Source organism: Oncorhynchus mykiss, chromosome 9, assembly GCF_013265735.2.
Source record: "Oncorhynchus mykiss isolate Arlee chromosome 9, USDA_OmykA_1.1, whole genome shotgun sequence".
Classification (NCBI taxonomy): Eukaryota; Metazoa; Chordata; class Actinopteri; order Salmoniformes; family Salmonidae; genus Oncorhynchus; species Oncorhynchus mykiss.
In genome coordinates, this window is record NC_048573.1 from 47,982,102 (window position 1) to 48,054,190 (window position 72,089).

Consider the following 72,089-nt stretch of genomic DNA (forward strand, 5'->3'; position numbering starts at 1 on the left):
AGACCTGAACCCAATAGAAAATCTTTGGAGGGAGCTGAAAGTCCGTTTTGCCCAGCGACAGCCCCGAAACCTGAAGGATCTGGAGAAGGTCTGTATGGAGGAGTGGGCCAAAATCCCTGCTGCATTGTGTGCAAACCTGGTCAAGAACTACAGGAAACGTATGTTCTCTGTAATTGCAAACAAAGGTTTCTGTACCAAATATTAATTTCTGCTTTTCTGATGGATCAAACTTATGTCATGCAATAAAATGCAAATTAATTACTTAAAAATCATACAATGTGATTTTCTGGATTTTTAGATTCCGTCTCTCACAGTTGAAGTGTACCTATGATAAAAATTACAGACCTCTACATGCTTTGTAAGTAGGAAAACCTGCAAAATCGGCAGTGTATCAAATACGTGTTAGAATCAAATCAAATCAAATTTGTTTATATAGCCCTTCATACATCAGCTGATATCTCAAAGTGCTGTACAGAAACCCAGCCTAAATCCCCAAACAGCAAGAAATGCAAGTGTAGAAGCACGGTGGCTAGGAAAAACTCCCTAGAAAGGCCAAAACCTAGGAAGAAACCTAGAGAGGAACCAGGCTATGTGGGGTGGCCAGTCCTCTTCTGGCTGTGCCAGGTGAAGATTATAACAGAACATGGCCAAGATGTTCAAATGTTCATAAATGACCAGCATGGTCAAATAATAATAATCACAGGCAGAACAGTTGAAACTGGAGCAGCAGCACGGCCAGGTGGACTGGGGACAGCAAGGACTTGTTCTCCCCACTGTATATACAGTGTGTGCAATTGAGGTAAGATAAGGGAGGTAAGTCAATAAAATAAACCATAATGGTGAGGAAATTATGATATAGCAATTAAACACTGGAGTGATAGATGTGCAGAAGATGAATGTGCAAGTGGAGATACTGGGGTGCAAAGGAGCAAAATAAATAAATACAGTATGGGGATGGGGTATTTGGATGGGCTATTTACAGATGGGCTGTGTACAGGTGCAATGATCTGTGAGCTGCTCTGACAGCTGGTGCTTGAAGTTAGTGAGGGAGATAAGAGTCTCCAGCTCCAGCGATTTTTGCCGTTTGTTCCAGTCATTGGCAGCAGAGATGCGGGTGGGTGCTGCTATGGTGATCATTGAACTGAGATAAGGTGGGGTTTTACCTAGCAAAGACTTGTAGATGACCTGGAGACAGTGGGTTTGGCGACGGGTATGAAGCGAGGGCCAGCCAACGAGAGCATACAGGTCGCTGTGGTGGGTAGTATATGGGGCTTTGGTGACAAAAAGAATGGCACTGTGATAGACTGCATCCAATTTGTTGAGTAGAGTGTTGGAGGCTATTTTGTAAATGACATTGCTGAAGTCGAGGATCGGTAGGATGGTCAGTTTTACGAGGGTATGTTTGGCAGCATGAGTGAAGGATGCTTTGTTGTGAAATAGGAAGCCGATTCTAGATTTCATTTTGGATTGGAGATGCTTAATGTGGGTCTGGAAGGAGAGTTTACAGTCTAACCAGACACCTAGGTATTTGTAGTTGTCCACATATTCTACGTCGGAACCGTCCAGAATAGTGATGCTGGACGGGCGGGCAGGTGTGGGCAGTGATCGGTTGAAGAGCATGCATTTAGTTTTACTTGCATTTAAGAGCAATTGGAGGCCACGGAAGGAGATTTGTATGGCATTGAAGCTCGTCTGGAGGTTAGTTAGCACAGCGTCCATAGTAGAGCCAGAAGTATACAGAATGGGGTCGTGTGTGTGGAGGTGGATCAGAGAATCACCAGCAGCAAGAGCGACATCATTGATGTATACAGAGAAGAGAGTCAGCCCGAGAATTGAAACCTGTGGCACCCCCATTGAGACTGCCAGAGGTCCGGACAACAGGCCCTCCGATTTGACACACTGAACCCTATCAGAGAAGTAGTTGGTGAACCAGGCAAGGCAGTCATGTCAAGACCCGGTTACGAACTCGGGTCTCCGGTGTGAGAAACAGTCACTTAGTAAACTGAGCCACTAATAGTCGGCAGAACCCAGAAGATGAGGCAGACACAGCAGTACTTGAGACGGTGTCTTAATAAAGTAAAAAGGAAAGTTCGGACTTTGGGGTGGGCCAATCCGCTACCGCCCCTACCTTCCTGGAGTGCATTTGGACTTGACCGGGTCAAAAAAAAAGCACAATGGGGGCATCTAGTGGCCAAAACCGGAACAATCCTGGCCAAATCCTGACAAGTCATTTGAGAAACCAAGACTGTTGAGTCTGCCGACAAGAATTTGGTGATTGACAGAGTCTAAAGCGTTGGCCATGTCGATGGATACGGCTGCACAGTATTGTCTCTTATCGATGGCAGTTATGATATTGTTTAGGACCTTGAGCGTGGCTGAGGTGCCTCCATGACCAGCTCTGAAACCAGATTGCGTAGCAGAGAAGTTACGGCGGGATTCAAAATGGTCGGTGATCTGTTTGTTAACTTGGCTTTCGAAGACCTTAGAAAGGCAGGGTAAGATAAATATAGGTCTGTAGCAGTTTGGGTCTAGAGTATCTCCCCCTTTGAAGAGGGGGATGACCACGGCAGCTTTCCAAGCTTTGGGGATCTCAGACGACACGAAAGAGAGGTTGAACAGTCTAGTAATAGGGGTTGCAACAATTTCGGCAGAACATTTTAGAAATAGAGGGTCCAGATTGTCTAGCCCGGCTGATTTGTAGGGGTTCGAATTTTGCAGCTCTTTCAGAACACCCGCTATCTGGATTTGGGTGAAGGAGAAATGGGGCGAGTTGCTGTGGGGGGTGCAGGGCTGTTGACCGGGGTAAAGGTAGCTAGGTGCAAAGCATGGCCAGCCGTATAAAAATACTTATTGAAATTCTCAATTATCATAACATTCTACCCATGAGGCCACGGGGTAATTTGACTGCAGGAAAGGGCTACTGATTATATTATTGATTAAGTGTCTCTTTCCTTGTAGAATGTTGACAGCTGTATAGAACACATTGTATTGCTAAGATGCTCAAACTTAACTTAATAGATACACTCACCAACACAGGATAAACTTTAACCCTCATATTAGCCCTGACCAAACCGGTAAGTATCCACTCACTATAGCTGCACTTCGCCACATGCTCATCCTTGAAAAATTCAAAAAGGTCTGAAATAGACACCAAAGACGACATACTGTACAAACAATTATGTAGGCTAAGTAATACAAAATTATTGTTTTACCTACTGCTCTCCTAACTAGCTAGCTAAAGCGTAGTCAATGGCTAGAAAGAGAAAGACGGTGATCAAAACGTCACGCCAAGGTAAGCCTACACCAAACACATACTTAAGTGTTTGTAAAATTATGGTGGAAAGATGATTGGAACCATTTCCGTGTTTGACAGCTAGGTTTTATGGGTATTATGACCTGTCCACTGTGGCGGACTATTAACTGTATAATTTCCTGAGTCGTAGTGGGCGGACAACACAACATAAAAGCGTTTCCACCGCAATTTCTCGTGAAATTCATTTGACAGAAAGAAAAAGATCCCACCATGACGAACAAACAAATTGTCTCTCACCATTTATAAGATTGTACTGACATATCCCGTTTCCATCAGCTGGGTTGTAACGTTTTTCATGCATCAGCTCAGGTAATTCATCCACATGAAATGGTTGGATGGAAACCTGGTTAAAGAGAAGAATAAAACGAATGAATCTAAGTACACAGTGATTTATCCTTTATTCTCGTTACAGAGTACTATTGGGTTACATTTGCACCACACCAATTACGAAAAAGGATGGCATTCAGAGTGCAGTATAACTGCTGTTAGAGTGCAGTATAACTGCTGTTAGAGTGCAGTATAACTGCTGTCAGAGTGCAGTATAACTGCTGTCAGAGTGCAGTATAACTGCTGTCAGAGTGCAGTATAACTGCTGTTAGAGTGCAGTATAACTGCAGTGTGCTGCTAATACTGAGTCCAAAATAACAATGTTTCTTTTACTGCAGTTTTATTGCAGTAAAACAGCTATTTAACTGCAGTACACTGCAGATATTCTGCAATTACTGCGTCCAAAATACCACAGTTGACTGCAGTTACTTCAAAACGGCAATATTTTTTTTGTAAGAGACAGAACGCACTGCCTCTGCAATGCTGCAAGGCAAATGCAGGGTTCTATTGGAAATTCATGTAGGCTACATCTTGTGGACCAAAACGCAATAACACTGTCGGTCTAACCGAAACATCACTGACTGTCTAATCGAGGCGTAGAGACCCGACGCTGCCGCCAACTGGGAGGACCAACAAACAGGGAAGGACGTCGTTACGTATCAATGTAGACATTTTAATCATTATTTCATTCACCCAATGGAATTGTCATCCGCCCAATGGCATGGTCGAGACAACGGGTAGCAACCTAAAAGGACACTAACATGTAAGTATTTTACATTTTGCATCCGATACATCAGTCATTCCAGTTCTGTTTAGGGATACTCTCAAGAATTCTGTATCCCGATGGCCAGCATGTTCGTGGTCTATGGCTGTCATTACTGTAAAGCCAACGAACGTGGATACCGTTACCCAGTGGCGCACATGTTTTACTCCAAGTCATTAATACAATATTTATTCTCAGCTCTGCATAGCCTAAACTGATTAAAGCATTGTTGTTCCTCAGTCACATCGGGCTTAATGATGGTTGATAGATAAACAAAAGCGTCTACAGCATCAACAACATCTGGTCGTATCTAGCCTATTTAATCCTTTACATTGCGTAGGAAGCATTATAAAGGCATTCTGTATAGGATGTAAATGAGTTAGTTCATACAATACAGTCACCATACGGACTGATGGGCTGATAACCGACTGTTTGATTATTATTATTATTATTGATCATTATTTTACAATTAGGTGGATATAACTGGCTACCTGTCCATTGGTATATGCCTTAGCATATAATCTATTTACAGGAGTATGAGAGGATTCACTCGAATACTTTTTGGGTTATTAGCGCATTAATTTGCTGCTGGATTTGCCCATCATGACAAGAGGAAGTGTTGAGGCGTGACACCGAGGAAAACAATGGAAGAAAACGAAATGGATATTAAATAGGGCGAAACTAAACTTGGTGGCATAATTTCTCCTGGTATTATTATTCCGTTATAACAGTGCCACAGCAGCTATTTGTTTTTGGTCTCACTGTTGTAGCCCGAATAGCCTACATATCTGAGCAATGAACGGTCGACATGCAGGGTGTTTATATATAAGACACCTACGTCTCTTCTGCATAGGCCTACTGGGTTTCCGATCATACTCCCATCCTTTGTCTATGCAGTCGCGCAACAAAGCCATGCAGAGCGCAACACAGTTTCATGCATGTTATTGTATTCACTCAGGTTATTATTAAAAAGGGTCAAACACTAACACCTGCGTCTCTATGGTCAAACAGTGACACCTGCGTCTCTATGGTCAAACAGTGACACCTGCGTCTCTATGGTCAAACAGTGACACCTGCGTCTCTCGTGTTGCTTCCTCGTACTTAGGCTAAGTCAACATGGCAAAATGTCTTCCATGCAGTCTCCAAACGCTACTGTGTGCGAGTGGCATGCCTGCATTGTGCACCTGCTCTTTTACAAAAGCACGTGAAATAGGCCTTGGCCCAATGAATGCATACCAACCTACTCAAATATAAACCTTATGCTTACTCATGGTACACATTATGTGCATCATATGGTCTGTAACCTTTGGTAACCAGTATTTGCATATAAACCTATAGCATACTGAATAAAACAGAAATGTTGACCACAAAAAAGAAGAAAAAAGAAATGTCCCCTATATCTTGTATGCCTGGGGATATATTGTCATTACACTATAACAGTCTCTGTGAGAATTTGATTTCAAATCTGAACCACTGCCAGACCAGGCTTGACACATGGCAGTTTTACACACTTAAAACCCTTCTCTGTTTCCCCATGCCTGTAACATTTTGATATTTTAAGAGTGATTCTCAGTAACACTTGATCCCTTGTCCCTTATACATAATTGACAGGGGTCTCCCATGTGAGCTTGTCCATTGTTACGAGCCCATTGACTGGTGTGCATCCCCCCTCCCCCATCCCACAGGAGACCACTACTCACTTTAAAAACCACATGAAAAATTAGCCCTGTTGACCGAGTGACAGCAGTGGTTGCAGAGGGCAACGTGTTGAAGGTCTTAAACCAATCACGGTCCCCAGACCCCCCATACCCTCCCCGACCAATCCTACTGTATGCCACTATGTGGATGGAGAGAGTATCCTCTGTGTGTCATGGTGTGGTTGCAATAAATTATATAGATGTTAATCATAATATGTTTTGATCCAAGGACCATACATTTTAGGGTCATATAGAATAAGGTAGTGTAAACCTAAGTGTGTGTGTGTGTATGCGTGTGTGTAAGTATGATATGATTGAATGTGTGTGTGTGTGTGTGCTAGTGAGGAGTTCAAAGGAAAGAATAAGACCTATATGCTTCATATCCTCATGTTTCTTGTTATACTGTGTATGCACGACCATGCCTGCCATAAGCCCGTGCAATAGCAATGAGAACTGTATACGGTCTGGACTCTGGTTAGGCATCCCCAGCCTGGTTAGCGAGGTTCAGCCTCCTCCCTCTCCGTGCCACCTGCTCCCCATTTGAGCCTGGCAAACGAATATTGCCTGAGTGAGCACCGTTTGGCACAATAAGGAGAGGTAGCCACCAAAACAAACCACTTATCAGTGGTATGCTATCCAATACTGTGTGTGTGTGTGTGTGTGTGTGTGTGTGAGAGAGAGAGGTAGGTCAAGTTAGTATATGATGTAATGTACATGAAATCTAAAAGAAAACATGACTGAGTGAACTTTATAATAGAATAGAGATACTCTGTACTCAGCTATATAGTTTACCAAGCTACAAGTTACTTCACACCAGAAGAACTTAAGCTACACTAAAGCTACCCCTGAGAAATATATAGTTTACTCAACTGAAGTTACTTCACAAAAGAAGTTCACTACATCTAAACTACTTTGTGATATATTATCATATCTAAATCTTAAATGTCATAGACTACAAAGTGCAAGAACAGATCACTCTGGAGTCAGGTGTTAACAGAATGTGTAATTTATTAAATGCAAGTGAGAATTAGACATGTCTGATGTCGAAAGAGAAAGGAACTTCTTGCCTACTTCACCTATGTTTTCTTCCTGCAAAAAAAGTAGCGTGTAGTTCCAGTAGATAGCTAAATCAAATCAAAACAAATGTATTTGTCACATACACATGGTTAGCCGATGTTAATCCACTCCATATATATAAGACACCTACGCGGGACTAGGTGTGTGAGAAAGGAATCAGGCGCAGAGAGTTCCACAGGGAAAAGGTGCACTTTAATGCGGCACAAAATAACAAGCCCACAACACAGGGCGCGGACAATAATGTGTACCACCCAAAACACAGGGTGCCAGGTCCAGAACACGAACACCTCTACCTAATGCACAAACGTAACAAAAATACAATCCCGCACAAAACAAGGGCGGGTACACGTACTTTAAATAAGGAAGCCCATTAAGCACATACAACAGGACACAGGTGAAACTAATAAGACAAAACAAACAGACAACGAAAAGGGATCGGTGGCGGCTAGTAGGCCGGTGACGACAACCGCCGAGCACCGCCCGAACAGGAAGGGGAGCCAACTTTGGCGGAAGTCGTGACAGGTTAGGACATCTACTTTGTGCATGACACCAGTAATTTTTCCAATAATTGCTTACAGACAGATTATTTAACTTATAATTCACTGTATCACAATTCCAGTGGGTCATACACTAAGTGGACTGCCTTTAAACAGCTTGGAAAATTCCAGAAAACTATGTAATGGCTTTAGAAGCTTCTGATAGGCTAATTAACATAATTTGAGTCAGTTGGAGGTGTACCTGTGGATGTATTTCAAGGCCTACGTTCAAACTCAGTGCCTCTTTGCTTGACGTCATAGGAAATTCAAAAGAAATCAGTCAAGACCTCAGATTTTTTTTGTAGACTTCCACAAGTCTGGTTCATCCTTGGGGGCAATTTCCAAATGCCTGAAGATACCACGTTCATCTGTACAAACAATAGTACGCAAGTATAAACACCATGAGACCAGGAGTTATGTCTCCCAGAGATGAACGTACTTTGGTGCGAAAAGTGCAAATCATTCTCAGAACAACAGGAAAGGACCTTGTGAAGATGCTGGAGGAAACAGGTGCAAAAGTATCTATATCCACAGTTAAACGAGTCCTATATCAACATAACCTAAAAGGCCGCTCAGCAAGGAAGAAGCCCCTGCTTCCATACTACGGAAAGCAAATGCACATGGGGACAAAGATCGTACTTTTTGGAGAAATGTCCTCTGGTCTGATGAAACAAAAATAGAACTGTTTGGCCATAATGACCATCGTTATGTTTGGAGGATAAAGGGGGACGCTTGCAAGCTGAAGAACCCCATCCCAACTGCTTAAGGACAACAAAGTCAAGGTATTGGAGTCTCCATCACAAAGCCCTGACATCAATCCTATAGAAAATCTGTGGGCAGAACTGAAAAAGCGTGTGCGAGCAAGGAGTCCTACAAACCTGACTCAGTTACACCAGCTCTATCAGGAGGAATGGGCCAGAATTCACCCAACTTATTGTGGGAAGCTTGTGGAAGGCTACCCGAAACATTTGACCCAAGTTAAACAATTTACAGGCAATGCTACCAAATACTAATTGAGTGTATGTTAACTTCTGACCCACTGGGAATGTGAAGAAAATAAATTAAAGCTGAAATAAATCATTCTCTCTAATATTATTCTGACATTTCACAATCTTAAAATAAAGTGGTGATCCTAACTGTCCTAAAACAGGACATTTTTACTCGGATTAAATGTCAGGAATTGTGAAAAAGTTTAAATGTATTTGGCTAAGGTGTATGTAAACTTCCGACTTCAACTGTACATGTAGTTCACTACTCCCTAACACTGGATAGTGGCTAGTTTGGTTGACAGACAAGAATTTGTTCATTATATGTTATTTTCAAATTTACTGTATCCCCTTTTAAAGCTTTACTGTTATCTGCAATGCTTTGTCAAATACTCCAGCGAAGATACAAGTTATTGCAATGCCTAGTGTACTGTAGATAGATACCACTCTTCCCTGTCTTCATTTGCATGAAGAAAATAATTGAAATAACTTTAAATAGCTTGACATTGAAAGACAACTGTCAAAGTGACTCACATGTTAGATACATTTTACAGTACTGAGCTGATGTGAGACTTGTTAGCGCTGTAATAAATCAAATCAAATGTTATTTGTCACATGCATTGTACACCACAGGTGTAGACTAGCACTGAAATTAGAGTTAAATACAGCCTAATACCGAAGCATGTCTGTTCTATGTAATATATTCTCAAATATTTCATTGTATGTGTTATGCTGTGTGTAATGAACTGAGATGCATGATTGTTGCTGACACTGATGTTCAGATGAAGGAAATTAGACCGTGTACAATGCACACCACCGTGGCACTCAACTCAGGGCGATGTTAACAAATTAGCAAAATTATCCTTCTCAATAACACTTGTGTCTGTAGGCACCACACACTACAACAAAAGCTAGCTAAACCGTGGGAAAGCTAGGCTACTGCATGCGCTCTCAGGAGTGACATGTCAAGGCCTTCAAGAAGGCGGAAGTTTAAAAAAATCCTCAGGAATCCTTAGGCGTTCACTGAGGGCGTAGAAGGCCCTCACTGTTTCCCACTGCCCTCCACTCTCCATGTGGTTGAACTGGTTGACCTATATCCTGCTCTGAGTGTTCCTGTAGCTTCACTGTGAGGTCTGGTTCATTTGCAGCGTTGTGTTTATTTTTTCAGTCTTTCTTTTCATCTCTGAAGTTGAGGCAAGCCCAACCTCGGCAGGCAGTGAGCATCAGGGTCAGCAGACACGGGTAATTAATTAGCATCATCTACATGGTGGCCTCTCCTCACCCCTCAGAAAGCTCATATAAGGGTAAGTCTGGCTTGGAGATGTCTGATTGGCTTACTGGAGGTCATTTCTTCCAGTCGGTTTCACCTGCGATCCAACACATCAACAGCAGATAGCGAGCCTGCCTGGAAAAGTAGGGCAGAAGGTTCATCTGTGTGTGTCGGTATGCGTCTTATTTTGGATGGAATCGGACCTTTACACAGTGATTTGTACAGTAAATGGACATCATTTTCCTCCACTCAACAAACTCTTACCTATCCCCATCAAAATCACCCCACTCCTATAGGCCTGAGGCAGCACATTACACCATTCAAACCACACACAGTCAGAGGGATAGGGACCAATCCTCCTTTAAAGCCTTCCAGTATACAGCATTTCTGGCTTTGGTTGGCTTTGATTTAATTCATTACACGTGTATGCACACAACTCACAAATGTAGATTTGCATATGTATATGATAAACTATATAACATCTGAGGAAGGATGCATTGGTGTGTCCCCATTTATGACTCTCAGCCGCCAAAGACAAATAGTGCTGGGGTGCAACCAGGGGAGGTGAGAGTAGAAAGAGCCGTCCCCTCTCCTACTAGTGTTTCGTAGGATACCGAAACTTCACTACTTTTTTGATACTAGAACATAAAAAAAACATTTTGGTACTAGAATTTGTGTTACTTTTGGTCAAATGTGTCTCATGTCATATACCGATTGAGAGGATCGAGTGTCTAGTAATTTGTCTGAATCTTTTCATGGTGGCAGTAGCTAGCCAGGCTACTTTGGCTTGGTCATGCAGCTTACACAGCGCAAGCCACTTTTGAGAAGCAAGTGAGAGGAGAGAGAAAATGAAAAACATCATACCTCCATGCATGAAGCTTGATGACAAAACTGGCTCCAGAAGCAAACTATGGGAATACATTGATTACAGAGCAGATGATGAGGGCCAGTCCACTGAAACAACAAGTAAAAGGGGTCACACAGCAGTACAGTGCACTGCATCATTGTCGTTATTCTACTAAATTATAATTATTTTTGATTGACAGTGACATGATCATACTGTATATTCAGTATGACATTCATGTGAGCATTATAGTATGAGGGCAGCAGGTAGCCTAGCGGTTAAGAGCGTTGGGCCAGTAATAGGTCGCAGGTTCAAATCCCCGAGCCGACTAGGTGAAAAATATGTTGACGTGGCCTTAAGGCAATTAACCCTAATTGCTCCTGTAAGTCACTCTGGATAAGAGTCTGCTTTAATTTTTTAATTACACAACCCTAAAGTCACGTGAAATTCACAATATTTAGACTACTTGATATTTGTCTAGGCTTGCTATCAGTAACCACTAGCCAGCCAACAGCCCTGGGGGGAGCATTGCACCCTGGGAAGTGAAATCGTAGTATGCTGTGTAAAATCCATTGTATTTATATGGTGTGTTAACTATTGTAATATAGAAGCTTCAAAGTGTTTTTATATCGTTTTGGAACTAAACTATTAATTTAATAGATTCAATTATTTAGCTGTAAAGAATTAATGAATCACAGGAGGTTGGTGGAACCTTAATTGGGGAGGACAGGTTTGTGGTAATGGCTGGAGTGGAATATATGAATGGTATCAAATAAATCAAACTAATGGTTTGATGCCATTCCATTCACTCCATTATTATGAGGTGTCTTCCCCTCAGCAGCCTCCACTGTAATGAATCATAGGTCATTTGACCCAATATAAGAGATACAAAAATTAACCCTGGGTCTCTGATATGGTTTTGCATAAGGTACATTTAAGGTATTCTTCTGTTATTTAATGTGGGATTTATTTTTTGCAAGAAATTGAATAAAGAATTGGCCGCAGGGTGATGTTAGCCCTGTGAGCAGCAAGTGGAAAGCCATTATTGGGTCAGTGCCTGCCTTGTCCAGTCTCATTAGCTCCAATAGAGTGAGTTGTGCCCTGTGGGGTGTACTGTTACTGCAATGAGCTGGAAGGCTGAGGGATTTTTCCACACATACCTTTCTGTACAGTAGGACATCACACACTGGTTGGCATATTATGGGTGTCAATGGAATCCGTCCATTTAGAAAGCTATTGATATTAAATACAGTTTAACCACACTGGGGATATCTGTTCCTGGAGTCTCCCCACAGCCCAGTTACACATCTGACTCACCTGTTGTTCTGAGGCAGTACCAGGAAGTGCTGATTAGGCTTCAAGATCAGCCAAGAGGTTTCAAAGTTCACATTTCTTTCAAATAGGATGGAATGGCCTCATCCAAAATACTGAACGTGCCAATCCCAAGGGAGACTGGGCAGGGCATAGGTTTGATATCAAGAAACCAAAATGTGCTGCTCAACTGCTGTGTCGGGAGATACAGGCTGTTAAAACTGCTGCTACTGCTGCTGTTAGTGAAAAACTTTGGTAGGGAAGCTTTGGGGATTTAAAATGCCTTTTAGCTCAGTGGATACAGTATGTTAGATACTGTACTAGTGGATCTACCAAATGGATCACCTGACAGAACTGGTCTCATCTGCTGTATGGAATACATATCAACAGAAGGGAAACGAAAAGACAGTCAGCACATCTTTAGGAGGAAAATAACTGAAAGTAAAAGGAATGTAAAACTGAAGATCAGTTACTCTGACTTGGTATGTACAGTAAACAGTTTTTGAATAGGTCTTACTTACATTTTCCAAAATTCTAAAAGGAAATCTCTGAATACACTTGGCTGAATCAACTGTGGTTGAGGTACCTGTATCAAGCACAAATATGAAAGGCGTCTAGTTTAATGGCACACAGTTGTATTGTATATACATTCCATAATAGAGCAGTAAAGTGTAATAACATCAACTTACTGTGAGTAGGATTCCAAAGGGCACCCTGGACCCAGTGTCACTACAGCTACTGTCACTGTTACATGTGGTAGGGTACAATGTAACGTGCGTAACCAGAGTACATTTGTACAAATTGTAGCTAAGGAGATGGACTGCACATTTGGAAATGTAGGACCTATTTCCTACCTTATGAAAAACGAAATCGTAATATTTCAAATTCTTCACTGGTCTTATCATGCATAGCCTGCAGAAGCATCATGAAGGGAAGCTTAGTAACTACCTGTTTAATTGGGAGGTAATGTCCCATGATAACGGCATCTGGACAATGATAACAGAAAACTGCTGCCATAACCAGGATCATAAACGTATGAGTCCTGTCCGCCCCATGTGTTTCAGGTTGGCCCTGCCTTACGCTTCAGGCACCCAGAGGGAAAACTAGCCACTAACATGCACACGGAACTGATGCATAGGCATACTATAGGTACAGTGGGAGTGTGTGACAGATAGTCAGTTAAAGATGGAGAACTGGGACCTACAGTGTGGCGTATTGTTTAGACTGAGCGCGTGTAGCTGTATGCGTTACGGCCCGGATGTTGGAGAGAGACAGACAGACAGACACTGTCTCCATGCTGAGTCCAGGGCCTGGCGTTCTGGCAATGTCATAGTGCCCAGCCTCAGCCCCAGTCAAGATCTCTGCTGGCCTGAGGGACAACCTGCTGACGCCTACTCACTGAGGGCCCGGCTGTCTGTCCCTGGCTGTCTGTCTGGCAGTTCTATACCTGCTGTGCCATGTCTTTCTGTCTGTCAGTTCTTGTTTGCAGCTCTGTCTACTGTATGATGTAAGTTGTCGTTTTCTTGTGGCTGCTATGTATGGAGTGTATCCCTCTGTCTCGCTAGTGCTTTTGGGGTGACTGTGTGCATCACGTGACTCTGATCATGATGTCCATAATGTGCACTGATCACCTCATAATTCATCATCAGGCACTAGTCAGAATGATGCTGCTCATCTATGACATACTGGTACTCCTACAGTATGTAAACATATTGGCTATAATGGATTGAATACATGTTGTAAGACTTCAGTACACATCATGGACATCATGATCAGAGTCATGTGATGCACACAGAGACAGTGCCTTGCAAAAGTATTCACCCCCTTGGCATTTTTCCTATTTTGTTTCATTACAACCTGTAATTTAAATGGATTTTTATTTGGATTTCATGTAATGGACATACACAAAATAGTCTAAATTGGTGAAGTGAAATGGGAAGAAAAACTTATTTCAAAATATTCAAAAAAAATCTAAATGCTATGAAGCCCCTAAATAAGATCAGGAGCAACGAATTACATTCAGAAGTCACATAATTAGTTAAATAAAGTCCACCTGTGTGCAATCTAAGTATCACACGATCTGTCACATGATCTCAGTATATATACACCTGTTCTGAAAGGCCCCAGAGTCTGCAACACCACTATGCAAGGGGCAGCACCAAGCAAGCGGCACCATGAAGACCAAGGAGCTCTCCAAACAGGCCAGGGGCAAAGTTGTGGAGAAGTACAGATCAGGGTTGGGTTATAAAAAAATATCAGAAACTTTGAACATCCCACCATTAAATCTATTCTTAAAAAATGGAAAGAATATGGCATCACAACAAACCTGCTAAGAGAGGGCCACCCATAAAACTCACGGACCAGGCAAGGAGGGCCTTAATCAGAGAGGCAACAAAGAGACCAAAGATAACCCTGAAGGAGCTGCAGAGCTTCACAGCGGAGATTGGAGTATCTGTCCATAGGACCACTTTAAGCCATACACTCCACAGAGCTGGGCTTTACAGAAGAGTGGCCATAAAAAAATAAGCATGTGGGAGACTGCCCAAACATGTAGAAGAAGGTACTCTGGTCAGATGAGACTAAAATGTAGCTTTTTGGCCATCAAGGAAAACGCTATGTCTGGTGCAAACCTAACACCTCTCATCACCCCGAGAACACCATCCCTACAGTGAAGCATGGTGGTGGCAGCATCATGCTGTGGGGATGTTTTTCATCGTCAGGGACTGGGAAACTGGTCAGAATTAAAGGAATGATGGATGGCGCTATATAGAGGATGGCACACACTTTGAAGATGCAATTTTTTAAATTTATTGTGAAACAAACAAAAAAACAGAACTTGAGCGTGCAAAACTATTCACCCCCCCAAAGTCAATACTTTGTAGAGCCACCTTTTGCAGCAATTACAGCTGCAATTCTCTTGGGGTATGTCTCTATAAGCTTGGCAGATCTATTCACTGGGGCTTTTGCCCATTCTTCAAGGCAAAACTGCTCCAGCTCCTTCAAGTTGGATGGGTTCCGCTTGTATACATCTTTAAGTCATACCACAGATTCTCAATTGGATTGAGGTCTGGGCTTTGACTTTGTTTCACAATTTAAAAAAAAAATTGCATCTTCAAAGTGTTGTGTTGTGTAAATCAAATTATATTGTCCTGCTTAGGGTCATTGTCCTGCTGGACCTCCCAAAAATCCATTTTAATTCCGGGTTGTAAGGCAACAAAATAGGAAAAATGCAGAGGGGGGTGAATACCAAGCCAGTGTAAAGTTTGTGATGAGAGTCAGAACTTTTTTATTTATTCAACTAGGCAAGTCAGTTAAGAACAAATCCTTATTTACAATGATGACCTAGGAACAGTGGGTTAACTAACTGCCTTGTTCAGGGGCAGAACAACATATGTTTTACCTTGTCAGCTCAGCGATTCAATCTAGCAACCTTCCGGTTAATGGCCCAACGTTCTAACCACTAGGCTAGCTGCTGCCCACAACTTACTGTAAGTGCTCAACTTGGGTGGTATTAGCCTACACAGCACATGCAATGGGTGTCGACCACCTCATAAAATGTCCTGAAATTCTTTTTTTGAGGGCATACAGTATGGATGTACTGTAACTGTATAAAGATAAACAGTATGGAGAACAATACTACCCTGGGGCCAAACAGAGATGAAGGAATATCAGGGTTTTAATAGTGTACTTTGTAGACTAGACACAATGGTTAGATCAGTATCGGAGATTGTTCTAATGGAAATAGTATGTTTGCTGTTGCCTGAACCTCCCAGGAACATTGAGCCAACGGGGGCTGAAAGACAACAATGTTAGTGGGCTGTTCCCTGGTTCGTTATGTAGTGATTGGTTAAATTTGAGTTTTTCTTTCGGACATCTATGACGTTGCAATCGGACCATACATTGTCTGATCTCAGCAGGCAAAAGCAAATCTTCTGTGTGCTCTGGACCAATCCGTCACAAGATACAGAAACATACAGTTCTTCCCCAAATTATTGATTTTCAAATATGTTTAGTTTAATATTTTTCCTAAAAAATATGTTTATCAGCGTCAAGTTACGGTACCTTATTACCGAACTTAAACCTGATAATAAGTGTGTTACATCCATATTCCATCCTCTATGTTGTAGTTGAGGAACGGAGGTCGAATGAAGCTTCACTATTGAAAGTGCTTCCCTTCCAGGAACAACAGGTGAGAAATGAGTAGGGTGTCTTCCCTACCCTGCTATTTTATGTGAGTCAGTGGTTCTACCCAGAGCCACGTATTTAGGGTGCGTTTGTAAATTCACTCTGGCAATCTACTCCCGAAAGTTCAGAGCACTCTGGTTTGAGAGTATCAGAGCGAAGAATAATTGATGAATTTACAAACAGCCTAGCACCGTGGTTATGACAGGTGTCAGTAAACATTGGCTAAAAAACTGTCATTAAACCTTAAGATAACATGAAAACAGTATAACCAGCTCTGCAAGGGTGAGTGAAATGGTCCAAGTGAGGTGTTCTCTCATTTGTGACTGAAAGTAGCTAGCAAGCTTATCAACATTAGCCAGTTAGCTTGGGTGCATGATTGCTGCTGTGAGGTCAGATTGCTCGGATCAACTCTACTTCTCGGCCAGAGCGTCCAGTGTGCACTATGAATTTACAAACGGACAATCTGACAACACTCTGAATTTAGGAACGGCCCAGAATACACTCTTGACTATCCAGGGTAAATTTACGAATGCACTCTTAATGAGTTGGGCCTTTGAGGTTTCTGAATTATGATGCATTTGCATGACACTACAACATTCTATGGCAGCCATGTTAACTCCCCATTAAAATGACACGGGGGATATTTAAACAATGCTATGGAACTGAATGTCTAGAATAAGAACAAAATAAAAAATTCTAAAAGTTGTCCCAAATCTAAAGATATGGCTCTGGTTCTACCTCTTGGCTCTGCATGCAATAGCCATGTGAGCGCCTCCAACAACACATCAAAGGAAACTGTTTACCAAAGAGGAGGAAACCCTCCTCACTCCAAAGCAAACACTGCTGCTATTCATAAGAATGAGCTGCTATTCATAAGAATGAGGACCGGTAGCCCCTTTGCTTATTCATCTGAGCTCCCTCATTTTGATCTCACTTTGATATAGAAATGAAAAGACTCGAAGATCCCAATATAAATGGAACAGGTCTGTAAAACACTAGAAGGTTTGCCAAATCTTGTGTTTGGGCCTTGTTTTTCTTCATATATCCGTTGCACTGGGATACGCAAACAACTAAATAACAGACATCACCCCATGGCTCATTGTGAACATTGTACCCTGGCTCAAGTGCGTCCTTCCAGCTCCAGACTAGTTCCCATAGTCTAATCTAGAGTCTTACTCTCTCTCTCTCAAACCATCTGAGGGAAATGGGGATATCTCCACTTGGCCATCAATCAACTGCTCAATACGATTTAATTAGGATTTAATCAAATGTTCTGGTCTGGCTCACCACCGCATACTCTTATATCTGCAATCATCATGACCATTGTTGCTGAAGCCAGATAGTACTCGTCTTTCTCTGTTGTTTTAACAGCAGTAACAGACCACCAGTGCCATCATTTCATGCAGAATTATGAGGACAATATTACTACTACTGTATATGGCATGTAGCCAAAAACCCTGATGTCATAAACATCCTCAAAGCTGTGAAAATCAGGTTTTTGGTATTACCTTTGTGGACTGAGCGCAGAGGTTCTGGCAAATAATTCCTCGTTTTGAGGATCCTGAAGGCAGCAGCAGATGATTTAACCTGTAAAGTGGCCCTCAGGGAAAATCAGGCAAAACCTGAGGGTATATCATAAAGGTGATGAGGTAAAGGGTGTATTTGTTTGTGTGTGTATTTTAGCGAGGGAGAGAGAGTAGAGAAACACCTCAAACACACAACACTGTGATAATTCACTTCAGAAAAGCTGAAGTGCTAATCTGTTCACGGTTAGGATAACGTTTCCCTATATACTGGTCCTGAAACGACCCCACACAAACAATGGCTGTGTGGCTGGTGGTCAGACTAGGCTATTTCATTCTCCTGTTCACACACAACAGTCACATTCATTTGCTGCTCTAGTGAATATGTGTTAAAATAATGAGTTTGCATTTACAGTAGTTACCGTTGTTTACGATTCACCCTTTGAGCTATAACCACAGAGATGTGTGATCTAAAACGAGATTATACTGCAGTTGTTATATTATATCATATATATTATGTTATACTGTATTCTACAGCGGTGGTGTGTGTGTGCGTGTCATGGTTGGCCAGTGGGCGGTGGTGGTAAGCCCTAGCCAATTATCCAGGTGGATTAGGTACTGTAGTGGTGGGCTGTCCCACATGGCTGTCATCAGCAGGATCTGTACGTCAGGATTGGGCGTTGAGCTGTCTCAGTGTTAGCCTTTAAGAGGCTTGGAGAGACTGGGTTAGAACCTGGGATACCTCCGTCTCCATCTCTCTCCCTGACTCAGTTTCCCTTACCCTGTGAGGAAGAGTGGAGGTAGGATGCAAATCATGCTTAATATTTCGCTTTCTAATGAGTATTTATTGTAATGCCTCATTGGTATTGGGGAGTAATTGAGAAAACCGTATGGTCAATCTGAGGATTTTATTTTATTCTCTGCAAGTTTAATCTTCAATCTGATTATATTTTTAACTAAATGATGTTGTACTGAGGAGAGGAGGGTTAGCATATTATGCGAAAAGTTGGTAAATAGTTTACAGGTCGTGCGTAGCTTCCAAAGCTGAGGAAGAAAGGATTTTCTCCAGTCTCAAAATAACAGATAACAGCAACGTGCTTTAATTGCATACTTGAAACAGTTGTTAGCTTTTCTTTCCAAGTACTTGCTCACCAGGGTTTAGTTGATCATTCAACAAAGCATCACATGTTTATGGCTCTGAAGAATGTTGGCAGGCCAAACTGTTTCTGCAGGTATCCTGAATGTTCTAAAGCAGGTGGATTGTATGGAATAGAATGTTTTCAAAAATGTAAACCAAAAATGCTCTGTACAAACCAAGCAACAAGGAGTATGTTTAATAAGGTATTTTTTATGTTTGAAATAATGATTTGGTCATAGAAATATCCAAGTGTTATCTGACTAAAGGCTTTCAGTTCTTTTTCGTTGCTGTTGGAATAGGTTTAATGAGATGGAGTCTGAGCTGTATAATTTGATTTAAGCAGTAATACATGAGAGGTCATGTGTTATGACAATTGTATCACGGCTGTTGCAGCCAAGGCGAAGCCGTAGACCACCACAGCCATGATAAAAATGTCATAACACATGGCTTCTCATATTATTGCTTTTATACAACAGGTTACCAGCATTAAAAAGCAAGAGTCTTTCCCCAACCATACAGTTTCTACAAAAGGTGATGCTACATTCACTAACATTGGTTGTCAAGTGCAATTGTAGGCACTTTCTGGTCATTAGTTCTATTCGTATTGGCTGCCATGTAAAGCAAAACGACCCAAGCGCTGGTTGATAGTTCCAGAAATGTGCAGGTTGCTATGGCAAGCAAAAATGGTTGCTATGGAGGCTCTTCCCCCTTGCTAGATAGCCAACTACACAGCTACCACACAATCACTGAAGCTGGAGAGACAGCAAACTAGCTGCATTTTGTTTCGTTTTACCAGTTTTTCTATAGAAAATTATTTCTATCCATAAAAATTATGCTGATACATGATTTTGACTGGCTGAGAAAAGCTGCCCGTCTGTCTTGCCCCGACTTCCAACACATTCATTATTATGGGACGCAGTGGAGATTGAATTTCAATATTGCAACCATGTTACAAATGTTGGACATAATGTATAATGCTTTATACAGTGGACAAGTTTATAAATTGCATGGCTTGGCAGATGAGACAGTGGATCTGTAAAGGTAGTAGTGTGTTGCTAGGTAATGACATGAACAATGGTACTTCTTATGAATGTACTGGCCATGTGTATATTGTCTCATGAAATGGGTTGTTTGGATTCTGGATGCTAATGGGTTGATACAGTATATGGGAGTTGTGGGACAATGCTCCTGCAAAATACCATGATGTGTTAATGTCATCATTCCACTGTCCTGCAGCCCAAGTATAAAATTCATAAAATATTTTGTTTGGATTGTATTAATTTTTCCTGTCTGCCCATAACCGGTGCAACAATGTATAATTTTACAAATGCGATCTCTCCTGTTCCAGGGAATAAATGTGAAACTAACAATTGGCCATGGAAACCATAAACACTCAACCAGCGCACGCTTATTGGATATTTATTAGCTAAATCATTTACTGAAGTTCTTGTCTCTCATCATCATTGAATCTCTGCTAGCTAGTTACATGCCAATGATTTGTTTAGCACAGCAATGTTGAATGATTAAAATTAACGACTGGGTCAAAACATGACAAAATAACTAAACATCCAGCCCGCTTGGGTAGCTACTTCAGAATGCAGAAGTTATGGTGCGGGCCTGGAGGCAAGGGGAATAATGGCTATGAATGGTCATCGGTGTGAGAGCTCACTCAATAGTTATTGGCTGCACCATGGAGAACAGAAAGTGCTGGATAGCCATTTTAGCACGATTTGAGTGGGGCGTCCCATTTTCAGCCAAAGAAGAGGCAAGCACTGGCTGTCACCAACCAGCGCCAGGACCATGGACAGTTCTTCCACTCGTGTGCCATCAACGACACTATTAACATTACCAACTAACTTAGTTAGCTCAGACTTGCCAACCCTAATAGTTGTTGCTTATGTAGGCCTTTATTAAATCTTTATTTACTGAAGTTATTTTCTCTCATCATCATTGAATCTCTGCTAGCTATCAAAATTCCAATGATTTGATTATCTTAGCAATGTCTATAGAATAGCATTATTAGAATGAATGACTGGGTCAAAGCAGCCCCTAGTCGTGAGTTATTTAAGTAATAAGGCACGAGGGGGTGTGGTATATGGCCAATATACCAAGGCTAAGTGCTGTTCTTGCGGAGTGCCTGGATACAGTCCTTAGCCATGGTATATTGGCCATATACCACAAACCGAGGTGCCTTATTGCTATTATAAACGGGTTCTACTTCATACCTTTCAGACCACCAGTACGGTTGAAAGTAGGGATTATATTCCTCAAATCCCTTTTGGCCCGACAGTCTAGGGGGGGATGGTAACGAGACTCATGCAAATTATAATAGTGAAAAGGTAAAAGTGAGAACGAAATAACCACAGACAACTAAATTACCGTCAAACACATGGTTTATTAGAAAACACATGGTAATGGGGGGCTGGACCCAAGGAAAGAAACAATAAGCATCCAAAACACTCCTAAACTAGCCCATTTCAACAACAGCTAACTAACTACACAGTGGGTGGTCCGCCCAGTTCTAACTAGTGTTTTTAACAAAGTTTCCCCACGGGTAGTGTATCCCCATAGGCGACTTGTCTTGGTTCCCCCTTTTCCCACCAGCAAGCAAACAAACACCATAACCAAAAACAATACTCACAGGTGAGGACAAAGTGATATGGAGGTGCTCAAACAAAAAATAGCTCAATACATAAAGAGCGATAGAGAGACATAGTAGGAGAGGGTGAAACAGAGCGATCTACAGACATATGGCATTTACAGAGAGATTGAGCTCTCGAGCAAACAACTGCCAGGGTTTTTAAACCAAGGGAAAGGAACTGTGATTGGGTAGGAAAGAGGAGGAGGTGTGTCTTCTGATTGATGATTGTTTGGTGACTGATTGGGGAGTGATGATTTTCACCTGTGAGGGGAGAAGGAGAGAAAAGAACACAGGATATATACACACACACCCACAGGATACCTGTATCCGCGCAGGTCAAGTATTAGTAACAACAAAGTCACGCCGGTGACGTGACAGCATGGGAGGACATCAGACCACACTCTGTTTCTTATTTCTTCTCGCAATGTTAGCTTAGCCGTATCGCACAAGTTGACTGCTCTGCTGCTCCCTTTTTATTGATTGCATCTTCCCAGTTCTCAGGAGGGTAAGCTAAACTCTGTGTGAGTTGTGTGTACTGTCAGTCTGTCACCAACAGCCTGTGACCTCTGGGTCAGAGCACAAAACTTGCCCTCCAAGTCTGTGTGACAGCTCCCTTTTATTGAAGGATATCTGGCTTCCTTGTCTCGTGCTGACCACAGTACTCCGGTGCTAACCATGTCAAGATATCCTCCACTGCTGTGCTTGTTATCGAGGCCACCGGGCACTAGTCATCCTTCGACTATTTAAAACTCTGATGGGTATTTTCCCTAAACTTCCCTTTGTGTGTTATTCGGATAAATAAGCCTACATTTAAACATGTTACCTCTCCTGCTCCATTAAGTCCATTAAGTCTCAAAGCTAAAGATGGGACAGAGGAGTCATTCCAGGGCTCTGATCACACAGAGTCAGAAGGAAGCTCTGCCTCACTATGCACGGCCCTGCATGCGGCCTTAGCTAGGCTAGAGCTTGATCACCCTCAAGCCACAGCCCCTGCCGCTAACCTGTTCATTAAGAAAAGCACCGGCAGCTACACCGTTCAGTGTGCCACCTTCACCGGCTTTTCTTACGGAGCTTCAGAGATGTTGGGTGACCCGCGAGCACTTGCCCACCACGGTAAGGACAGTAGGACGCTATCTGCCATATGTGACGCAAAACAACATGGGCTGGACCATATGCCTGAGGTGGATGTATGCATAGGAGAGCTGATGCTCTCCGCAGATGAAGCCTTGAAAGATGAAGTCCGCTGCCCAAGACCTCAGTGCAGGGCCAAAGAGGAGCTACTGTCACGTGCCTACAACACAGCGGCCCGTATGGCCCAAATTGGGAAGTCCTTCTCAGTGCTCATGCTAGCACAGAACAGGACCTGGACCTCTGCAACCTGGATGACATCTCTTCAAGCGTTTGCGTTCATGACCAGAGAGCTAAGCAGACTGATGTCCACCCTTGTTGTGACTCATCGCCAGGTCTGGCTCGCCTAAGCTCCAATGTCTGATGACTCTGAGACAAACGCTGAGAAAGATCCCAGTGTTCCCCGGACTGCTTTTCGGACCTGCGGCTGAGCGGGCCATCGAACGTAGAAAACAGATGACTTAGTCTACGCCACTGTGGGACCCACAGGCCAGAAACCAGGCATCACAGTCGTGGCAGAGGGAGGCGTGATGCACGTGAACCTCGCCGTTCTCACTTGGCCCAGCCGTACACACACCCTTGGTCCTACCACCAGCCTAACACTGGTGCTCGCCAGCCCCAGACGGCGATGCAGCCACCCCCCAACCCCCAAGAGGCCAGGCCATGGTCATTGTCAGTGCCTCCCTAACCACACAAACAGGCGTGGAGGCAGAAACTGAATGGCAGGGCTCGGTCGTAGGCCGATTTTCCCAGCAGCACCTGACCTACTGGGCATCTCACTCCTCAGACCCATGGGTGGTGATGACCCTCTCACAGGGGTACAGGCTGCATTTCTGACGCCGACCCCCACCATTGTCAGGGATCAGAATGACCCCTGAAAGCGTGCACCCTCAACCAGGAGATCACATCCCTCCTTGGTAAGGGTGCAATCACAAGATTAAAAGCATCAGAACAGCAAGATGGCTTTTACTCAACCTATTTCCTGGTTCCGAAGAAAGATGGAGGCTTCTGTCCAGTTCTGGATTTAAAAGGGTTCAATGTTTTCCAAAAAGCACTACCCGGCAATGGTTCACGTCCCTGGACTTACTATCACATTCCAGTGTTACCGGAACACAGGCGTTTTCTGCGGTTCGCATTCCAGAGCCAGGGATACCAGTTTCCAGTATTACCCTTCGGTCTCTCCCTGGCTCCTCATGTCTTCACAAGATGCGTGTGCGCAGCCTTGAGCTCCCTCCACCTACAAGGGATCAAGATCCTTCCTTACCTCAACGACTGTCTCATCTGGGCCCCCTTTCGCGAGTGTGCAGCCGAGGGAACTGCGCTGACTCTGAACCAAGTTATTGGCATGGCTCTGAACTCCCACACAATGAGGGCATGTATAACACCTCAGCTCGTGGACAGCATTCTTCTTCTTCTGCAACAATTTCAATTGATTGCATTGGTGAAGGTACGAACCTTCCAACAACAGATGGGCATGCTCGCGGAGGCCTCTGCGGTGACACTGTTCGGCCAGCTGTCTTTATGTCCACTACAAGCGTAGTTCAACGACCTCCGCTTGGACCCCAAGTGTGACAGAAACACCAAAATACAGGTGATAAGGGTGTGCTACTCTACTCTACAGACGTAGAGGAAGAGAGCCTATCCTATCTACAAGTGTCCCTCTCGGATCAATTCCGGCAAAGCAGTAGGTAGTAACGACCGACGCTTTGCTAACAGGCTGGGGAGCAGTGTGGCAGCACAGGTCTGTATAGGGAGAGTGGTGACCCGCTGGAGGAAAGAGCATATCTACGTGCTAGAACTTCAGACAGTTTACCTAGCTCTGAGTCACTATTTGACGGTTCTCAAACACAAACATGTCCTGATACAATCAGACAATATTGTGGCTTGCGAAAGTATTCACACCCTTTGCATTTTTCCTATTTTGTTGCCTTATAACCTGGAATTAAAATATATATTTTTTGGGGGGGAGGATTGTATCATTTGATTTACACAACATGCCTACCACTTTGAAGATGTAAAATATTTTTTATTGCGAAACAAACTAAAAAAAAAAAAAAACTGAACTTGAGCGTGCATAACTATTCACCCCCCAAAATCAATACTTTGTAGAGCCACCTTTTGCAGCAATTACAGCTGCAAGTCTCTTGGTGTATGTCGCTATAAGCTTGGCACATCTTTCGACGGGGATTTTTGCCCATTCTTCAAGGCAAAGCTGCTCCAGCTCCTTCAAGTTGGTTGGGTTCTGCTGGTGTAAAGCAATCTTTAAGTCACACCACAGATTCTCAATTGGCTTGAGGCCATTTCAAGACATTTAAATGTTTCCCCTTAAACCCCTTAAGTGTTGCTTTAGCAATATGCTTAGTGTCATTGTCGTGCTGGAAGGTGAACCTCCGTCCTGGTCTCAAATCTCTGTAAGACTGAAACCGGTTTCCCTCAATAATTTCCCTGTATTTAGCGGCATCCATCATTCCTTCAATTTTGACCATTTTCCCAGTCCCTGCCGATGAACATCAGCAAAGCATGATGCTGCCACCACCATGCTTCCCTGTGGGGATGGTGTTCTCGGGGTGATGGGAGGTGTTGGGTTTGCACCAGACATAGCGTTTTCCTTGATGGCCAAAAAGCTACATTTTAGTCTCATCTGACCAGAGTACCATCTTCCATATGTTTAGGGAGTCTCCCACATGCCTTTTGGCGAACACCAAATGGGTTTGCTTATTTTGTTCTTTAAGCAATGGCTTTTTTCTGGCCACTCTTCCATAAAGCCCAGCTCTGTGGAGTGTATGGCGTAAAGTGGTCTTATGGACAGATACTCCCATCTCCACTGTGGAGCTTTGCAGCTTGGTGCGTGGCCCTCTCTTGGCAGGTTTGTTGTGGTGCCATATTCTTTACATTTTTTTATAATGGATTTAATGGTGCTCTGTGGGATGTTCAAAGTTTCAGATATTTTTTTATAACCCAACCCTGATCTGTACTTCTCCACAACTTTGTCCCTGACCTGTTTGGAGAGCTCCTTGGTCTTGCTTGGTGCCGCCTGCTTGGTGCTTCCCCTTGCCTAGTGGTGTTGCAGACTATGGGGCCTTTCAGAACAGGTGTATACATACTGAGATCATGTGACAGATCATGTGACTCTTAGATTGCACACAGCTAGACTTTATTTAACTGACTATGTGACTTCTGAAGGTAATTGGTTGCACCAGATCTTATTTAGGGGCTTCATAGCAAAGGGGTGAATAAATATGCACGCACCACTTTTCCGCTTTTTATTTTAGAGTTTTTTTTTTAAATTTCACTTCACCAATTTGGACTATTTTGTGTATGTCCATTACATGAAATGCAACAAAATAGGAAAAACGCCAAGGGGGATGAATGCTTTTGCAAGGCATTGTACACCAACGGTGTTCCACATCAACCATCAAGGGGAATGAGGTCTGTATGGTCCCTACAGGTGGCCCAACAACTCTTGATATGGGCCCTACCACATCTGGCCTTCCTATGAGCCATTCATCTCCCAGGCCAGGTGGACGAGGTGGCCGACCTTTTGTCGCAAGTAGTGATGATATGGCAGAGGTTTGGAACAGCACATGTGGAGCTGTTCGCCATAGGTAAAACATCCTACTGCTCCCTCTGGTTCTCCAGGGCATGGATACCTTAGGCCACACATGGCCAGGGCCTTCTGTATGCTTTCCCTCTGATGGCCAGCGAGACCCTGTTTTCCAACCCTCCTCAGTCTTCTGGTGGGAGTGCCATGGCAGCTACCTCACAGACAGGACCTGCTTTCACAGTTGGAATGCAGGATATGGCATCCCAGCAAAGAGAAACTTCAGCTATGGGTGTGGCCTCTGAAGAGCCAGACCCTCTACTGATTGGCTGCGATCCTGCTATTATCGGATGAAACCTCCTTTCAAGCATACGGAGGAGCCGGGCATGAAATGGTTCTCTCTGAAAATGGCCTTTCTCTTAGCTATTTCAACAACAAAATGTGTGTGTGAGCTCTCTATGAGCCCGGTCTGCCTACGATGGAAGGCAGATGACCTAGGTGTGACCTTATGGCCCAATCCAGCCTTTTTGCATAAGGGGTTTATCACCCCTTCACATCAATCAAGCCATTGAACTGGTGGCCTACTGCCCCTCTCCTTTCCAGAATGCGGAGGAGGAGCGATCAAATCTCTTGTGTCCAGTCCGTTCCATAATACACTATATACAAGCCTCGGAACACTACAGAAAGTCAGAGCAGCTGTTTCTGTGCTTTGGTGGGAAGTCAATAGGCCTTGCATTATCCAAGCAGAGGCTTTCACAGTGGGTTGTGGATGTCATCGCTCAGGCCTACAAGGTAGGGCTCCCTGTCCCAGAAGCTGTGATATATCGCTCTACCAGAAGTGTCCTGGGCTGCGATCAGAAGTGTCCTGGGAGGCGTCCCCCTGAATGAGATGTGCGCTACTGCTATCTGGTCGTCGCCCTGCACGTTCTCAAGATTTTACAAGGTCAACGTCACATCCTTCCACACCATGGGCTCTGCCATTCTTCCAGTGGCACTGGTGCATTAGTAGTGCTGTTCCTTGTGCCTTTGTTGGTATGATTCATCTGTACTTTCAACCGTACTGAGGGTCTGAAAGGTATGAAGTAGAATGGACATTTAGAATGTAACTATGGTTCTACGAATACCTGGAAGACCGTCAGTACTTTCCTGTCACTCTGAATCTTTTGGTCAAGAAGATCCTCTGAGACAGTGCGTGGTTTGACGTACAGTTTTATATGAACTGGGGGGCAGGTCCTCCCATGCTGTCACGTCACATCCGTGACTTTGTTGTTTATTATTACTTGACCTGTGCGGAATGCGAGGGATATAATCCATCATTTCAACTGTACTGACGGTCTTCCAGGTATTCGTGGAACCATAGTTACATTCGTAACTTCCGCTACCAACGTAATTAGAACAGTAAAAATAAATGTTTTGTCATAATCGTGGTATACGGTCTGATATAGCCAATCAGCATTCCGGGCTTGAACCACCCAGTTTATAATGCACTTTAATCCCAGGTGGATCTAATCCTGGATGCTTATCGCATTCTAGCTGGTGTATATTCCACAAGTTACCACCGGCAAAAGCTATGACGTTGAAATGCCTATTTACTCTGTTCCATCTCACTGCTCAATCCACTGTCTCCTCAGCCCAGACAGGCAATTTATAAACTTGATCTCCACTATAAAAAGCATCTTGACATTATCTCCCATTTATTTTTGATTGTCAAAAGCAGAGATTTGTATAAACCTAGCTGTCTATTTCAATATTGAAATTCCATCTCCAGATGTCCCATAATATTGAACGTTTCAGGAGTCGGGACGAGACAGACAGGCAGGCAACGTTTCTCAGCCAGTCGAAATAATGAATCAGCTGGGGTCATTTTTATGGATATATATATATATACAACGAAATGTCAATAGAAAACGAAATGCAGCTAGTTTGCTGTCTTTCCAGATTCAATTTGAAGTGATTGTGTTAGATATGCTGTTGGCTAGCTCCTCTGAACAATAGTGTCCTGATGACAGAGTACATTTTCTGTGCCAGGCGAAATCGTTCATCATTAGCTCGTTGTTATGGATCTATCCAAATAAATGTCACTAGAAAACTGATTAATGATCAAATGCAAATGCAGCTACCTTGCTGTTATTCTGGCTGCACTGTTTGACGTTACTGTAAGTTAGTTGGCTAGCTGGCAAGCAAGGGATAAGAACGTTGCCAGCCAGTATGGCAATGGAACATTTAGAACGAACGACTCGGTCGCGTCCATAGATATAGAACAAAAATACTAAATGACTGGGTCGCAAATCTGGCAACCAGACTGATAGATGAACGGGTTGCAACCCTAGATTTGTATCAGGACTATATCTTGGAAGGATGAAAAAGTATGAATAAATTAATCAAAATAAAGTTTTTAATGAAAATATGTCAATCATTATTTCAATATGTCGGTAACCCATTGTATAAAAGTGTTAATACCCTCTAAGCCGGTGTTTGGGGTTAATATTTGCATGGTTTTCCGGGCCTGAGACGACCCGTGCCAATATATCCTTAGAACACTAGCTTTTTGGGCATTGTCACTTAAGCATATCATGGGCAGGATAGGACGTAACAATGGGAATTCCAAACCACCCGGTGAATAATAGCTAGTAAGCTCATAGTTCGCGTTGGTATTAGATAGAATGTCGCGGCCCCGCCCACCTGTGAGGAAAACAACCTGTGGTTATCTAGGTTACCCCATTGGCTCACAGCAAAAACTTCATCTTTTTCAAACAAAATGTTCTTGCTGTGTGCTTGTTTTAGTAAATTACAAAACTACATTTAAGAAAAGTACAACATGTCTAAAGATTGCATTTCAACATTGTCTGCTCCAGAGCGTTTTCACTACATAGAATTTTTTTCATAACAGCACTAGCAGCCACGTGAGTGAGTGCAAGCTACCTACCGACCGGAACATTAAGCTAGCCAAGACCAGCCACACAAATTAACAGACTATACAGCTACAAGTAGTGAGTGCTGTTACAAACAAACTATACCTAACAGGTTAAATGGTAATTGCAGTGACATCTGTTGCACAGACAGCTTCTCCCACTCTCATTTAGGCCAGAATTGATGGGAAAAGTTGCTAAATCCTATTAAAACCATTGGTGGTAAAACCAAGGCAGCCTGAAAAGTAGGCGGATGTCGTTTTTTTTTTTTTAAACAAAACTTGACAGGCCTGAAAACTCGCTAAATACAGAAACAAAGTTGCTAAATTGGCAACACTGTGCTTAATGTCAATCACTCCTATGCCTAGGGTATAAGGGCAGTGTGTTTCTGTTTCATATTTTAGTGTTTTGCATTGTTTAACAGTGTAATGTAAGCATAGGTCTGTTGATGCAGAAACCTATTGTGGCTGTGGTCAGCTGTCTGAACCATGGACACACACACAGCCCTTCACAGAGTTAGGCATACATTTCAGTACTTCTCTCTGCCTTACCATCCATTTTAAGTTGTTTACTCGGTGTGGGGAATGAGAAGTGGAGGCGAGGTAAGGTGGGGTAAGAGATCTTTGACATTGCGCACCAGCAGTTATTGACAAATAGACACAGACCCGCCCCTCGTCTTACCAGACTTCACCACCCAGCTCTATATTATCTGTGTCGTTATTCAAGGACATCTCAGTGAAACTTAAGATATTACCGTTATTTTTTTCTTCCCTTTGTAATCTGTGATAGCAAGCTCTGCCAGATCCGACAAGCATCAGAGCCGGTGTAGTAGGATTAGTCCTGTATTCGATCTTAGTCCTGCTTTGCCTGTTTGATGATACGTCGGAGGGCATCGCGGAATTTCTTATCAGTGTCTCGATTAGCGTGGCGCTCCTTGAAAGCAGAAGCTCTAGCCTTTAGTTCAGTGAGGATTTTTCCTGTGATCCATTGCTTCTGGTTGGGATATGTACGTAAGGTCACTATTGGGACAAAGTCATTGTTGTGCTTATTAATGAAGCCGGTGACTGATGTGGTAAACTCCTCAATTCCATTGGAATAACATAGAGACACACACCTCCTCCCTTGAGCTTACCTGACATTGCCTTTCTGTCCTGCCGATGAATAGATAAAATAGCTTGATGTATATTATCCATGCCCTTGTTCCACTACTGTCCCGTTGATAGGATAGTCCTGAACGATTCTCGTCCAGTTTGTTGTCCAGTGATTATGCATTCGCCAATAGAATGTAGGGTAGAGGCGGTTTATGTACTCACCGATGTAGTTTCGTCAGGGTGCCCGTAAGTTGGCCTCTCTTATGCAATTGTTTCATTTTCTGTGTTTCTGGGATTAGGGCCTTTCCAGGGTGAGCAGTATGTCCTGCTCCTCCGACTCGTTGAAGTAGAATTCTTCATCCAAATCGAGGTTAGTGATCACTGTTTTGATGTCCAGAAGCTCTTTTCGGTCATAGTGGAAACATTATGTACCAAAGAAATTAATATCAGCGCAGAAAAAACACTAAAAATAGCAGAATTGGTCAGTAGCCTGTACAACGAATGCTATCCAATGCAGCGCCATTACTCATATGTTGAAGACTTTTGGCAAATTCAATCAGTTTTCTATGATGATTCAATGGCAACACATACAAAAATGTGTTGATATGACGTGGAAAAAAAGCGTTGATTCAACCAATTTTAGCCCACTGGGCTGTGTTTTTTGGGGGAAACCTGTGGGTCTGGACAGATAAGAGAAAGCAGTGATAGTTGTGCTAAAGCTACCATGTAGAGCTTATTCCGTTAGTGTTTTGTTCTGGTCCTATGGACCGCTCCAATGCCCTGGGCACCATCACACGAGGATAATAGAGACCTGGCTAAACCATGAGAACTGGCTAAACCCAACCAGAGACAGATGTCCCCTGTCAGCAGGCACTAGACAAAGGAATTGGCTTAAATTAATGTGCTATATTAGAATTATGATTTTTTTTATCCCAACATTTTTATATTTTCAAAATATGTCCTGTTCTCTCTTCTCTTTAGGATGAAGTTTCCCAGAGGCTCCAGAATGGCACATCCTGTCCATTCCCCGGTATAGTGGCCCTCCTGCAGAGCTGTGCTTTCCACATGCAGAGACTTTGACAGCTCCATGGCATAGGCACATACTGGGTACAGACAGTAGCCTACAGGAGAACAGCATCCTTATCTTTTAGCAGTCTCTCCCTCCCCCAAAATACTACCCTGTCTCCCAGGCCCCTCTCTCCCTCTCAGAGAGCCTCTCCCTGGAGCCATGCCCATCCTACTTAATGCCGACACCTCCTTCAGCTCCAAGCAGGAGCTCCTGGACCTCCAGAATGGCACCATGGACCCATCCCTGGATACACCCAGCCCCTTGAACTCTCACGAGGATAGCCCAGTGGGCTCAGGCCCCGGCAGCCCTGCTGGAGAAGGCCCTGCTTGCCACCTCATCCTCACCAGGGCTTCTGCCCCTCTGCCTGGACAGCTTTACGGGGTTGAGGTGCCCGCAGAGACCCCCCTAGGCCTCAAATTAATCTCCACGGACTCAGAAGGGCTGTGTGGCTGGGGGGCCCTGACGCCCCGATCCATCCAGACCTTCAACACCCCTCGCTGGGTGCTCTTCTTCCTCTGTGTGGCTTCCTTCCTCCAGGGCATGATCATCAACGGCTTCATCAACACTGTGGTGACCTCCATAGAGAGGCGCTTTGACCTGCGTAGCTACCAGGCCGGGCTCATCGCCAGCTCCTACGACATCGCTGCCTGTGTGTGCCTGGCCTTCGTCAGTTACTTTGGTGGGACGGGGCACAAGCCTCGTTGGCTGGGCTGGGGGGTGCTAGTCATGGCGCTAGGTTCTCTGGTGTTCGCCCTGCCTCACTTCACCACTCCCCCATACCATGTCAGCATTCCTGAGCGGACAGGGGTGTGCACAGGGAACCGTACCAGCCCTTGCCATGATAGCGAGGGTGGGGGCCTGTCCAGCTACCGCTTTGTCTTCATGCTGGGCCAGTTCCTGCACGGGGTGGGAGCCACTCCCCTGTACACTCTGGGGGTCACCTACCTGGATGAGAATGTCAAGTCCAGCTATGCTCCAGTGTACATTGGTGAGTCACTAAGCACTGACTGTAGGACCATTGTTCTATCTAATCTTTTTTGGAACGTGTATTTTCTCAAGTGTACTTTTCAGATTTTATCTGGTGCACATATTTGTCATCCATCAGAGAATAGCTTTAATTGTGTTTAATAATGTTACAATATTTGATTTTAACGTAACTAAAAACACTAAATGTACTATCAAAGGAACTGTGAACTGTAGATGACTTACTTGATTTGCTTATGGTCTAAACCAGGGGTACTCAACTCTTACCCTATGATGTCTGTAGCCTGCTGGTTTTCTGTTCAACCTGATAATTAATTGCACCCACCTGGTGTCACAGGTCTAAATCAGTCCCTGACTATAGGGGAACAATGAAAAAATGCAGTGGGGTTGAGTTTGAGGGGTCTAGACTTGCTTCATGCGACTCTTGAAGTGTGCTGCCAGTATCTGTGGCTGCTGTGATGACTGATATCCTGTGTGATCTATAACCCTGTGGTCACTTCTCCATTAGGTGTGTCCACAGAATGACCCACGCTGCACAGAAGCAGTAACCAGGATGCTGTGAGACTTGTCAGACAAGTTATAATGACAGAAAACTAGTCAGGATGAGAGCAGATCCTGCTTCGCTGATGTAATTGGTGAATAGATTAGACCTTCGAGAATTCACATATTAGAGAAAGACTCAGTAAAAAAGAGGTCTTAGATGTGAAAGTTAGGGTTATATCTAATGGCTCGGAAAGGCAGTATTTAACTCTAAAACAATAACAGACTGTTACATCCCTGTTGATTGAGCTCGATTGTAGTTGAAAATTGTTGAAATTGGATGTGTGCGACGTTATGTCTCCACCTGAGGTTCAGCAGACAAGCCACAGAAACCCCCGCCACATCTGACGTTCCCTATTGACCTACCATCAAGCAGGATCAATGTCACACCCAGAATGAGGCCTACAATTTTGACCTTTTCAGGTTCCCTTAGACTTCCCATCTTTCCATTCAGCAGTTTCACCAAAGACATGAATAATATGCCCTTGAATTGTGACTCTCCCCGCTCTCCTAATTTCAAAGGCAACAGAGGCAATCGAAGACAATCTCCACCTTGCGGACCCCAGCGAGGATTCAGTGAACGCGCTCTGTTTCTGCGAGCTTATCTATCACATTTAAACAACACAGATGAAAACCAAACCATCAAAGCAGGAACGTTTAGGTATTTTTACTTCATTGAAAGGAAGTAGGAAGTCCCTAACTGATGCACGCAGCTCTCCTCTGGTCTCTGTTTCCTCAGGAATCTTCTATACAGCAGCCATCGTGGGCCCAGCAGCAGGGTACCTTCTAGGAGGACACTTTCTCAACATCTACACAGAGGTTCACATGACGTGAGTACCTCAGTTGTTCTGTCTCCACCTACCATACACCTGGACTAACCTCAGGGAGTTAGCCACTTAAGGTAGCTGTACTTACCGTTTCTAGATCAGTTAGACCCATAGACTGTATAAAAATGGTTCACCTTAAAATTGGAGATGGCAGCAGAGCAAAATCTTTCTACAGATAAAGAATAGTGCCATCTAGTGGCCATTTGTAGTGTAACCTTTGCTCAAATCCCCCCCCCCCCCCCCCAAAAAAAGCTCTGAACTTAATTATTGCCCCTAGCACACTCTTTCTCCCTCTTTTGTCTCTTTCTCATCTTCTTCATTCCTCCTTCCGTGCCCCTTCCCTGTGTGTAGAACGGAGCTGACTCCAGAGAACCCTCTGTGGGTGGGGGCCTGGTGGATTGGCTTCCTTGCAGGAGGGGCAGCAGCGCTGGTCATCGCCCTGCCCATCCTGGGCTACCCACGCCAACTACCAGGTTACTTACCAATTTAGTGTTACTTCACCAGCACCACAGAGCACTAAACAATCAGATCAGCAACTACCCCAATCTTTGCCATCAACATGAATATCTCTATTTCCCCCCTTCTCTCTCTAGGCTCTCAGAAGTATGTGGCCATGCGGGTATCTGAGGCTCACCAGCTGAAAGATGGCAGTCAGGCCAGTGCATCAGATCCTCAGTTTGGGAAGTCAGTTAAGGACATGCCTAGGTAGGTGACCATATACTCTAGGACACTAGAGGGACCACCAGAAAGCCCTACACTCTTACTTCATAACTCTCACACAGATATACGACATACATACGATAGTGTAATCCCTCCATGCATAGCTACAGTGTTTATTATGTGTCCTGTACCCCACTTGAGCTCAGAAAGCCAGCTGGTTCTCCATGGCAACAGGGGATTACTGAGAGGAAACAGGGCAGTGATTACATCGTATAACATGGTAGTAAAGTATTTATTTTCACTGTGCCTATCTTTTCCAGGGTCAGGGATGGACCTTTAATTAAGAAGATAAGGTCTTACTAAAGAGAACTCTCTTGCGCTCTCTCTCACTCGCTCTCTCTCTTTCCAGGTCAGTGTTGCTCCTGCTGAAGAACCCTCCCTTCCTCTTCCTGTGTCTGGCGGGGGCCACGGAGGCCACCCTCATCGCTGGCATGTCCACCTTTGGCCCAAAGTTCCTGGAGTCTCAGTTCAGCTTGAGTGCATCTGAGGCAGCCACATGGTTCGGTGAGAGACTACTGAACCAGACAACTAACATTACCCCATACACAAACATGCACTTATAGCACATTGTATATTTGAAACACCACCTACCCCCTCCACTATATTAGGGCCCTTCCTCATCTACCACTCTTCTTTTAGTCACACTATTACCATTTAGCTAGTTGTGCTTCCATCCTCTTCCATCCTCATCCATCCTCGTCCCTCACATACACATGGGTATTAACCTTCCCTTTAACCCCACCAGGCTACATGGTGGTGCCCGCGGGCGGAGGTGGCACCTTCCTGGGCGGCTACATCGTGAAGAAGCTGAACTTACGTTGCCGTGGCATCATCCGTTTCTGCATGGTGTGTGCCCTCGTCAGTCTCCTGGCCATATTCATCTTCCTCATCCACTGTCCCAATGTCCCTATGGCCGGGGTGACCGCTCCCTACCGCAGCAACCTGCCACCGGGCCATCAGTACAACAAGAAGTACAATGAACAGTACTATGAGCAAGCCAACAACCTCCGCAACAGGTAAACCCAGACTAGGCGCAATGAACAGACAGACCATCGGTGTCCTTTATAATATATGACATTATTTCTGTAATGTTACATTATCATATGGTCAGGATATTTAGGTGAAAATCAGGACGAGCTCAATTGAATTGTGAAAATCTTAAGAAACAAAAAAAAGCACACAGAGTAGCCCACAGTAAACAACACAAATGACACAACATTAAAGCAGCACACATTAACACTGAGTTGATTACACATTAGTTGATGCCCTCTGGCTGTGGAATACTAATAAACAGAGAGGAAGCAGAGGGATTGTACAACCCACCGGGGGAGGAGAGGAGGGTATGCTGTTTGACAAGTATTTTACAGTCTAAAACTTTTAGTTTGTCAGCTGCATGTCTCTGCACAATGTGAAAGACAAGACATTCAGACCCTTCAATGAAATGAATATATTTAGCTAGTCAACAACTAGACCAGCTCCTTATTGTCCTATGCCAGTTCCATTCCACGAAACGATCAACAGTTAGCCATGGTACAAGTCTGTTTAGGTTACATACCGCCGAATAGTTTTGGAATGACACAGAGTTTAAGGAGTGAAGCGTTAGCTAAACAGACTGGTTTGCAGGCTAATTAACATTAATAACACAGTAGAATAAATACTACTGCATACAGAGCAACACATATTAATCATGGAGGTCATAGAAAATAACCTTTCAACTCTTTCTCTCTCCCTCTCTCAGCTCTTTGTTGGGGGGCAACCTGACGGTGGGGTGTAATGCAGATTGCCACTGTTTACGAGAGCTCTATAACCCGGTCTGTGGAGCCGACGGTGTGATGTATTACTCTCCATGCCATGCAGGATGCAGCACAATCAACCACACAGAGATCTCAACAGGCAGACGGGTAATGAACCAAACCTTCAGCAAAGATCTCACTTTGGTTAGAACTCAAATTGTAAAAACCGATGGGCAGGGTCTGTGTAACAGGTCTGTGTTAGATGAAGATGAATGAATGAAGATACATTAAATACATTAGATACATTAGTTAATGAAGATGAATGATAGCCAGTATACATGTCACGCCCTGACCTTAGAGAGCCTTTTTTATTCTCTATTTGGTTAGGTCAGGGTGTGACTTGGGTGGGCAAATCTATGTGTTCTATTTCTTTGTTGGCCGGGTATGGTTCCCAATCAGAGGCAGCTGTCTATCGTTGTCTCTGATTGGGGATCATACTTAGGCAGCCTGTTTTCCACCTGAGTTTGTGGGATCTTGTTTTTGTACAGTTACTCTGTAGCCTGCAGAACGTTACGTTCGTTAAAATTTTTTTTGTTGTTGTTGGTGTTCATCAAAATAAAGTTAGATGTACGCTTACAACGCTGCACCTTGGTCTCTATCTCTAAACGACCGTAACAATACAGTTGAAGTCAGAAGTTTACATACACCGTAGCCAAATACATTGAAACTCTGTTTTTCACAATTCCTGACATTTAATCATAGTAAAAATTCCCTGTTTTAGGTCAGTTAGGATCACCACTTTATTTTAATAATGTGAAATGTCACAATAATAGTAGAGAGAATTATTTATTTGAGCTTTTATTTCTTTCATCACATTCCCAGTGGGTCAGAAGTTTACATACACTCAATTCGTATTTGGTAGCGTTGCCTTTAAATTGTTGAACTTGGGTCAAACATTTAAGGTAGCCTTCCACAAGCTTGCCACAATATGTTTGGTGAATTTTCAGTTCTGCCCACAGATTTTAAAATAGGATTGAGGTCAGGGCTTTGTGATGGCCAATCCAATACCTTGACTTTGTTGTCTTTAAGCCATTTTGCCACAACTTTGGAAGTATGCTTGGGGTCATTGTCCATTTGGAAGACCCATTTGCGACCAAGCTTTAACTTCCTGACTGATGTTTTGATGTTGCTTCAATATATCCACATAATTTTCACACCTCATGATGCCATCTATTTTGTGAAGTGCACCAGTCCCTCCTGCAGCAAAGCACCCCCACAACATGATGCTGCCACCCCCATGCTTCACGGTTGGGATGGTGTTCTTCGGCTTGCAAGCATCCCCTTTTTTCCTCCAAACATAACAATGGTCATTATGACCAAACATTCTATTTTTGTTTCACCAGACCAGAGGACATTTCTCCAAAGAGTACGATCTTTGTCCCCATGTGCAGTTTCAAACCGTAGTCTGGCTTTTTTATGATGGTTTTTGAGCAGTGGCTTCTTCCTTGCTGAGCTGCCTTTCAGGTTATGTCGATATAGTACTAATTTTACTGTGGATATAGATATTTTTGTACCTGTATCCTCCAGCATCTTCACAAGGTCCTTTGCTGTTGTTCTGGGATTGATTTGCACTTTTCGCACCAAAGTACGTTAATCTCTAGGAGACAGAACGCATCTCCTTCCTGAGCGGTATGATGGCTGCGTGGTCCCATGGTGTTTATACTTGCATACGATTGTTTGTACAGATGAACATGGTACCTTCAGGCGTTTGGAAATTGCTCCCAAGGATGAACCAGACTTGTGGAGGTCTACAATTGTTTTTCTGAGTCTTGGCTGATTTCTTTTGATTTTCCTATGATTTCAAGTAAAGAGGCACTGAGTTTGAAGGTAGGCCTTGAAATAGATCCACAGATACACCTCCAATTGACTCAAATGATGTCAATTAGCCTATCAGAAGCTTCTAAAGCCATGACATAATTTTATGGAATTTTCCAAGCTGTTTAAAGGCACAGTCAACTTAGTGTATGTAAACTTCTGACCCACTGGAATTGTGATACAGTGAAATAATCTGTGTCATGCACAAAGTAAATGTCCTAACCAACTTACCAAAACTATAGTTTGTTAGACATTTGTGGAGCTGTTGAAAAACGAGTCTTAATGACTCCAACCTCAGTGTCTGTAAACTTCCGACTTCAACTGTAAGTGTTGACTTTGACTGACTGTCTCCTCTGTCTGGTGTGTCCCTGTGCAGGTGTACTTGGGCTGCAGCTGTGTGGTGGGTGGGAATGTGACATCGGGGCAGGAGGGCCTGGCACTGGATGGGAAATGCACCAGCTCCTGTAGCCACATGCCAGCCTTCCTCACCTTCCTCTTCATCATCATCTCCTTCACCTTCCTGTGTAGTATACCAGCCCTCACCGCTACCCTCAGGTGGGTACGGATCAGACAGACTAAAGGGAGGGAGAACTCAGTGATATAGTCCTGTTATAAACTGCTCTCCCCCTCCAGGTGTGTTCCAGACAACCAGAGGTCCTTTGGACTGGGGATCCAATGGATTGTGGTGCGAAGTCTAGGTACTGTATGCTCTTGCTGAATTTGATTTGATTTGATTAATGGCCTTGTAGCCTGACATTCCCAACAACAAGCATTATATGATGTGATATGTTCTTCCTGAAGGTGGGATCCCAGGCCCGATAGCATTTGGCTCTGTGATCGACATCTCATGCCTGCTGTGGGAGGACCAGTGTGGAGAGCAGGGCTCCTGCCATCTCTACCAGAACTCTGCCATGAGCCGCTACACCCTTATCGCTGGCATCATCTACAAGGTAACTCAAGGCCTACAAGTTGTCTGGGCTGTTATCTACGCCTGTTGCAGGTGGAGGATTGTGTTCAAGTATTTTCTTTATACTCGTAACCATATCAAATGTTTGTTTAACTTAGAGAGAATTCTATTCTCCCTACTTTAACTGTAGTGCATGTCTCATTCCCTCCCTCCCTCCCTCTTTCTGTCAGGTTCTCGGCACACTGTTCTTCCTGCTGGCCAGTGTTCTGTACAAGCCCCCTCCAGAGTCACCCCAGAGCAGCTGTGAGAGCACCGACCATGGGCCGGGGGATAGCGGGGGTGAGACGGGGGACCTCCCCATCAAGGACCTTCCACCAGAGATCATCGCCAATGTACACACCAGGTTATGATGACTTCAGACCCCACCCACCCTGCACTACAGTGTGTATCACCCCACATCTCACCGCACGTGTATGTTGGTGTGTGTGGCGTACCACTGCTTCCCCCACCACTGCCAGCCCGTCTCATAGCCACTCCCAACACATAGACACATCACCCCAGGGCATTTCTCACCTACTGACCCCACGTTCATCCCATCGGCCTGCCCTCCACTGCCAGCCCACTGAACTTGGGGTGTGTGTGATGTGATGAAAGACTAGGGTCACAGATAGGGTCAGAGGTTAATCTGAGAAGTAGCTAAGAGATTTCTCCTGATGGCCTTTGGGATTTAAACCAGTCCAAAATCGCAATTTTAAATGAAGATTTTTTTGTTTCCCAGTCGGATCTAAAGGATGGGACATAGGGGCTGTTTGTATAGCTTATGTCATGTCATGAGTATGAAGCATTCCTTATGAGTGTTGAAAGAGGCATTTACACCCGTAAAACAACCCTGTTGTCTTGCCCTATCACAGATACATCTTTTTTTTAATCTACACTGAAACAGAATTGAAATACAAAGAGAAACAGAATTTTCATATCATATAAAAACTATAGACCAATAGTATTTAAAGGCACTTACTGTTATTATAACTATACCTATTGAAAAAAAAATAACACACATATATTTTAACAAATGGAAGAGCACACACCTATTTATGACAGCCTTTAGCACATGTATGACATTGAATGACCTGTAGCAGGCTGCCATTTAACAGAAGTGAAGACAAAACCCAAGAGGCCATGAAGATGATGATGCTATGTCATCCTGTCCACTATCCACCAACTATTTTGTATGAAGGGGTAATACCAAGACCCTTTTTCACAACCAGACACATTGCTGCACTTTAAAACTAATCAGCTCTGATGAATTTAGACAATGGTATTATATGAGAGTTATTCTGGCAGTGTATGCTGGTTGAAAAAATTGTAGGAACAATGCACTAATGGAATGAGTTGCCATAAAAACAAGAACAACAGGCCTCTTATCCAAACCTACAAGTGTGCCAAAGTAGCATTGCCCCAATCTCTCTTCTGTTTTGTGATATAGATCATTTATTTATGATGGAAATTAAAAGCACAGATTGCTCATATAGTCTTTCAATTTGTTGTTTTCCGCATGATTTGATATTGTCCAGACATATTTGTATAAAGATGCTGTAGTTAATGATTTACACTGAAAAATGGACCCACAGAAGTTTACCATGACAAACAATCTCCCCTAAAACTACCCTGTTCAATAAAGTGTTAAAATATAGTCTTTGTTGTTTAATGTAACAGTAATGACACTTTACAACTTGTTGGTAATTTCCATTTCTCATGTTTTTGTTTTAAATGTATTCATTTGTAATGGACCCAAATGCCTCCAGATCAGCTCTCCACCATTCTCCAATTGGGGAGAGCGGGGCTTGACCGCCATTACAGAGTATGTGTAATCACAAACATTCCTAGTCTTATTGTTATGCCTCCTCACTCCCTAGCACTTCGTAAAATTAGACTTTTGGATTTTGTTTTGGTACTTTTGTAAATGAAATGGAAACGTAAGAATTTGATTAAAATGTTTCTTAAGATGTCCTGTTTTTTTTTAAACAACAGGTGAACAATGGAATCATTTGTTTTGTTTAGATGTTTTATCAGTATTTGAAAGTATTGGATGTGTCTGCTCACTTCAAACTCTCTCGCATGTACCACATACAGTACCAGTAAAACGTTTGGACACAGCCACTCTTTACATGGTTTGTATTTATTTTTTACTATTTTCTACTTTGTAGAATAATAGTGAAGACATCAAAACTATGAAATAACACATACGGAATCATGTAGTAACCAAAAAGTGTTATATTTGATCTTTTTCAAAGTAGCCACCCTTTGCCTTGATGACAACTTTGCACGCTCTTGGCATTCTCTCAACCAGCTTCATGAGGTAGTCACCTGGAATGCATTTCAATTAACAGGTGTGCCTTGTTAAATTAATTTGTGGAATTTCTTTCCTTAACGCCTTTGAGCCAATCATTTGTGTTGTGACAAGGTAGAGGTGGTATACAGAAGATGGCTCTATTTGGTAAAAGACCAAGTCCATATTATGGCAAGAACAGCTCAAATAAGCAAAGAGAAACGAAAGTCCATCAATACTTTAAGACATGAAGGTCAGTCAATACGGAACATTTCAAGAACTGAAAGTTTCTTCAAGCGCTGTCGCAAAAACCATCAAGGGCTATGATGAAACTGGCTCTCATGAGGACCGCCACAGGAAAGGAGTGACCTCTGCTGCAGAGGATAAGTTCATAAGAGTTACCAGCCTCAGAAATTGCAGTCCAAATACATTTTTTCACAGAGTTCAAGTGACATACACATCTCAACATCAACTGCTCAGAGGAGACTGTGAATCAGGCCATGGTCGAATTGCTGCAAAGAAATCACTACTAAAGAACACCAATAATAAGAAGAGACTTGCTTGTGCCAAAAAACACTAGGAATATTTCAAATTCAAGGCACACTTAACCAGCATGGCTACCACAGCATTCTGCAGCAATACGCCATCCCATCTGGTTTGCACTCAGTGGGACTATCATTTGTTTTTCAGCAGGGTGGCTACTTTGAAGAATCTCAAATATAAAATATATTTTGATTTGGTTAACACTTATTTGCTTACTCCCTGATTCCATATGTGTGTTTTTCATAGTGTTGATGTCTTCACTACTATTCTTCATGGTAGAAAATAGTAAAGATAAAGATAAATCCTGGAATGATTAGGTTTGTCTAAACGTTTGACTGGTACTGTATGTACACATAACCAAACAAATGACAAATGCATGTGACATATGTCCCACAGTTCTCTCTTACTCTCTGTATCTCCTCCTGTATCCTCTTGTGTCTTCCTCAAACAAACACATTATCTCATCCTCTTACTCAGCCAGCAGAACCCACAACTATATAGGAACAGACACATATTTCCGCTTTTTTAATTCCAGGGGATTCGATGAATATGACTGAAACAAGTTTTTTTTCCACAGATCAAAACACAGACACTGGCACCGAGAACATTAGGCCGACAAACATGGGCACTTTTGTACCCAACACATTGAGGGATTTAATTGTCACCGGGTTCTTCATAGAACAGTATTAAAGAAATGAGCAAGGTCACGCAAAAAGAGACAGGATTAGAAGACAAACTATGTAGGAGAGAGGATTGTAGGACAAAGGATCAGTTTCCATGGATACTGGTTGAGTCATAACTCAGCAGCACTGCTGTCTGTCTTGTCTGGTTTGTGTGCAGACATTACATTTATGACCCTTGGCAAATAAACGCAGGGACACATTAATGAACATTAAATACTCATAAAGATCTCACGCTCAAATACACATACTTACAGAAAACCAAACACAGTGTGAATGAATGTACTGACAGAAACAACAGTGGATGTTGTGACCATAATGATAATATTTTTTTTTTAAATGTTGAGCCATTAGTAGCTATGATATCGAACATTATCAGTAGCCATTTTAATCTACATTGACGGATCTTATACATCCATTAGGATCACCTTCTCTTTCCATGACATAGACTGACCAGTTGAATCCACGTGAAACCTATGATCCCTTATTGATGTAACCTGTTAAATCCAAAATTCAATCAGTGTAGATGAAGGGGAGGAGACAGGTTAAAGAAGGATATTTAAACCTTGAGACAACTGAGACATGGAATGTGTATGTGTGCCATTCACACATATGCAAGGGTGAATGGGCAAGACAAAATATTTAAGTGCCTTTGAATGGGGTATGGTAGTAGGTGACAGGTGCACCGGTTTGAGTGTGTCAAGAAATGGTCCACCACCAAAAGGACATTCAGCCAACTTGACACGACTGTGGGAAGCATTGGAGTCAACATAGGCCAGCATCCCTGTGGAACGCTTTCCACACCTTGTAGTCCATGCCCTGATGAATTGAGGCTCTTCTGAGGGCAACAGGAGGTGCAACTCAATATTAGGAAGGTGTTCATAATGTTTTGTACACTCGGCGTATTATGTTTTCAATAATAACTATTACCGATCATGAGCTTTTTAATCCCACCCTTCAGATACTCTCAGCCCATCCCACCTATCTCAGTAGACAACCCTCTTTTGATTTCCACGTGACATATATTTTTCAACTTGCTTACATGAATTTTGAACCTTTCTAATTGCATAGTATCCACAGACTGTAAATTAAAGATTATTATTTTTCCTAAGATTATTATTATATCGTTGATTGGTTGGTTGTGGCTTTCCAAATCGCTCAACACTGCTATTTGTAAGGTTAATATTAAATGAATCTACTGATGTTTCAGCCACAGGTTTAGTAAACAACAGGTTTAGACTAACAGTGTAATGCTTACTTACGGGCCCTTTTCTAACAATACAGATTTAAAGACAATTTTTTTTTAAAGAAGCTTTTTACATAATGAATAACAAACGAGTAAAAAATGACATGGCTATATACAGTGAGTACCAGTCCTGAGCCGATGTGCAGGGGTACGAGGTAATTGAGGTAGCTATGTATAGAGCCTTTGGAAAGTATTCAAACCCCTTCACTTTTTCCACATTCTGTTACATTTCAGCCTTAGTCTAAAATTGATACAATTGTTTTTTTCCTCACCAATGTACACACAATACGTGTTTTTAGACATTTTTGCAAATGTATTAAAATAAAAAACTGAAATATGACATTTATTTAAGTATTCAGACTCTTTACTCAGTACTTTGTTGAAGCACCTTTGGCAGAAATTACAGCCTCAAGTCTTCTTGGGTATGACACTACAAGCTTGGCACACCTGTATTTCGGGAGTTTCTCCCATTCTTCTCTGCAGATCCTCTCAAGCTCTGTCAGGTTGGATTGGGAGCGTTGCAGCACAGCTTTTTTCAGGTCTCCAGAAATATTAGACTGTGTTCAATTCCGGGCCCTGGCTGGGAAACTCAAGGACATTCAGAGACTTGTCCTGAAGCCACTCCTGCGTTGTCTTGGCTGTGTGCTTAGCGTCGTTGTCTTGTTGGAAGGTGAACCTTCGCTCCAGTCTGAGGTCCTGAGCACTCTGGAGCAGGTTTTCATCAAGGATCTCTCTGTACTTTGCTCCGTTCTTCTTTTTCTCAATCCTGACTTGTCTCCCAGTCCCTGCCGCTGAAAAACATCCCCACTGCATAATGCTGTCACCACCATGCTTCACCGTAGGGATGGTGCCTGGTTTCCTCTAGAAGTGACACTTGGCATTCAGGCCAAAGAGTTCAATCTTGGTTTGATCAGACCAGAGAATCTTGTTTCTCATGGTCTGGGAGTCTTTATGTGCATTTTGGCAATCTCCAAGTGGGCTGTCTCATGCCTTTTACTGAGGAGTGTTTTCTGTCTGGTCACTCTACCATGAAGGCCTGAGTGGTGGAGTGTTGCAGAGATGGTTGTTCTTCTGGAAGGTTCTCCCATCTCCACAGAGGAACTCTAGAGTTGTGTCAGACTAACCATTGGGTTATTGGTCACCTCCCTGGCCTTCTCCCCCGATTGCTCAGTTTGGCCGGCTGGCCAGTTCTAAGAAGAGTCTTGGTGTTTCCAAACTTCCTTCATTTAAGAATGATGGAGGCCACTGTTTTCTTGGGAACCTTCAATACTGCAGAAATGTGTTGGTACCCTTCCCCAGATCTGTGCCTCGACACAATCCTGTCTCAGAGCTCTACAGACAATTCCTTCGACCTCATGGCTCGGTTTTTGCTCTGACATGCACTGTCAACTGTGGGACCTTATATAGACAGGTGTGTGCCTTTCTAAATCATGTCCAATTAACTGAATTTATCACAGGTCAACTCCAATCAAGTTGTAGAAACATCTCAAGGGTGATCAATGGAAAGAGGAAGCTCCTGAGCTGAATTCCATGTGTCATAGCAAAGGGTCTGAATACTTATGTAAATAAGGTATTCCTGTTTTTCTAAAAATCTGTTTTCAATTTGTCATTATGGGGTATTGTGTGTAGATTAATGAGGATTGTTTTTATTTAATCCATTTTAGAATAAGACTAAAATAAAAACATGTGGAAAAAATCAAGGCATAGGAATACTTTCTGAATGCACTGCCTACAGTGCCTTCATAAAGTATTCACACCCTGTCATGCTCTGACCTTAGATATCTCAGTTTTCTTTATATTTTGGTTAGGTCAGGGTGTGACGATGGTGGGTATGCTAGTTTTTGTATTGTCTAGGGGTTTTGTATGTCTAGGTATTTGTATGTCTATGGTGGCCTGATATAGTTCCCAATCAGAGGCAGCTGTTTATCATTGTCTCTGATTGGGGATCATATTTAGGTAGCCATTTTCCCTTTTGTGTTCGTGGGATCTTGTCTATGTGTAGTTGCCTGTCAGCACTTGTTTGTATAGCTTCACGTTTCGTTTTGTTATTTTGTTAGTTTGTTCAGTGTTCATTCTTTAAATAAATAAGAATGTGCGCATACCACGCTGCGCCTTGGTCCGATCCTTATAACGAACTTGACAGAAGAACCCACCAAAAATGGACCAAGCAGCGTGTTCAGGAGGAATGGACCTGGGAGGAGATCCTGGATGGGAGCAGGACCCTGGACGCAGGCTGGGGAGTATCACCTTCCTAAGGAGTAGATAGAGGCAGCGAAGGCGGAACGGCGATATTACGTGGAGTTATACCAACGAAGAAAGCCACAGAAACCCAAAGAAGATTTTGGGGTGGCACATGGAGCAGTCGGCAAAGTTGAGGGGTGAGTCAGAGACTGTAACGGAAGTTATTGGACAGATTGGAGGAGAGTGAACGGAGGGGAGGATATGAAACCTTCGAGGAGTTGTTGATCAAATTGGAGGAGAGTGAAGAGAGAGAGCTGTTGGTTTGGCGTAGTATGCACGGCATTCGCCCTGAGGAGCGTGTTAGCTGTCCTATGCCACCTGTGTCAGTTCCTCGTACTCGTCCTGAAACGTGTGTTAAAGTTCCAGAACAATTGATGCCGGCTCTACACACCAGGTCTCCAGTGTACCTTCACAACCCGGTGTGTCATGTTCCTGCTCCTCACACTCTCCTTCAAGTGCGCTTCCATAGTCCAGTATGTCCTGTGCCTCTTCCTCGCACTCGCCCTGAGGTGTGTGTCATCAGCCCGGTGCCATGTATACCGGTCCCACGCATCAGGTCTCCAGTGCGCCTCCACAGTCCAGTACGTCCTGTGCCTCTTCCTCGCCCTGAGGTGCGTATCTTCAGCCCGGTGCCAACTCCAGTGTATATTTGGTCTTGTGTTTTAGGTAATTGTCCTGCTGTAAGGTGAATTTGTCTCCCAGTGTCTGTTGAAAAGCAGACTGAACCAAGTTTTCCTGTTGGATTTTGCCTGTGCTTAGCTCTATTATGTTTATTTTTCTTTTAAAAAACAACATTTTCCTTGTTAATGACAAGCATACCCATAACATGATGCAGCCACCACTATGCTGCTTGATAATATGAAGAGTGGTACTCAGTGATGTGTCGTGTTGGATTTACCTCAAATACAACTTTGTATTCAGAACAAAAAGTGCAATTCTTTGCCACATCCTTTGCAGTATTACTTTAGTGCATGTTTAGTTGCATGTTTTGGAATATGTTTTATTCTGTACAAGCTTCCTTATTTTCACTATGTAATTTATGTTAGTATTGTGGAGTAACTACAATGTTGTTGATCCATCCTCTATCTTCTAGCACAGCCATTAAACTCTGTAACTGTTTTAAAATCACCATTGGCCTAATGGTGAAGTCCCTGAGCGTTTTCCTTCCTCTCTGGCAACTGAGTTAGGAAGGACGCCTATATTTTTTATAGTGACAGGGTGTATTGATACACCACACAAAGTGTAATTAATAACTTCACCATGCTCAAAGGGATATTCAATGTCTGTTCAATGTCTTTTATCTACCAATAGGTACCCTTCTTTGCGAACCAATGGAAAACCTCACTGGTCTTTGTGGTTAAATCTGTGCTTAAAATTCACTCCCCGACTAAGGAACCTTGCAGATAATTGTATGTGTGGGGTACAGAGGTGGGGTCATTTATACAAAAAAAATCATTATTGCACAGAGTCCATACAACTTATTATGTGACTTGTTCAGCGCATTTTTACACCTGAACTTATTTAGGCTTGCCATAACAAAAGGGTTGAATACTTATTGACTCAAGACATTTCAGCTTTTCATTTTTAATTAATTTGTAAACATTTCTTAAAACTTCATTCCACTTTGACATTATGGGGTATTGTGTGTAGGCACAAAATCTCTATTTAATCCATTCTAAATTCAGGCTGTAACACAACAAAATGTAGAAAAAGTCAAGGAGTGTGAATACTTTTTGAAGCATTTCAGCCCCCCAAACTCATTTCATTATACAAATAGTCACATTTAATCTTGCCTGACTTAGCATTCCAAATAAATTGAACTATTTTTGGCTCATATGGTTTAAAAAACAAGTTGTCTGGTGTGGGTACTGCTATAAATAAATAGGTAAACTGTGATATGAAGAAAGAGTTAACCAGGGTGATTTTTCCATAAAGACAGGTATTTACCTCTCCATGGTTGAAGGATCTTGTCTATTTTTGTTAACTTTCTATATCAATTTGTTATGGTAAGTTCATTTATATATTTTGGGATATGAATACCAGTATACCTACATCCCCAACAGCCCATTTTATTGGTAAACTACAGGGTCATGTGAAAGTTGTGTCTTTTAAAGATCCTGTATATAATATGGTACACATAATGGTACACTCATAATCGTGTTTTAATCCGGAGGCTAGAGAAGGGATCTTCAAAGAGACCATGCAGAGATCCAGATTGCGGACTTAAGTTAAGAGGAAACTTGACACTTTTGTTTTTAATAATATGAATATTAATACAGTATCTTTACACATACATTCAAACTATATATTTGATTCATTCATCTCTTATTCCCACTATCTCTCTTATCCTCCCCTTTCTTGATCTCAGGAATAAACAACTTGTAACCTGTGACACAGATCCTGCTGATCGGCTGGAAGGAGAAAAGGAAAGGAGACCCCCAGGTCTGGGAGGTGGAAGGAGAGGTCAAACAGTAGCCCTCTTCTCCTGCAGCCTGTGAGGCCCACTGTGCTACTGGTCCAACATCAGTCTTGAGTATATATTGCCATGGAGCTGTCGCATAATGATAGAAGGTCGCAGGGCTAAAGTCTGCTGCAACGCCAGTGAGAGCGATGGGCCAATGGCACTCATTGATTCAGCCATGCCATACCCCCCAGACAGGAGACACTCTGATCTGAACACCTTGGACTATCTGCTGCTCTTCTCCGCTATGGAGATTTACCACAACACAGTGCCTTTAAGAGCTGAGGGGAGTTGGGGATGGATGGGTTTACTGGGTTTACTGCATTTGTGCGTGTGTGCGTGTACTGTACGTGTGTGGTTGTGTGTAGAGGGAATGAATGCATGAGGAGGCTGCGTATGCAACAGTGTTTTAACGTGCCTCTAATCTATTATCATCTACTGTTGCTGTTGTGTCAAATCTTGAATGAGGAAGAAAAATCTAAGATAACAGAGTGATGTTGTGTTGCATTGACATGTATGGAGGTTGCACTGCAAGATTACCATGTACATTTCTGTGAATATTTATTTTGTACCATCACCGTCTTTGTGATTTACTGTACCAATGCATTTACCATATCCAATTATGTTGGAAGTTAATTTAATGTCCTTACTGTATGGGTCCTCATGTACTATGAAATGTGTTATGAATTGTTGAATATTCAATGTGAATGAAAACTATTCAAGTTCAGGCTCAGTGGTTTTGAGTTGTTTCCCATAGTGACATTAAGTGCTGAGTGGGAATGTACTGTATCATTCAGCTGTACCTACTGTAAGTAGCCAGATACACAGGTGTACTGTGTAGCAAAACCTTCCTTATTAGGCCAAAAGTTGACCCCAAAGCAAAGGCAACAGTCCCCCAATGACAGATACCCCTAATTGTGGCACTATTGTGAGACCAGTCACTGATCGAGACAGGAATATATGGGGGTTCCACAGACAGCATTCATCTTCCCTTTCCCATTGCACCTTTTATTTTGAGGGCATACTGTAGTCTTCTAGTTTATCAACACCATTGAATGCTGTGTTTACTGTGTTACACCCGTGATTTATTCAGCATCACTATGCCATTTAAAACAGTACAGTATGTTGAACATCTTGTGCCCCCTGTTTACCAGGGTTTGGGTCAATTATATTTCACTTCCAGTCAATTCAGAAAGTAAACCAAATTCTACTACTTCCTGAATTGACTGGAATTTAAATGGAACTGACCCCAACCCCTCTTTTTACCACAAGCAAGGTCAGAACAGTGAGTAACTCAACTACTCAGCCATTTAAGAAAAACACAAACATGCAGAGCATACAACTCCATGTAAGCTTCAATGGGAATTGAGACAGTCACCTTATCATGGATCAAATGTGACCAGTTACTGTGTGGTATTCTCTTTTTCTAGTAGTTAGTGACGTTGTTTTGTGTATGTTAATCAGTTGTCATAAGGCCCTGAATGGGGACAAAAAGCACATTGGAGACATGTCTTAGAAATGCAAAACTGATATTGGAATTGGGCAAGGAATTTGAATTGAGCTGTTTTTTTAACTAATAAAAGTTGTAAAATTCCATGTGATTGAGTCTACTACTATTCATATGATCATTCAGTGGAGATAATGTTCTCCCCCAAATGGATCTGACTATATTAACCACTAGGTGGAAACAGGTACCCATGATGACCCCAGCCTCCTGTTGCACCCAGTTCCCATCATCCTGCCATTGAAACCCTAAAACCCTGAAAACCTACAGTAATCTGAATAGGTGTAAAATGATTTCCTGTCAAAAGGCAACAGCGGTAAATCAAATACCACGGGTAAATGTAATAACCTTTACATTTTGTTTGTGTAATAAACACAGTTAATGTAATAACTTGCCGGTAAACATAATCAAATGTAAAAATGTATTACATTAACCATTAATATATAAAACTGAACACTAAAGAATACAAAATAAAAAGTGAATGACACAAACGAAAACCGAAACAGTCCTGAAATGTGAAACAAACATTACAACAGGAAACAATCACACACAACTCAAAAGTGAAACCAGGCTACCTAAGTATGGTTCTCAATCAGGGACAAGGATTGACAGCTGCCTCTGATTGAGAACCATACCAGGCCAAACACAGAAATCCCAAAACATAGAACGAGGAACATAGACAACCCACCCAACTCACGCCCTGACCATACTAAAACAAAGACATAACTACCAAACTAAGGTCAGAACGGGACAATAACAAAATAACTTCCTTCATTATCAAGCTGACATAGGGTGTTTCACATTTTCAGGGAGCTGTCTAATCCAGGTGGTTTAAGTAAAATAATTATACTTTAGTCATTTCAAATTTACTTTCCAATGACAAAAATCTAATCGAAACTGTAGAAAGAATAATGGACCTACAGTGCCTTCAGAAAGTATTCACACCCCTTGACTTTAAAAAAAATGTTGTTGTGTTACGGCCTGAATTTAAAACGGATTAAATTGAGATTGTGACACTGGCCCCATAATGTCAAAGTGGATTTGGGGGTGGGATGTTTTACAAATTTAGAAAAAATGAAAAGATGAAATGTCTTAAGTCTAAGTATTCAACCCCTTTGATATGTCAAGCCTAAATAAATACAAGAGTATAAGTTTGGTTAGCAAGTCAGATACTAAGTTGCATGGACTCAGTGTGCATTTATAGTGGTTAACATGATTTTTGAATGACTACCCCATCTCTGTACGACACACGTACAATTATCTTTAAGGTCCCGCAGTCGAGAACATTTCAAGCACAGGTTCAACTACAAAGACCAGGGAGGTTTTCTAATGCCTCGCAAAGAATGGCACCTATTGGTTTAAAAAAGCAGACACTGAATATCACTTTGAGCATGGTGAAGTTATCAACTACGCTTTGGATGGTGTATCAGTCACTACAAAGATACAGGCGCTCTTCCATATTTAGTTGCCAGTGAGGAAGGAAACCGCTCAGGGATTTGACCATGGTGATTTTTTAAAACAGTTATAGAGTTTAATGAAATCAAATCAAATGTATAATAAAATGTATACATTTATTTATATAGCCCTTCGTACATCAGCTGATATCTCAAAGTGCTCTACAGAAACCCAGCCTAAAACCCCAAACAGCAAGCAATGCAGGTGTAGAATCAAGGTGGCTAGGAAAAACTCCCTAGAAAGGCCAAAACCTAGAAAGGAACCAGGCTATGAGGGGTGGCCAGTCCTCTTCTGGCTGTGTCGGGTGGAGATGATAACAGAACATGGCCAAGATGTTCAAATGTTCATAGATGACCAGCATGGTCAAATAATAATAATCACAGTAGTTGTCGAGGGTGCAGCAAGTCAGCACCTCAGGAGTAAATGTCAGTTGGCTTTTCATAGCCGATCATTAAGAGGATCTCTACCACTCCTGCTGTCTCTAGAGAGTTGAAAACAGCAGGTCTGGGACAGGTAGCACGTCCGGTGAACAGGTCAGGATTCCATAGCTGCAGGCAGAACAGTTGAAACTGGAGCAGCAGCACTGCCAGGTGGGCTGGGGACAGCAAGGAGTCATCATGCCAGGTAGTCCTGAGGCATGGTCCTAGGGCTCAGGTCCTCCGAGAGAGAGAAAGAAAGAGAGAAAGAGAGAATCAGAGAGAGCATACTTAAATTCACACAGGACACCAGATAAGACAGGAGAAGTACTCCAGATATAACAAACTGACCCTAGCCCCCCGACACATAAACTACTGCTGCATAAATACTGGAGGCTGAGACAGGAGGGGTCAGGGGACACTGTGGCCCCATCCAATGATACCCCCGGACAGGGCCAAACAGGAAGGATATAACCCCACCCGCTTTTCCAAAGCACAGCCCCCACACCACTAGAGGGATATCTTCAACCACCAACTTACCATCCTGAGACAAGGCCGAGTATAGCCCACAAAGATCTCTGCCACGGCACAACCCAAGGGGGGGCGTCAACCCAGACAGGAAGATCACGTCAGTGACTCAACCCACTCAAGTGACGGCATGGAAGAGCACCAGTAAGCCAGTGACTCAGCCCCTGTAATATGGTTAAAGGCAGAGAATCCCAGTGGAGAGAGGGGACCCGGCCAGGCAGAGACAGCAAGGGCGGTTCGTTGCTCCAGAGCCTTTCCGTTCAACATCACATTCCTGGCCAGACTACACTCAATCATATGACCCACTGAAGAGATGAATCTTCAGTAAAAACTTAAAGCTTGAGACCGAGTCTGCGTCTCTCACATGGGTAGGCAGACCATTCCATAAAAATGGAGCTCTGTAGGAGAAAGCCCTGCCTCCAGCTGTTTGCTTAGAAATTCTAGGGACAATTAGGAGGCCTGCGTCTTGTGACCGTAGCGTACGTGTAGGTATGTACGGCAGGACCAAATCAGAGAGATAGGTAGGAGCAAGCCCATGTAATGCTTTGTAGGTTAGCAGTAATACCTTGAAATCAGCCCTTGCCTTAACAGGAAGCCAGTGTAGGGAGGCTAGCACTGGAGTAATATGAACACATTTTTTAGTTATATTCAGGATTCTAGCAGCCGTATTTAGCACTAACTGAAGTTTATTTAGTGCTTCATCCGGGTAGCCGGAAAGTAGAGCATTGCAGTCGTCTAATCTGCAAGTAACAAAAGCATGGATACATTTTTCTGCATCATTTTTGGACAGAAAGTTTCTGATTTGTGCAATGTTACGAAGATGGAAAAAAGCTGTCCTTGAAACAAGGATATGTTTATCAAAAGAGAGATCAGGGTCCAGAGTAACGCCGAGGTCCTTCACAGTTTTATTTGAGACGACTGTACAACCATTAAGATTAATTGTTAGATACAACAGAAGATCTCTTTGTTTCTTGGGACCTAGAACAAGCATCTTTGTTTTGTCCGAGTTTAAAAGTAGAAAGTTTGCAGCCATCCACTTTTGATCCTTATGTCTGAAACACAGGCTTCTAGTGAGGGCAATTTTGGGGCTTCACCACGTTTCATTGAAATGTACAGCTGTGTGTCATCTGCATAGCAATGAAAGTTAACATTAACTTTTCGAATGACATCCCCAAGAGGTAAAATATATAGTGAAAACAATAGTGTTCCTAAAATGGAACCTTGAGGAACACCGAAATGTACAATTGATTTGTCACAAGGACAAACCATTCACAGAGACAAACTGACATCTTTCCGACAGATAAGATCTAAACCAGGCCAGAACTTGTACGTGTAGACCAATTTAATGACTGTGATAGGAGGAGAAAATTGAGGATGGATCAACAACATTGTAGTTACTCCACGATACTAATCTAATTGACAGAGTTAAAAGAAGGAAGCCTGTACATAATACACATATTCTAAAACATGCATCCTGTTTGCAATAAGGCACTAAAGTAATACTGGAAAAACATCTGGCAAAGAAATTAACTATTTGTCCTGAATAGAAAACGTTATGTTTGGGGCAAATCCAACACAACACATCACTGAGTACCAATCTTTTTGGGATACAAATAAATGGAATAAAGCTAAGCACAGGCATAATCCTAGCGGAATACCTGGTTGTCTGCTTTCCAACAGACACTGGGAGACAAATTCACCTTATAGCAGGACAATAACGTAAATCACAAGGCCAAATATACACTGTAGTTGCTTATCAAGATGACATTGAATGTTCCTGAGCCGCCTAGTTACAGTTTTGACTTAAATAGGCTTGAAAATCTATGGCAAGACTGTATAGCAATGATCAACAACCAACTTGAGAGCTTCTTTTTTTTTTAAACGGGCAAATATTGTATACAGTATACAATGAGCTAAAATGAAAATGCAACATGTAAAGTGTTTCATGAGATGAAATTAAAGATCCCAAAAATGTTCCATATGCACAAAAAGATTACATCTCTCAAATGTTGTGCACAAATTTGTTTACATCCCTGTTAGTGAGCATTTCTCCTTTGCCAAGATAATCCATCCACCTGACAGGTGTGGCATATCACGACGCTGATTAAAGAGCATGATCATTACACGAGTGCACCATGTGCTGGGGACAATAAAGGCCACTCTAAAATGTGTAGTTTTGTCACACCACACAATGCCACAGATGTCTCAAGTTTTGAGGGAGCATGTAATTGGCATGCTGACTGCAGGAATGTCCAGAGCTGTTGCCAGAGAATTTAATGTTAACTGCAGACCACGTGTAACCACACAAGCCCAGGACCTCCACATTCGGCTTCTTTACCTGTGGGATCATCTGAGACCAGCCACCTAAATAGCTGATGAAATTGAGAAGGATTTTTCTGTCTGTAATAAAAAACCTTTGGTGGGGAAAAACTCATTCTGATTGGCTGGGCCTGTTTCCCCAGTGGGTGAGCCTATGGCCTCCCAGGCCCACCCATGGGTGCACCCCTGGCTAGTCATGTGAAATCCATAGATTAGGGCCTAATGAATTCATCTCAATTGACTGATTTCCTTAATTGAACTGTAACTCAGTAAAATTGTTGAAATTGTTGCATGTTGCGTTTATATTTTTGTTCAGTATACATAAGTTTTATTGTCACATACTTTATTGTCAGCATGCCAACCAGTTTTATTGTCAGCATGCCAATTGCATGCTCCCTCTGGCAGTAGTGGAGCGTGGGTAAAATCACTGGGGAAGAAAGAAAGGCCATATTGTGTTGTGATAATTGTGTTGTTTGCTCTATAACCTGTTCGTTCATGTGCCTTGCGACCTTGATATTTAGGCCTAAGGCCGAGACAATAAGAAAACACAATAAATTCAACCAAATCAAATCCAATTTTACAACCTGACTGCAACAGAGACTCATTCGGGACTTCTCCTTAGATGGGGGGCTGCTTTTGTGGCTGTTGGACTTCCTGAGCCAACGTTCACAGCGAGTCAAAATAGGTCCCCACGTGTTGGATATACGCAATACCAACACAGGCTCTCCTCAGGGATATGTTTAGTCCCCACTCCTGTGCATCTTGTACACTAATAGTTGTACTAGTTCCCATACTGACAGACACCTCGTTAAGTTTGCTGATGACACTGCCTTGATCAGCCTGTTGCATGATGACGAGGAACATCATGGCTCGGTCCTAGATGACTTTGTAGAGTGGTGTGAGGAATCACACCTGGTCCTCAATACCAACAAGACCAAAGAGATGTGCATAGACTTCAGGAAGCGTATAACACCTACCTCTGCAACATCTATCAGAGGTCAGAATGTAGAAATTGTAGAGGAATATAAATATCTGGGTGTCCTTTTGGACAATAAGCTTCAGTGGAGTAAATGTACAGACCTGATCTACAAAAAGAGCCAACAGAGACTGTACTTTCTCAAAAAGCTGGGATCTTTTCATGTAGACTGTACTATATTGACTTGGTTTTACAAATCTTTTACTGAGAGTATTTTAACTTTTTCTATTGTTTGTTGGTTTGGCAATGTTACTGTCGGCCAGAGAAATATGTTTAGAAGGATTATTACCACAGCAAGCAAGGTCCTTGGAGTCAAACTGTCAGGCCTGGATGAGACCTTTATGGTCAGGGCCCTCCGTAAGGCTCACAAAATCATTTTAGACCAAAGCCACCCCCTATACCTGGACTTTGAACTACTCTCCTCTGATCGCAGGTATAGGGAAACCCTCAGCAGGAAAAACAGACCTAGACAATCATTTGTGCCAGGTGTGATATCCCTCCTAAATAGCTCAGGCTAATGTTCCTATCGACTCCATAAGGCCAGCAGGCTAGTCTTTTTTAAATTTGTATTATTTCTTTATTTATTACAATTATTATATATTTTTATTGGTATGTAACTGTTATGAAAGTTGTATTGTCAATTTTGTTTTGTATATAAACGGCACTTTAAATGTGTACATGACACTGCAACACAATTTCCCCATGGGGACAATAAAGTCAGTAAGTAAGTAAGTTACAGTGAAATGCTTACTTACAAAACATTAACCAACAATGCAGTTTTAAGAAAAACAAGTGTTAAGAAAAAAAAGTCAAATAAAAGTTACAATTAAAGAACAGCAGTAAAAAATAACTGCAGAGAGGATATATACAGGAGTTACAGGTACAGAGTCAATGTGCGGGGGCACCGGTTAGTCGAGGTGATTGAGGTAATATGTACATGTAGGTAGAGTTAAAGTGACTATGCATAAATAATAAACAGAGATAAGCAGCAGTGTAAAGGGGGGGACTAGGCAATGCAAATGGTCTGGGAAACAATTTGATTAGCTGTTCAGAAGTCTTATGGCTGGGGGGTAGAAGCTTTTAAGAAGCCTTTTGGACCTAGACTTAGTGCTCCGGTACCACTTGATGTGCAGTAGCAGAGAGACAGTCTATGACTAAGGGTGGCTGGAGTCTTTGACAATTTGTAGGGCCTTCCTCTGACACCGCCTGGTATAGAGGTCCTGGATGGCAGGAAGCTTGGTCCCAGTGATGTACTGGGCCATACGCATTACCCTCTGTAGTGCCTTGCAGTCGGAGGTCAAGCAGTTGCCAAACCAGGCAGTGATGCAACCAGTCAGGATGCTCTCGATGGTGCAGATGTATAACTTTTTGAGGATCTCAGGACCCATGCCAAATCTTTTCAGTCTGCAGAGGGGGAATAGGCTTTGTCGTGTCCTCTTCACGACTGACTTGGTGTGTTTGGACCATGATAGTTTGTTGGTGATGTGGTCACCAAGGAACTTGTAACTCTCAACCTGCTCCACCACAGCCCCGTCGATGAGAATGGGGGCGAGTCCTCCTTTTCCTGTAGTCCACAATCATCTCCTTTGTCTTGATCACGTTGAGGGAGAGGATGATAAACTGGCACCACACGGCCAGGTCTCTGACCTCCTCCCTATAGGCTGTCAAATCAAATCAAATCATCAAATCAAATTGTATTTGTCACATACACATGGTTAGCAGATGTTCATGCGAGTGTAGCGAAATGCTTGTGCTTCTGGTTCCGACAATGCAGTCATATCCAATGAGTAATCTAACCTAACAATTTCACAACAATTACCTTATACACACAAGTGTAAAGGAATGAATAAGAATATGTACATACAAAAATATATGAATGAGTGATGGTATAGAACGGCATAGGCAAGATGCAGTGGATGGTATAGAGTACAGTATATACATATGAGATGAATGTAGGGTATGTAAACATCATATGAAGTGGCATTGTTTAAAGTGGCTAGTGATACATTTTTAACATCAATTTTTCCATTATTAAAGTGGCTGGAGTTGAGTCAGTATGTTGGCAGCAGCCACTCAATGTTAGAAATGTCAGTCTGACGGCCTTGAGATTGAAAAACAGCTTCTGTCTCTCGGTCCCTGCTTTCATGCACCTGTACTGACCTCGCCTTCTGGATGATAGCGGGGTGAACAGGCAGTGACTCGGGTGGTTGTTGTCCTTGATGATCTTTTTGGCCTTCCTGTGACATCAGGTGGTGTAGGTGTCCTGGAGGACAGGTAGTTTGCCCCCGGTGATGCGTTGTGCAGACCTCACTACCCTCTGGAGAGGCTTACGGTTATGGGCGGAGCAGTTGCCGTACCAGGCGGTGATGCACCCCGACTGGACGCTCTCGATTGTGCATCTCTAAAAGTTTGTGAGTGTTTTTGGTGACAAGCCACATTTTTTCAGCCTCCTGAGGTTGTGTTTGGACCATTTCAGTTTGTCCGTGATGTGTACGCCGAGGAACTTAAAACTTTCTCCCCTCTCCACTACTGTCCCGTCGATGTGGATAGGGGGGTGCTCCCTCTGCTGTTTCCTGAAGTCCACGATCATCTCCTCTGTTTTGTTGATGTTGATGTTGAGTGTGAGGTTATTTTCGTGACACCACACTCCGAGGGCCCTCACCTCCTCCCTGTAGGCCGTCTCGTCGTTGTTGGTAATCAAACCTACCACTGTAGTGTCATCTGCCTACCACTGTAGTGTCATCCACTGTAGTGTCATCTGGTGATTGAGTTGGAGGCGTGCATGGCCACGCAGTCGTGGGTGAACAGGGAGTACAGGAGAGGGCTGAGAACTTGTGGGGCCCAAGTGTTGAGGATCAGTGGGGTGGATAGTTTGTTACTTACACTCACCACCTGGGGGCGACCTGTCAGGAAGTCCAGGACCCAGTTGCACAGGGCGGGGTCGAGACCTGGGGTCTCGAGCTTGATGACGAGTTTGGAGGGTACTATGGTGTTAAATGCTGAGCTGTAGTCGATGAACAGCATTCTCACATAGGTATTCCTCTTGTCCAGATGGGTTAGGGCAGTGTGCAGTGTGATTGTGATTGCGTCGTCTGTGGACCTATTGGGGCGGTAAGCAAATTGGAGTGGGTCGAGGGTGTCAGGTAGGGTGGAGGTGATATGGTCCTTGACTAGTCTCTCAAAACACTTCATGATGACGGAAGTGAGTGCTACGGGGCGGTGGTAATTTAGCTCAGTTACCTTAGCTTTCTTGGGAACAGGAACAATGGTGGCCCTCTTGAAGCATGTGGGGACAGCAGACTGGGATAAGGATTGATTGAATATGTCACCAGCCAGCTGGTCTGCGCATGCTCTGAGGACGCGGCTCGGGATGCCGTCTGGGCCTGCAGCCTTGCGAGGGTTGACACATTAAATGTTTTGCTCACGTCGGATGCAGTGAAGGAGAGCCCGCAGGTTTTGGTAGTGGGCCATGTCAGTGGCACTGTATTGTCCTCAAAGCGAGCAAAGAAGTTGTTTAGTCTGCCTGGGAGCAAGACATCCTAGTTCGCGATGGGGCTGGTTTTCCTTTTATAGTCCGTGATTGACTGTAGACCCTGCCACATACCTCTCGTGTCTGTGCTGTTGAATTGCGACTCTACTTTGTCTCTATACTGACGCTTAGCTTGTTTGATTGCCTTTTGGAGGGAATAGCTACACTGTTTGTATTCGGTCATGTTTCCGGTCACCTTGCCCTGTTTTAAAGCAATGGTTCGCTCTTTCAGTTTTGCACGAATGCTGCCATCAATCCACGGTTTCTGCTTTGGGAATGTTTTAATAGACGCTGTTGGTACGACATCGCTGATGCACTTGCTAATAAACCCGCTCACCGACTCAGCGTATTCGTCAATGTTGTTGTTCACCGCAATGCATATCCCAGTCCACGTGATCAAAGCAATCTGAAGCGTGGAATCCGATTGGTCGGACCAGCGTTGAACAGACCTGAGCGCGGGAGCTTCCTGTTTTAGTTTCTGTCTATAGGCTGGAAGCAACAAAATTGAGTCGTGGTCAGCTTTTCCGAAAGGAGGAACGGGGGAGGGCCTTATATGCATCGCGGAAGTTAGAATTTAGGGAGCCTTGTTTTCAGATTAGCCTTGTTAAAATCCCCAGCTAGAATAAATGCAGCCTCAGGACATGTGGTTTCCAGTTTACATAGAGTCATATGAAGTTCGTTCAGGTCATCGATGTGTCTGCTTGGGGGGGATATATGTGGTTGTGATTATAATCGAAGAGAATTCCCTAGGTAGATAATGCATCAGCATTTGACTGTGAGGAATTCTAAGTCAGGTGAACAGAAGGACTTGAGTTCCTGTATGTTGTTATGATCACACCACGTTCCGTTAATCATAAGGCTTACACCTCCGCCCTTCTTCTTACCAGAAAGATGCTGGTTTCTGTCGGCGCAATGCGTGAAGAAACAAGATGGCTGTACCGACTCCGATAGCGTGTCTCGAGTGAGCCATGTTTCCATGAAACAAAGAACGTTACAGTCTCTGATGTCTCTCTGGAAGGCTACCCTTGCACGGATCTACCTTGTTGTCAAGAGACTGGACATTGGCGAGCAGTATGCTCGGGAGCAGTGCGCGATGTACCCGTCTATGGAGCCTGACCAGAATACCACTCCGTCTATCCCTTCTACGGCGTCGTTGCTTTGGGTCGCCGTCTGGGATCCGATCCATTTTCCTGGGTGGTGGGCAAAACAGAGGATCTGCTTCGGGGAATTCGTATTCCTGGTCGTAATGTTGGTGAGTTGACGATGCTCTTAAATCCAATAGTTCCTCCCGGCTGTATGTAATAAAACCTAAGATTACCTGGGGTAACAATGTAAGAAATAACACATAAAAAAAACAAAATACTGCATAGTTTCCTACGAACGCGAAGCGAGGCGGCCATCTCTGTCGGCTCCGGAAGTTCATTCATTGTTGGTGATCAGGCCTACCACTGTTGTGTCATCAGCAAACTTAATGATGGTGTTGGAGTTGTGTCTGGCTATGCAGTCATGAGTGAACAGGGAGTACAGGAGGGGACTGAGCACGCACCCCTGAGGGCTCCCCATGTTGAGCATCAGCATGGCGGATGTGTTGTTACCTACCCTTACCACCTGGGGGTGGCCCGTCAGGAAGTCCAGGATCCAGTTGCAGAGGGAGGTGTTTAGTCCCAGGGTCCTTAGCTTAGTGATGAGCTTGAGGGCACTATAGTGTTGAACGCTGAGCTGTAGTCAATGAATCAAATTCTCACATAGGTTTGAGTGAGTTTCTGGGATAATGGTGTTGATGTGAGCCATTACCAGCCATTCAAAGCACTTCATGGCTTCAGACGTGAGTTCTACGTGGTCAGTAGTCATTTAGGCAGGTTACCTTAGTGTTCTTGCGCACAGGGACTATGGTGGTCTATTTGAAACATGTTGGTATTACAGACTCAGTCAGGGAGAGGTTGAAAATGTCAGTGAAAACACCTGCCAGTTGGTCAGCGCATGCTCTGGGTACACGTCCTGGTAATCCGTCTGGCCCTGCGGCCTTGTGAATGTTGACCTGTTTAAAGGTCTTACTCACATCGGCTACGGAGAGAGTGATCACACAGTCATCCGGAACAGCTGACACTCTCATGCCTGTTGCAGTGTTGCTTGCCTCGAAGCGAGCATAGAAGTAGTTTAGCTCGTCTGGTAGGCTGGTGTCACTGGGCAGCTCGCAGCTGTGCTTCCCTTTGTAGTCTGTAATAGTTTGTAAGCCCTGCCACATCAGACGAGCGTGAGAGCCGGTGTAGCGGGATTTTTTATAAGCTTCCAGGTTAGATTCCCGCTCCTTGAAAGCGTCAGCTCTACCCTTTAGCTCAGTGCCGATGTTGCCTGTAATCCATGGCTTCTGGTTGGGGTGTGTACTTACAGTCACTGTGGAGACAATGTTATTGTGGCACATATTGATGAAGCCAGTGACTGATGTGGTGTACTCCTCAATGCCATCAGAAGAATCCCGGAACATATTCCATTCTGTGCTTAGCATCTGCTTCATCTGACCACTTTTTTTATTGACAGAGTCACTGGTGCTTCCTGCTTTAATTTTTGCTTGTAAGCAGGAATCAGGAGGATAGAATTCTGGTCAAATTTGCCAAATGGAGGGAGAGGGAGAGCTTTGTATGCGTTTCTGTGTGTGGAGTAAAAGTGGTCTAGAGTTTTTTTCCCCTCTGGTTGCACATTTAACATGCTGGTAGAAGTTAGGTATAATGGATTTAAGTTTCCCTGCATTAAAGTCCCCGGTTTGTGGTGGTAAATAGACAGCTACGAAGAATATAGATGAAAACTCTCTTGGTAAATAGCGTGGTCTACAGCTTATCATGAGATACTCTACCTCATGCGAACAAAACCTTGAGACTTCCTTACTCAGGTGGCTGTTCTATCCTGCCGATACAGTGTAAAACCCACCAGCTGTATGTTATTCATGTCGTCGTTCAGCCATGACATGATATTACAGTTTTTAATGTCCTGTTGGTAGGATATACGTGATCGTAGTTTGTCTATTTTATTATCCAATGATTGTACGTTGGCTAATTGGACCGATGGTGAAGGCAGATTACCCACTCGCCATCGGATCCTTACAAGGCAACCCAACCTACGTCTCCGATATCTCTATCTCTTTCTCCTGCGAATGACGGAGATAAGGGCCCTATCGGGTATCTGAAGTAAACCGGAGAGCAACCTCTGTCCAGTGAAATCCACAAATCATATTGCATGTGAAAACCAGTTACATGACCTACAGCATGGTTAAGCATTTAGAACCACAGAGAGTTACTGCAAGTCGCAAAGATAACAGGAGCTGCCTCCACTATTCAAGGACCATTTCAACTTCAACAATTCAATACCATAAAATCTCCTATTCTTAGTCTAATACCATGACAACTAAAAGATACCAAAAATAATTTTGTCCAATCAACATGAGCTAAATACGATGTGGCTGTCCATGGTTTTGATTTATATGTGTGTGTGTGTGTGTGTGTGTGTGTGTGTGTGTGTGTGTGTGTGTGTGTGTGTGTGTGCGTGTGTGTGCGTGTGTGTGTGCATGTGCAAGTTGAAAACATGATGACTCAACCTACTTGTAAAGAAATGCCAATGCCATCCTTTTCTCTTTCATGTTCACGAAACGGTCTATTACTCTGTCATACAGTACACACTTTTATTTTTTGTTGTTCTAGGCTACCTGGCTAAAATGCTTCCTCACTAGTCTAACTTCCTTTCATGAGCAACGTTAGCTAGTTAACATTAGCCTCATACAGCTAGCTATATATTGAACTTCAGAAATTCTGAATTTGTGGTTGGATCAGAATCGGTGTCATTGTCATTGGCCAGGACTCCATCCATGGCTAATTTAGGTAAGGGACCATTTTAGCTAGCTAGCTAGCCACTGGAGGACAACAACACAACGAGATGCAACAATTCAAGTTGTTTCTGTCAATGACGTAGTGCTCTCAATGTGATGTGATTGGAGTGAAGCCAAAACAAAATCAAGCAAGGCCAAAGGCTCGCTGGCTTCTTTTGCATTCATTGCTATGGGCGGCAACAAGGGGCGCTGTTGCCGCCCATGCTTTTTCCGGTCAGATACATTCAGTCTCCTGCGATTTTAAGGAAAATGATGAAACACAGAGAAACTAATAAAAAAAAATATATATATTTTTTTTTCTTGGTTCAGTTTTTGGGAAGCCTGGCTTCCTTTGGTATCCATGAAATGCACACACTGAAATACATGCCAAGTGCAGTGTTGTTCTACAGTACGGCACACCTAGAGCAAATTAGGGATGCACAATCCAGGTGTTGAAAGCTCTTAGAGACTTACCCAAAAACTCTCACAGCTGTAATCACTGCCAAAGGTGATTCTAACATGTATTGACTCAGTGGGTTAAATACTTATCTCATCGAAAATTGTGTTTTATTTTTCATTAATAAAAATAAATAAAAAAGTTACATTTTCTTTGCTTTGACATTAGAGTATTGTGTGTGGATCATTGACAAAAAAGGACCTTGAATGGCCCAGACAAAGCCCAGACTTCTGTGAAAATCTGCGGGGAAAATTTGGGAGGAAGAATGTGAAAAGGTAATACAGACGACTCAAATCTGTAATTACTGCCTAAGGTGCTTCTACAAAGTGTTGACCAATGAGTGTGTACACTTATGTAAATTAGGTATTTCTGTATATCATTATCAATAAATGTGCTACTATTTCTAAACATGTTTTTCTCTTTGTTATTATGTAGTATTGTGTGTAGGTGGGTGAGAAAAAAATATATGTTGAAGTCAGGCTGTAACAACAACATGTGCAACAATTAAATGGGTACAGAATGAATACTTTCTGAAAGCACTGTACTTTGGCAGGAAGTCTGGAGTCAGACACTCAATATGACTCCTCTATCTCTGTAAGGAAGCTCTACAAGTCTGCTGGACGTTGCAGTGTTCCGGCTAGTAGGATCAAGGAACTGTTTGTAAAAGACCATCACTGGATGAGAGCCTGGATCATTTTTAGGTATAAGGTCAGGAACATCTTTTGGAGGTAGTTAATTAACTTCAAATGGACCAACAATTTAACATGGTATTCTTATTTACTTGAATCTATTTTAATTTACACTAAGCTTTACTTTTCAATATGATAGTCCTTTGTTTCCTTTGAAGAGTTGCACATTATTTTAATTATCAGATATTTTCACTTTGACAACCAAACCAAAACAGAAGGGGTTTCGAACTGGTTATGAAAGATGCCTGTGGGGGTGTCCACTGAATGTAATTACTTCGCCACCATGGCCTATTTATTGCCTTAACTCCCTTGCACTCACTGTATATAGACTTTTTGTTTTCTTTTGTTCTACTGTATTATTGACTATGTTTTGTTTTTTCCATGTGTAACTGTGTTGTTGTCTGTGTCGAATTGCTATGCTTTATCTTGGCCAGGTCTCAGTTGCAAATGAGAACTTGTTCTCAACTAGCCTATCTGGTTAAATAAAGGTGACATTTACATTTAAAAAGCAACTAGACAGGGTCCTAAACGACACCAATCATGGATGCCCACTAGATTTGCCTCAGAAAAGACAAACTAAAAGAAAAAACCCACAAGTACTTAGGATAGGGAGATACAAAAAATATGGACCAAACTTAACAGGGGAGAACTCCATTCAAATTCAGGCTGTGTTGGCTACCTAAAGTGAAAGAGCTGACGTGAGGGGTAACTCTCTCAACTTCTCTCTTCCAACTGATACACTGGGCCAGCAGGTCTTAACTACATGCTGGGCCAGTACAGGTGAAACACAAATCTGTCACTCTACCCTTGAACAAGGCAATTAACCTCTAATTGCTCCAGGGTCGCCGTCAATAATGGCTGATCCCCTGGCTGTAACCCCACTCTCCGAGGGTGTCTCAGGGGGAGTGGGATATGCAAAAAACACATTTCCATTTCACACCTCACACTTGTGCAGGTTACCCATTTGTACATACAGTGAAACAGGACTATATAAGCAACACCTAATTATTATAATAATTATCCTCACTAACAAAATAACTCTCTTTGCCAGCACAGGTGAAGCCCATCCTGACTAATGAGGTGACTCCTATCAGTGCGCGCCTCAGCTAACGTTCTAACCAACCTTGAAAATAAGAGAAACCCCAAAACCTGTAACAATGGGTATATTTAAATTGAGTTAAGGTGTTTTACTTAGAATGTGCACTGCACTGTACTTTAGCTGCTGAAGTGACCTCGTGTTCATCACAACATTCCCAGGCAGTCAGACGCTAGTGACATGCCTGTTTACTTATTTGCTTATTTGTTTTTTCTACTTTCACACACACACACACACACACACACACACACACACACACACACACACACACACACACACACACACACACACACACACACACACACACAATTGTTTATCACCAATTTGAAACAGTATTTGCATGTTTGTGTTTTCTACCCCACACTGGTCAGACAGATCTAATCAACTAAACCAATTGGCTTAGCAAAGAACAACAGTATGTGAGCTGCATGCAAAAATAGGCACATTCGTATTGGGTTCTAATCTTTTATTAACCACTCCTTTCAATGGAAACAACTTGAACTGCAGGGCAATAAATCATGAGAAAAAGAATCTGTGCATTAATTTTATATTCAAACCTGCACTCACAGCACTATGTGAAATGTGGTGGCAAGGTCACACAATACCAGGGCTCGGGTTCATTCCACAAATTCAATTCTAATTCAATTCCTACTCCCTGTAAATTCCATTTAATTCAATTCAAAATCCAGGTCAGTCTTTTATTCCAGAGATAATACAATTCCAATTTTATGTAAATTCCAAGGATTCAATTCACAATTCAATATTATTCCCGACAATTCCACAAATTCCAATTCTAATTCAATTCCTTCAGCTTTTCAGGCTGATCAAGTCACTGTTCAGATAGCCTAGCTATACTGGAAATAAAAGTTCAAATGATTTAAAACAAGTACTGCAGTCCATTTTTGAAACTAAGTGCATTCAGACCATTAACTGGGAAATGTACAAATATTGAATTCCAATTAGATTCAAAACATAATTTTTGTGCAATTCCAATTCAAACAGTCTAATTCAATTCCAATTACATAACTTGAAGATGGTTGAAATGTGAAATTCTCCACTTCATGAGTGAATTCAAGAATTGAATTGGAATTTCAAATTAAATTGGAATTGACGCCAACCCTGCACAATACTATAGCCTACTGATTGCAGGGGTTTATATAAGTGCATCCTGGATTCTCCACCAGTCCAAACACACCTATAGCTAGGGTTCCATCCAATTGGCAATAGATATTCATGTGAATATTCTAAGATCTGCATTAAAACAATGTGCGCATTCTTCCTCCAGAGATGTTTCCATCAAATTGTTACAGATTAAAGGCTGTGCGTGATTACGTAGTGCACATAAAATACCTTTCAAGGTTAAATTCCCATGTATCAAATCAAAAACTCCACTGATGGTTTTCTCTCTAAAAAAATAGGGTACATAGCGAGTGAGCCCACTCTGTTATTGTAACGCTTGTCATCTGGGGAAGGAGTGGAGGACCAAGGTGCAGCGTGGTAAGTGTTCATATTTTAAATATTTTAATGAACACTGAAAAGAAACCAATAAACAACCAACGAACAGTCCTGTAAGGTACAACACTAAACAGAAAATAAACACCCACAACTCAAAAGTGAAACCCAGGCTACCTAAGTATGATTCTCAATCAGGGACAACGATTGACAGCTGCCTCTGATTGAGAACCATACTAGGCCGAACATAGAAATCCCAAATTATAGAAAAACGAACATAGAGACAACCCACCCAACTCACGCGCTGACCATACTTAAACAAAGATATAATAACAGAACTAAGGTCAGAACGTAACAGTTATTGGAGCACATGTATAGCCTACATTAGATTATGTCAAACGGCAGCCAAGCATCAATTATCACGTCACCAGAATAAGACCCTCGATATTTATTGGAAAGGCGCATCAAGCTCATCACCATGGACTTTCACCACACTGTGAAGTTCATCATCATTTATTTCATCTGTTGCCTAATAAACTGCATGCTTTCCCGACGAGTCGTAGTGGGAGGACCACACAACATGTCATTGCGTGACTCCAAATTTTAATTTAATATGATGGTTATTTTATCAGTATTTGCGCATAAAAGCATGTCTACCGACATTTATCACATAATTAATTTTACTGACACAAAAATAGTCCACCTTGTTTAGCATATTTTGTTTGGTTGACATTTGGAAAGTTTACTGACATTGATTCTTTCCATCAGGCCTGTCATTAAATGTTTTATCCAACATGTACTTTACTCACATAAAAAGATTGGATGGTTAGTGTGAACTTTTTTCTTATTATTTTTTATCCTTTTCTCTGAAGTGTCCACTCCACATCATACACTTGGCTAGAGTTTACTGATAAGATTGACAGACAAGAAGAGTAGAGAGTAGCTTTATGCCTGTCTGTCTCTCTTTCTTTCGCTCTGTCTCGCTCACTGACTCACTCAGTTTCAATTCAACTTCAATTTGCTTTATTGGCATGATGCATGTTGCCAAAGCACAATGTTACTCACTCGCTCTGTCCATCCCTGCTCTCTCTCTCTTTCTTTTTATCTCCCTCTTGCTCATACTCTTATTGCTCTGAGTAAATTGCGCAGGGCTTCTCATTTCTCAAATGAAGGCAATTGTCCATTTTAATTCTGTCACATGACAGCTCAGAACATGGGAAGGGAAGAGCACTCCTGAGATGACAGTGACATATGCAATGGGCTTAATTACAATCAAACAGAGCAGGAGGCTTAGAGAAGGGATTTGGCCTTTGACCAAAGTTACACTCACTCCGTACAAAACCATGTCACGTCGTTGCCACTCAAAAATATCAATCAATCAATCAAATGTATTTATAAAGCCTTTCTTACATCAGTTGATGTCACAAAGTGCTGTACAGGAACCCAGCCTGAAACCCCAAATAGCAAGCAATGCAGGTGTGGAAGCACGGTGGCTAGGAAAAACTCCCTAGAATGGCCGAACATAGGAAGAAACTAGAGAGGAACCAGGCTATGGAACCAGGCTACATAGAGAGGAACCAGGCTATGAGGGGTGACCAGTCTTCTTCTGGCTGTGCCGGGTGGAGATTATAACAGAGCATAGCCAAGATGTTAAAATGTTCATACTCACCTTTCCCTCTACCACACGATACAAAACAACACAATAACCAAAAAACTTCACCACTTCTACAAACGTATTTCCAAAACATCTTCCCCAGCTATACAGACAGCCCCCCCCCCCCCCAACACATGTCCTGAAACATCTCCACACTTTTTATGATTTTATAGAACTCAAGGTGCACAGAGACCATCCCATTAAATAATAGTAAAAGATCTGTTATCCCCCCACTATTGACCCTGTTACTCCTTGTTATCCAACTTTTCCTGAGCAAACAGAAAATTCAACAAAACACATTTGGCCTTTTCCTTATTTGAATACTTGTACGTCATTATAAACATCCCAACAGTAAAAACCACCTCCCAAACTCTCACAGACATTAATGGCATTAACCTGACTCACACAGAAAACACATGAATCCCAGTTTCTCTCATAACACAGAAAGGACACTCCTGCCCGACTCCCGGTTCAACCCGTGCCAACCGACTCCCGGTTCAACCCGTACCAATCAGAAACATGAACACTTGCCTCCGGAACGAAACAACGTGCTTAACGACATCTGCCTGAAAACTTGCCGAGAATACATGAACAACGCTAGCAAACTTACCAAAACGACTCAGCTCTTTCCTGATTTGATCATCTGTAATAAAAAGGAAATGTGCAACTACCGCCCTTGTCGAAGGGGTAGAAAGAGGTGAAATTGGCACCAACACACCCCTTACAAATATTCCACTAGCAATTAGCCTACCAACCAAATTTTCTCTTTTCATGAATACAACGACAGCTTTGTTCATTCTGGAAGCAGAATGTATAAATTCAGCTCCTACCTGTTCAGCGACTGCGAGCAGAACCTCCTCCACCTTAACTCCATTCTCAGGAACACACTTGAATCCATGCCGTAACGACAGAAACTCCTCCGCGCTAGGCTGAGAAGCCATCGCGCACAACACACCTTCCAAACCCCAGGAAACTAACTCTGTCCTCTTCCACCCTAACTTTGAAAAAACCTGTGGAGACCACTAAAACAAATAGTGCATTAACCCACCAACATAGAAAATAAAAATTGAAAGAAAAGACCAAGACAGAATCCAGAGAAAATGACTTAAATTCACACAGGACACCGGATGAGACAAGATAAATACTCCAGATATAACAGACTGACCCTAGCCCCCCAACACATAAACTATTGCAGCATAAATACTGGAGGCTGAGACAGGAGGGGTCGGGAGACACTGTAGCCAGGGGTCGGAACCACCAACTTACCATCCTGAGACAAGGCCGAGTACAGCCCACAAAGATCTCCCCCACGGCACGAACCCAAGGGGGGGGCGCCAACCCGGACAGGAAGATCACATCAGTGAATCAACTCACTCAAGTGGCGCACTCCTCCTAGGGACGGCATGGAAGAGCACCAGTAAGCCAGTGACTCAGCCCCTGTAATAGGTTTTGAGGCAGAGAATCCCAGTGGAGAGAGGGGAACCGGCCAGGCAGAGACAGCAAGGGTGGTTCGTTGCTCCAGTGCCTTTCCATTCACCTTCACGCTCCTGGGCCAGACTGCACTCAATCATTGGACCTACTGAAGAGATGAATCTTCAATAAAGACTTAAAGGTTGAGACCGAGTCTGCATCTCTCACATGGGTAGGCAGACCATTCCATAAAAATGGAACTCTATATGAGAAAGCCCTGCCTCCAGCTGTTTGCTTAAAAATTCTAGGGACAGTAAGGAGGCCTGCGTCTTGTGACCGTAGCGTACGTGTAGGTATCGTCGTGGGAATATTCAGTCAATAATATTTCACAAATGCCCGAGCTTGTGCGTTCAAATCGACTTTTATTACAATATAATTAAAGCCGAGCTGGTTCATGAAAACAACTTTTTCCAGTCTTGGCACATACTTCTTATACATTTTTCCTCCTTACGTCACACGTCACACACAGTAACTCCTCTTAATGACTCATCTCCTCTGGCATTTAGCCACCGTTATCTTAATTCCTTGCACTAATTTTAGTTTGGTTTCATATTAGGGCATGGCAACTGTAGCGCCACACCAATAGTTCAAAAATACATGTTCTCGACTAAGACGGGTGCATGTCTAATGGTGTCTAATGACCTAGAGCACATAGAGAGTGCACTAGTCTTGCGGACTATCCTGAAATGTATAATGGCCACACATGTTCTGGAAAATTCTCAATTGTATGTACTGCAGGACCAAATCGGAAAGATAGGTAGGAGCAAGCCCATGTAATGCTTTGTAGCAGTAATACCTTGAAATCAGCCCTAGCCTTCACAGGAAGCCAGTGTAGGGAGGCTAGCACTGGAGTAATATGATCAAATGTTTTGGTTCCATTCAGGATTCTAGCAGCTGTGTTTAGCACTAACTGACGTTTATTTAGTGCTTTATCTGGGTAGCCGGAAAGTAGAGCATTGCAGTAGTCTAACCTAGAAGTAACAAAAGCATGGATACATTTTTCTGCATTATTTTTGGACAGAAAGTTTCAGATTTTTTGCAATGTTACGTAGATGGAAAAAAGCTGTCCTTGAAACAGTCTTGATATGTTCGTCAAAAGAGAGATCAGGGCCCAGAGTAATGCCGAGGTCCTTCACAGTTTTATTTGAGACGACTGTACAACGAAGATTAATTGTCAGTTTCAACAGAAGATCTCTTTGTTTCTTGGGACCTAGAACTAGCATCTGTGTTTTGTCCTAGTTTAAAAGTAAAGAATTAGCTGCCATCCACTTCCTTATGTCTGAAACAAACTTGTCCGTGTAGACCAATTTGGGTTTCCAATCTCTCCAAAAGAATGTGGTGATCGATGGTATCAAAAGCAGCACTAAGGATTAGGAGTATGAGGACAGATGTAGAGCCTCGGTCTGACGCCATTAAAAGGTAATTTACCACCTTCACAAGTGCAGTCTGTCCTATCATGGGTTCTAAAACCAGACTGAAGCGTTTCGTATACATTGTTTGTCTTCAGGAAGGTTGTGAGTTGCTGTGCAATAGCTTTCTTTAAAAACAATGTGGCATCCACTTAATTGTTTTTAGACCCAGCAGGAGTGTTCTCTCTCTCCTACATAAAGACTGTAAACTGGGCTTCCAAACACGCTGGAGTGTTTGTCTAATCGACTGAGGAGGCACTGTGGAGCTGTGATGGCCAGCTTTACTAAGAGTCACATCATTTAGCATGCATATCACAGCTACAGCTCAGTGAAGGCATACGACTTCACACACACAATGACTTTCCCATTTAATTTGAATGATGGACCTGTGTGTTTTACACATGTGCCAAATAATCTTCACTGAGAATGCATCTGTTCTGTGTGACTGAGTGTGTGCGTATGTTGGTACATGTGCGGGTGTGCACATCTGAAGTCACACAGCTCTGAGTCATCTCGGAATCACACTGCCATGCCAAGACTAACATTATGCAGCTGCATGAGTCTTAGCGTTTAAAACCATAACCCTTACTGTGTTTTATGATAACACATCATTAAAATATACTATCATGCCACAACAAAATGCAGTATTCATCGCACTCATTTCCCAAATACTCAATATGCAATATAAGATTACGCTAAAGAGCAGCAGGCTATTACTCTGGCCAGATCTATAACTGAATCAGTAGGTCAATTGAATAGCTGTGCACATATACACCCCCCACACCCCCCCCCCCACCAGCGCCACCCACCATGAATATACTTCCAATCAACCATCTTGCCACAT

The 72,089-nt window shown here is 42.9% G+C and overlaps 1 protein-coding gene across 6 annotated transcripts; it reads left to right on the plus strand.

Annotated features, from left to right (window-relative positions):
- The first annotated feature begins 4,237 nt into the window (after positions 1-4,237).
- On the plus strand, positions 4,238-41,089 carry LOC110532248 (solute carrier organic anion transporter family, member 4A1). Of its 6 annotated transcripts, none has more exons than XM_036988190.1 (13): positions 4,238-4,403; positions 30,580-30,650; positions 31,262-32,337; positions 33,613-33,703; positions 34,052-34,173; positions 34,294-34,405; positions 34,770-34,924; positions 35,166-35,436; positions 36,159-36,321; positions 38,405-38,583; positions 38,662-38,726; positions 38,830-38,978; positions 39,166-41,089. In XM_036988190.1, exons 3-13 carry the CDS (start codon positions 31,509-31,511, stop codon positions 39,343-39,345), a joined length of 2,316 nt encoding a protein of 771 aa, XP_036844085.1. In that variant the 5' UTR covers positions 4,238-4,403; positions 30,580-30,650; positions 31,262-31,508; the 3' UTR covers positions 39,346-41,089. The 6 variants fall into 6 exon arrangements, with proteins under 6 accessions (XP_036844085.1, XP_036844086.1, XP_036844083.1 ...); XM_036988188.1 differs by lacking the exon at positions 4,238-4,403 and adding an exon at positions 18,567-18,632; XM_036988187.1 differs by lacking the exon at positions 4,238-4,403 and adding an exon at positions 21,886-22,116.
- Positions 41,090-72,089: the final 31,000 nt, after the last annotated feature.

Bases quoted from the DNA above. Each gene is read 5' to 3' on its own strand.
- LOC110532248 (XM_036988190.1), top strand. From the start codon at position 31,509: ATGCCCATCCTACTTAATGCCGACACCTCCTTCAGCTCCAAGCAGGAG. The intron at 34,925-35,165 runs GTGAGAGACTAC...TAACCCCACCAG, and splicing joins TGAGGCAGCCACATGGTTCG to GCTACATGGTGGTGCCCGCG. The intron at 38,979-39,165 runs GTAACTCAAGGC...TCTTTCTGTCAG, and splicing joins TCGCTGGCATCATCTACAAG to GTTCTCGGCACACTGTTCTT.